This window comes from Erythrolamprus reginae, chromosome 1, assembly GCF_031021105.1.
Source record: "Erythrolamprus reginae isolate rEryReg1 chromosome 1, rEryReg1.hap1, whole genome shotgun sequence".
Classification (NCBI taxonomy): domain Eukaryota; kingdom Metazoa; phylum Chordata; class Lepidosauria; order Squamata; family Dipsadidae; genus Erythrolamprus; species Erythrolamprus reginae.
Window position 1 is genome coordinate 422,342,565 of NC_091950.1, and position 71,784 is coordinate 422,414,348.

The 71,784-nt window shown below is 43.2% G+C and overlaps 2 protein-coding genes across 2 annotated transcripts; both read right to left on the minus strand.

Moving 5' to 3' along the window:
* Positions 1-8,494: 8,494 nt before the first annotated feature.
* Positions 8,495-41,859, minus strand: TRPV2 (transient receptor potential cation channel subfamily V member 2). The gene is made up of 16 exons (XM_070735448.1): positions 41,753-41,859; positions 35,488-35,677; positions 34,178-34,311; positions 32,943-33,095; positions 32,214-32,354; positions 31,079-31,377; positions 28,248-28,424; positions 26,446-26,604; positions 25,074-25,169; positions 23,955-24,025; positions 22,279-22,444; positions 17,084-17,150; positions 13,940-14,247; positions 10,992-11,113; positions 10,708-10,805; positions 8,495-9,036 (listed from the first exon to the last, which is right to left on the minus strand). Exons 2-16 carry the CDS (start codon positions 35,667-35,669, stop codon positions 8,921-8,923), a joined length of 2,289 nt encoding a protein of 762 aa, XP_070591549.1. The 5' UTR covers positions 35,670-35,677; positions 41,753-41,859; the 3' UTR covers positions 8,495-8,920.
* A 17,377-nt stretch (positions 41,860-59,236) lies between these two features.
* On the minus strand, positions 59,237-63,921 carry UBB (ubiquitin B). The gene is made up of 2 exons (XM_070735433.1): positions 63,411-63,921; positions 59,237-61,216 (listed from the first exon to the last, which is right to left on the minus strand). Exon 2 carries the CDS (start codon positions 61,207-61,209, stop codon positions 59,380-59,382), a length of 1,830 nt encoding a protein of 609 aa, XP_070591534.1. The 5' UTR covers positions 61,210-61,216; positions 63,411-63,921; the 3' UTR covers positions 59,237-59,379.
* Positions 63,922-71,784: the final 7,863 nt, after the last annotated feature.

The following is a 71,784-nucleotide window of genomic DNA, read 5'->3' on the forward strand; positions in this document are numbered from 1 at the left end:
GGGCCGGGGCCGCCACAGAGAAGGCTCTTCCTCTGGGTCCCGCCAAGCGACATTAATCCATCTCTATCACAAACAAAGCAATCCGAGGCTCCTCAAAAGGTCTGCAGGTAATCCTCACCTGACCACCGTAATGGAATCTCTCCATGACAGTTGTAAATGGATGAACAGTGCAGTCAGACGGTAGGGCACAATTGTATTGGCAGCTCTGTGTAAGCAAAAACTTCAGAAGGGAAGGATTTAGGGGTTGTGATTTCTGACAGTCTCAAAATGGGTGAACGGTGCAGTCAAGCGGTAGGGAAAGCAAGTAGGATGCTTGGCTGCATAGCTAGAGGTATAACAAGCAGGAAGAGGGAGATTGTGGTCCCGCTGTATAGAGAGCTGGTGAGACCACATTTGGAATAATACTGTGTTCAGTTCTGGAGACCTCACCTACAAAAAGATATTGATAAAATTGAACGGGTCCAAAGACAGGCTACAAAAATGGTGGAAGGTCTTCAGCATAAAACTGATCAGGAAAGACTTCATGAACTCCATCTGTAGAGTCTGGAGGACAGAAGGGAAATGGGGGACATGATTGAACATTTAAATATGTTAAAGGATTCAATAAGGTTCAGGAGGGAAGTGTTTTTAATAGGAAAATGAACACCAGAACAAAAGGGCACAATCTGAGGTTAGTTGGGGGAAAGATCAGAAGCAGCATGAGAGAATATTATTTTGCTGAAAGTAGTAGATGCTTGGAACAAACTTCCAGCAGACGTGGTTGGTAAATCCACAGGAACTGAATTGAAACATGCCTGGGATAAACATAGATCCATCCTAAGATAAAATACAGGAAATAGTATAAGGGCAGACTAGATGGACCATGAGGTCTTTTTCTGCTGTCATTCTTCTATGTTTCTATTAACCAAACCAGAGGTGACAGATTTGGGCAAGACCATCATAAATCATGGTCATGTGACCACTGGAAAGTGCCAACAGTCATGTACCCAAAGTTAGGGGGAAGTGACTGTCAGAACTTTGGAACTGGTTTGTAGTCAGCCCTAAGGTTGGTCTGCTGTAATTTTGGCTACTAAGTGATTGGTCATAAGTTGAGGTTGGAAAAGGAACTGCTAAATTAACCTGGAATTCTGCCTAACTATTTTGAGTTCGATGGAGCTACACTGCCATCTGCAGGCGGATAAAAGGCAGTGTTCACCAAGGCAAAATAATAACAACAACAAACAACAACAACAACAATATTAATAATAATAATAATAATAATAATAATAATAATAATAATAATAATAATAATAATAGACACGATGCTATGGCACAAATGATCCAGTGGAAATTGTGCCGGAACTACCATTTCCCAGTGGCAAAGAACTGGTGGGATCATAAGCCCGAAAAAGTGGTCGAAAATGAGCAAGCAAAACTACTGTGGGACTTCCGACTTCCGACTGACTGAATTCTGAAGCATAACACACCAGACATTGTGATCGTGGAGAAAAAGAAAATATGGATCATCGACATCGCAATCCCAGGAGACAGCAGAATTGAGGAGAAGCAGCTAGAGAAATCAGTGAAATACGAAGATCTAAAAATCGAGCTGCAACGACTCTGGCATAAGCCCGTGAAAGTGGTCCCAGTGGTCCTGGGCATGCTGGGCACAGTACCAAAGGATCTCGGGACATTTGAAAACCATCGGAATTGACAAAATCTCCATCTGTCAATTGCAAAAGGCCCCTTTACTGGGATCGGCAAACATAATTCGCCGCTACATCACGCAGTCCTAGGTGCTTGGGAAGCGCCCGACTGGTGATGAAATATGAAATCCAGCATAGTGATCTCGTTTGCTGTGTTGTATCGACATAATAATAATAATAATAATAACAATAATAATAATAATAATAATAATAATAATAATAATAATAATAATTTATTAGATCTGTATGCCGCCCCTCTCCGAGGACTCAGAGTGGCTCACAACAGAGAGCTATTGTGGGGTTACCTAGGTTTGTCCACGTCTCTCCAACAATAAATAAATTTTATCCCCTGGTTAAGGGCTTAAAAAAAATATTCTGAGAGAGTAACAATGAAAGAGCTTGCAAGCCAGTAAGAGCTGGAAACATCGTTAGCACCTAGTTAGGGCTGGAAAGAAAATTATTGGGGCTACCTTTGAAACTCCAGATTGTGTAGAATGCGGCCTCGAGAGCTATTCTATTGTATGGTGGAAGGTCTTAAACATAATAATAATAATAATAATAATAATAATAATAATAATAATAATAATAATAATAATAAGAGCAGCAGAGTGACAGGGTTGGAAAATACCTTAGAGGTCCTCTAGTCTTGCCCCCTGCTCAAGCACGAGACCCAAGAGTGGTTTGCTCTAGATTTGGACCGTTTTGCCGAAACTGGTAGCGAACTGCTGGTGATGTCATCATGACATCACCGACCTGCTTCGTTTGGTGCTGGTCCATGGGCAACGTCATCTTTTTTAAAAAAAATCAAATTTCTTTTTTTTTCCCCCTGGATTTTTTTAAAAAAAATTCTGACCATGCAGCACATTCCGGCACTGTGTATATGGTCCCCATCTTGTTTTTTTGGCTTTTGGGGGGTGGGATTTTTCGCCGCTGCGCATGCGTAAGCAAGCACACACCCACGAGGCGTGGGAGGAAGCAAACGGGCAGCGAGCTAAGTTGGAGCCCATCCATGAGGAGACCTATACTATTTCAGAAAATGGCTGTCCACGCTCTTCTTTAAAATCTCCAGCGGTGGGGAAGTGGAGTGGTCCATATGATGAACTTGTGGGTGTAGGGACTAGGGATGAACCCAGTGATGGGCTCCTACAGGTACGGTCACGTATGCAGAACTGGTAGAAAAAATGTGAATCCCCCCCCACCCTCCTGGGCTTTGGGTCTGTTTTTTCTATCACAGTAAATGAGGTTGAATGTGTATAATTTTAGGAGAGCTGTGCGTGTGCGTGTGTGTGTACATACACATACAGTTTATATAGTACATAATGTATATTTTGTGTGCCTGTGTGTAATATTTATTTATTTATTTATTGGATTTGTATGCCGCCCCTCTCCGCAGACTCGGGGCGGCTAACAACAATGATAAAAAACAACATGTAACAATCCAATTTAATAAAACAACTAAAAACCCTTATAATAAAACCAAACATACACACAAACATACCAGGCATAACTTGTGATGGCCTAGGGGGAAGGAATATCTCAACTCTCCCATGCCTGGCGGCATAAATGAGTCTTGAGTAGTTTACGAAATACAGGGAGGGTGGGGGCAGTTCTGATCTCCGGGGCGAGTTGGTTCCTGAGGGCCGGGGCCGCCACAGAGAAGGCTTTTCCCCTGAGGCCCGCCAATAATAATAATAATAATAATAATTTATTAGATTTGTATGCCGCCCCTCTCCGAAGACTCGGGGCGGCTCACAATGTAACAGTGATACAATGCATTACAAATCCAATAGTAGAAAAATTAAATCAATTTAAAAAACATTAATAACATAGTAAAATCCCTAACTATGCAATCATACACATTCAACCTAATCCATCATACAGTAAGGCCGAAAACATAACAAAAAAGGGGGGAGAGGGTGGTAATTATCCCCACGCCTGGCAACAAAGGTGGGTCTTCAACATTTTACGGAAGGCAAGGAGGGTGGGGGCTGTTCAAATCTCTGGAGGAAGTTGATTCCAGAGGGCCGGGGCCACCACAGAGAAGGCTCTTCCCCTGGGTCCCACCAGACGACATTGTTTAGTCGACGGGACCCGGAGAAGGCCAACTCTGTGGGACCTAATTGGCCGCTGGAATTCGTGCAGCAGAAGGCGGTCCCGGAGATATTCTGGTCTGATGTAGGGCTTTATAGGTTATAACCAACATATGGCATATATACATAGAATTCACTCATGCCTGCTACAGGCCCTGCGAACCCTAGCATCCCGAAGAAGCTCCTCCTCTTCTCCTGAGTCATTCATCTCAAGAGGTGCAGAAGGCCCTGGTTGTTCTTCAGACTCTGACACCCCATCCTCTTCGCTGTCAGTCTCGGGTGGCAGGAACTGTACCGCGCCTGTCTCTGCGTCCTCTGGGTCTATGACCAATTGTACAGGACGCGACTGGGCCACAACAAATCTCTTCTTAAAAACTTCCTGTTGGAGCCTCCCACACCTCTGGTGGTGAGCAGTTCCACTGGTTGATTGTTCTAACTGTCATGAATTTTTTTCTTAGTTCTAGGTTTTTCCACCTTAAGAATTCATAGGCGTTGAACAAGAAATATGTGTAAGGATGAGATAGTATTTGTCAGCTGTCCCAACCTGGACCGTTAGTGTTGTGGTTCAGCCTGAGTCAGATGAAAGACCAGCTGCGTCTCCGCTGGCTCCATGCCCGGGGGAGGATGAGAGCGGAGAGGAAAGTGACGAGGAAGAAAGGCCTGGGAGCCCTGGGGAGGGGCTCTCTCAAGCCAGTAGCTTGGATTCTCTGGAGTCTCTGGAGTCATTGGATGACGAAGCACAAGATATCATTAGCATGCGACAGAGACGCATAGATCAAAGGAGGAATCAATTGAAGAAATATTATCAGCGTTGAATGAGGAACACCCGGGGGTTGGGTGTGGTCCTCATTAGCAGGGAAGGGTTTATAAGGCAGGCAAACTCTTTCGGCAGCGTGGAGTGTTATCAGAGTGGAGTTGCTGTAATCTGCATTGTCTCTCAGCGTTTCTGTTCCTGGCTCGTGGCCCAGCAGTCTTGAAGACCCATGGGAGGTGTATGTCTGTTATCTACAGCCTCGTCTTGGCATCAAGGATCCTGTGTTTCTGTATGAACAATTGCCTTCATGTATCTATTTGGAGTTCCAGTGTTTTCCTGATTTGTAAGGACATTTTCTGTTGGCTTCTTTTCTCTTTACCATTATAAAACTGTGTTTGGATTCTACCGGTGTGTCTGGCTTATCTTTTTGGGTTGGTCATAGCTTCCGGAGTGACCCAGACAGAACAGTTAGAAAGCAACCATGAGTCTTAGACTCATGGTTAGCCAAAAGTATCCTTTACTAAAGCCAAGCGGTTACAAAAGAAGCAAAGCTGGATATGAGATTTTCCTGCCCAAAGTCAGAGGTGGAATTCAGCCGATTCAGAGCCATTTGCCCGAACTGGTAGCAGAAATTGCGAGTGGGACATTTGCGAACTGGTAGAGAAGGTAATTATTAACCTTTCCATGTCCCCCTCCAAACATACACACACACAATAAGTCTCCAATTAAGTGCAAATAAATTGTTTTGGGAAACAGTCCCTATTTTTGCAGCCGACATTCCTGTATTGTCCTTAAAGCAGCTAAAGTTTCTCATGGAAAGGTCCAAAGCTGGGTTTTATTTCCTCGTGTTGACCTCTGGCAACGTGCCTTCTCATTGCACCCACTTCCCTTCCTCCCCCCGCCAAAGGAGGTTGTGATCTACTTTATCAAATGCCTTACTGAAGTCTAAGTCAATTATCTCCACAGCCTTTCTCTGATCCCAAAGACCTTGCACCTAAATATCAAATAACAGATTGTGGTCTACTTTATCAAATGCCTTTCTTATGGGAAGGTCCAAGGCCATAGTTCCCTCTAAGCTGAGCAGTGAGCAATCGCTCACTTAAAAATCATCATCAACTCAGAGTTTTCCAAACCTGCCCAGAAGCCGAGAGGGAAAGAGTGAGAGGGAAGGAGAGAGAGAGGAAGAGAGGAAGAGAGAGAAACAGATAGAAAAAAGAGAGGAAGGAAAAGAGAAAGAAAAAGAATGGGAGTAAGGAAGAGAGAAAGAAAATCAAAATCTAGTTTGAAACTAGCTCAACTATTTAAGTGGCATTTTGATATTGATAGAGTTGCCCTATTATGAGCTCACTGTTATAGACACACAGTACAGTATTTTATTTTGAAATTCTCTGAGGCAAAACAGGGTGGGTTTTTTGTTTGTTTATTTATTTGTTTGTTTGTTTGTTTATTTATTTATTTATTTATTATTTCTGTGCCGCCCAGTCCCGAAGGGACTACCGCTCAGACACTATACTTTTCTGCCCACCCCCCAAAAAAATTAGAGGGAACACTGTCCAAGGCTGGGTTTTATTTCCTCATGTTGACCCCTGGCAACGTTCCTTCTCATTGCACCCTCTTCTCTCCCCCCCCCCCCCGCCAAAGGAGGTTGTGATCTACTTTATCAAATGCCTTACTGAAGTCTAAGTCAATTATCTCCACAGCCTTTCTCTGATCCCAAAGACCTTGCACCTAAATATCAAATAATAGATTGTGGTCTACTTTATCAAATGCCTTTCTTATGGGAAGGTCCAAGGCTGGGTTTAGTTTCCTCATGTTGACCACTGGCAACCTACCCTCTCATTGCACCTACTTCCCTTCCTCACCTCCCCACCTTTCAATGCCAGGCTGCAATCCTTCTCGTGGTGATGCGGTCCAAACCACATTTTTCTATCCTATTAAATAGTGGGCTGTAGTCTACTTTATCAAATGCCTTACTGAAGCCCAAGTCAATTATCTCTACAGCCTTTCTCTGATCCCAAAGACCTTCTACCTAAAGAAACATGTGGATCAAATTTTGTAAAGTCACCAACCAAGTATCCTATAGCTCAGTGTTTCTCAACCTTGGCAACTTGAAGAATTCTGGACTTCAACTCCCAGAATTCCCCAGCCAGCATTCGCTGGCTGAGGAATTCTGGGAGTTGAAGTCCAGATCTGGGAGTTGAAGTCCAGATCTCTTCAAGTTGCCAAGATTGGGAAACACTGCTATAGGTTATCCTCCACTTACAACCATTCATTTAGTGACAGTTCGAAGTTCCAAAGCCAATAAGAAAAGTCATTTATGATCAGTCCTAGCACTTACAACTGTTGCAGCGTATCTCCATGGTCACATGGTCACGGTTTGGCTGCAAGACATGTACTTATGACAAGTGAGATCAATGGGCGAAACTGCATTTCCTTAGTGACCACACAATTTGCAAAATAATGGCAGTGATTCTGCAATAAGTAATTAGTAATTACTAACTGCAATTAGTAGACCTGCAAAATGCTGGGAACATAATAGACTTAGATTTCAGTAAGGCGTTCGACAAAGTAGACTACAAAATTCCTAAGAGGTCAGCAAGGGGTGAGTACAAGTGCACTAGAGTGCCTTCCATCCCCTGTTCTATTGCTCTCCTATATCTCCTATACCTTTCTTCTATTCCTATATCTCTTCTTCTATTCTTAGAAACATAGAAGACTGACGGCAGAAAAAGACCTCATGATCCATCTTGTCTGCCCTTATACTATTTTCTGTATTTTATCTTAGGATGGATATATGTTTATCCCAGGCATGTTTCAATTCAGTCACTGTGGATTTATCTACCACGTCTGCTGGAAGTTTGTTCCAAAGATCTACTACTCTTTCAGTAAAATAATATTTTCTCATGTTGCTTTTGATCTTTCCCCCAACTAACTTCAGATTGTGTCCCCTTCACTTTCCTATTAAAAACACTTCCCTCCTGGACCTTATTTAACCCTTTAACATATTTAAATGTTTCGATCATGTCCCCCCTTTTCCTTCTTTCATTGATATGTTCTATTATTATATCTTCTATTCTTTCATTGATATATTTTACTATGAGTATCTCCTCTATAACATTCATGTATTTTACTATGTGTGTGTGTGTGTGTGTGTGTGTGTGTGTGTATGTATGTATGTATGTATGTATGTATATATATATATGTGTGTGTGTGTGTGTGTGTGTAGATTGTTCTGAGTTCGGGTTTTGCCCCGTGTAATATTTTGAGTGTCTATGCGACGTTACAGTGAAATCACATTCACCATCATCAGGCTGAAGTTGTAATCTTCGTGCTGCTGTAAATATATAACTATATAACTATATTTACAGCAGCACGAAGCTTACAACTTCAGCCTGATGATGGTGAATGTGATTTCACCGAAACGTCGCATAGACACTCAAAATATTACATGGGGCAAAACCCGAACTCAGAACAATCTACATACATATACCCGTGAAAATCTACGAAAACAAATATATATATATATATATTTGTTTTCGTAGATTTTCACAGGTACAGATATGATGGTCTTGGTATATTCGGGTTTCTTCCCGTGTAGGACTTGGAAATTTCTGGCGACGTTTCGACGAGGTCCCACTCGTCATCTTCAGACTGGTGTTTCTGTCCTTGTTCTAGGGCGAACACAGTGAGACCTGAGCTGCCTTCCTTCTATAAATACTACACACCAGGCAATTGCTGAGCCATCAAACCACACCCAGCCACCAGTATTTATAGAAGGAAGGCAGCTCAGGTCTCACTGTGTTCACCCTAGAACAAGGACAGAAACACCAGTCTGAAGATGACGAGTGGGACCTCGTCGAAACGTCACCAGAAATTTCCAAGTCCTACACGGGAAGAAACCCGAACCCTCATTGTGTATTGGACAAAAGAAAGAAAGAAAGAAAGAAAGACTTTTTGGGAAAATGTAGGATAGACAGCATCACCACCAGATGGGTTTGGAACTGGCTGAAAAACTGTTCTCAACAAGTAGTTTTTAATAATTCTACGTCTACATGGAGGGTTGATGAAATATGACTGGGGGTTGACCGTTGCTTCGCAGGGTGAATCAGTTCTGTGATGAAGAGGACAAGGAGAAAGGAGAGGAGAGAGGTGGAGGGAAGAGAGAGGGGTTATGGAAGGGGGAATGGGAGGAGGAGGAAGAGGAGGGGGAGGAGGAAGAATGGGGAGGAGGGCTTTTAACTCTCAGACAACTTATGAGCTGCATTAAGTGAGGCGGGAGCAGAATTCCTCCCAAAGGCACCAAATCCCCCTTGAAGATGGTCCTTTTGTGGCTGAGATGCTTCTCCATTCACCCCTCCTACCCTCGAGGGGTTGGGGGTCTTCTCTCCCCCTTAGGGCCTTAAGTTGTGCATCAACACCCGTTCTTCCTGCTCGTCTTCTTCTTCCTCCTCCACCAAGGAAGAGAAGCGTGACTTCGCCCGAGCCAACCAGTCCCGTAGTTTCAACTCTGGAGTAACAGGGAAGTCAAGAAATGAGCAATTAGCACAAGTTGCCATTCTAAGCCCTCTTCTACAGGCTGTCCTCGATGTACGGTTGTTCGTTTAGGGACCGTTCAAAGTTACAATGGAACTGATAATAGTGGCTTCTGACCTTCCCCCCACCCCCAGAAATGTTGCAGCATCATTGCAGTCTTGCGATCAAAATTCAGACGCAGTTCAGCAACAAACTCATATTTATGACGAGCACCTGCACCAAAGACAAATTCGTTGTGTGTCCAATCTCATTTGGCCAATAAAGAATTATGTTCTGTTCTATTTTCTATTACCGGTATATTCCTATTTTTATTCTGTTCCATTCCATTCTTTCTATATTCTATTTTAATTAATTCTATTCATTCCATTCCATGATTTCCATATTCTATTCTCTATTCCATTCTATTCTATTCTTTTTCTATTCTATTCTATTCTATTCTATTCTATGATTTCCATATTCTATTCTCTATTCTATTCTATTCCATTCTATTCTATTCTTTTTCTTTTCTATTCTATTCTATTCCATGATTTCCATATTCTATTCTCTATTTCTTTCCATTCCATTCTATTCTTTTTCTTTTCTATTCTGTTCTATTCCATGATTTCCATATTCTATTCTCTATTTCTTTCCATTCTATTCTTTTTCTATTCTTTTTCTTTTCCATTCCATTCCATGTTTTCCATATTCTATTCTTTATTCTACTCTGTTCTGTTCTTTATTCTGTTCCATTCTGTTCTATTCCATCCCATCCCATTCTATTCTTTTTCTATTCTATTCTATTTTCTATTCCATTCTATGCTATGCTATTCTTTTCTATTCTTTTTCTATTATATTCCAAATTTTATTCTATTCAATTCCATTCTTTCCATATTCTACTTTATTCTTAATTCTATTCATTCCATTCCATGTTTTCCATATTCTATCCTCTATTCTATTCTATTCCTTTTCATTCCATTCCATTCTTATCTATTCTTTTTATATTCTATTTTATTCCATTCTATTACATTCTTCTATTCTTTTTCTTTTCCATTCCATTCAATGTTTTTCATATTCTATTCTTTATTCTACTCTGTTCTGTTCTCTATATTCTGTTCTGTTCTGTTTTATTCCATCCCATTCTATTCTATTCTGTTCTATTCTTAGTCTATTCTATTTCTATTCCATTCTCTATTCTATTCCATTCTATTCTATTCTCTATTCTATTCCATTTCATTCCCTTCTATTCTAATTCTCTATTCCATTCCATTCTCTATTCTCTATTCTCTATTCTATTCTATTTTCTTCTCTATTCCATTCGCTATTCTCTATTCTATTCTCTATTCCATTTCATTCTATTCTCTATTCTATTCTATTCTCTATTCCATTCCATTCTCTATTCCATTCCATTCTCTATATTCTATTCTATTCCCTTCCCTTCCCTTCCATTCTATTTTCTATTCCACTCTATTCTATTTCTATTCTCTTCTATTCTGTTCTCTTCTACTGTATTTTCTATTCTAATTCTCTATTCCATTCCATTCTCTATTCTCTATTCTATTCCATTCTATTCTCTATTCTATTCTAATTCTCTATTCCATTCCATTCTTAGAAAGTCACAAGGGCGTGTGGCCACTGACTCCAAGCACCGCTGTGGCGCCCATCTTACCTGTAGAGGGGTCCTTCTCCAGGAGATTGGATCCCAGGGGGTCTTCCCTCAAGGCATCAAGTTTTTCATCCCAGTCTTCCCAGTTGACTTCTTCTACTCTAGAAAAAGACCCCCCCCCCAAGTGTTATAAGTAGCAGGAACAGGATCTTGTCAGTCTCAGGGTGGCCCCTGCCCGCTCCCTTTATGTTGGGGAGAACCAGGGAGGGTCCATTTCTGAGAGGACGTGTTTCATTCATACCCTTCCTTCCCTCCAAGGGGGGAGAGCGGAGGGGGTGGGGGCTCACCGGAAAAACCACCTCTGGTCTTTGTTGCCCTCAGAACCAATGGGGAGGTAACAGCCGGCTCTCTGGGCTTTTTTCCAGCACCAGATCCAGTTTTTCTCTATCTCCAGAATAGCGATGGCTCTCTGCAAAGGGAGGGGTTGGTGAACAGAACTTATAAATAAGAGAGAGAGAGAGAGAGAGAGAGAGAGAATATTTGCAGTTCAGAATTGAGGGGGGGGGGACAGATGTAGAGATATATTGGTATATGTACACTGCTCCAAAAAATAAAGGGAACACTCAAAGAACACATCCTAGATCTGAATGAATGAAATATTCTCATTGAATATGTCATTTGCACAACTATTCCATTTGCATAACAGCATATGAAATTGACTGTCAATCAGTGTTGCTTCCTAAATGGACGGTTGGATTTCACAGAAGTTTGATTGGCTTGGAGTTAGTTATTTATTCATTTGATTTGATTTGATTTGATTTGATTTGATTTGATTTGTATGCCGCCCCTCTCCGCAGACTCAGGGCAGCTAACAACAGTGGTAAAACAACATGAACAATCCAATTAATAAAAACAACTAAAAAACCCTTATTATAAAAAACCAAACATACACACAAACAGACCATTCATAACTTGTAATAGCCTAGGGGGAAAGGATAACTTAACTCCCCCATGCCTGGCGACAAAGATGGGTCTTAAGTAATTTGCGAGAGGCAAGGAGGGTGGGGGCCGTTCTAATCTCTGGGGGGAGTTGGTTCCAGAGGGCTGGGGCCACCACAGAGAAGGCTCTTCCCCTGGGGCCCGCCAAACGACATTGTTTGGTTGACGGGACCCGGAGAAGGCCAACTCTGTGGGACCTTATCGGCCGCTGGGATTCGTGCGGTAGAAGGCGGTTCCGGATGTATTCTGGCCCAATGCCATGTAGGGCTTTAAAGGTCACTACCAACACTTTGAATTGTGACTGGAAACCGATCGGCAGCCAGTGCAGGCCGCGGAGTGTTGAAGAAACGTGGGCGAATCTAGGAAGCCCCACGATGGCTCTCGCGGCCGCATTCTGCACGATCTGAAGTTTCCGAACACTTTTCAATGGTAGCCCCATGTAGAGAGCGTTGCAGTAATCGAACCTCGAGGTAATGAGGGCATGAGTGACTGTGAGCAGTGACTCCCTGTCTACGGAGAGGGGCGGCATACAAATCCAATAAATAAATAAGTAAATAAGTAAGTAAGTAAGTAAGTAAGTAAGTAAGTAAGTAAGTAAGTAAGTAAATAAATAAATAAATAAATAAAGCAAGCCGCAACTGGTGCACCAGGCGAACCTGGGCAAACACCCCCCTCGCCACAGCCGAAAGATGATGTTCCAATGTCAGCTGTGGATCGAGGAGGACGCCCAAGTTGCGGACCCTCTCTGAGGGGGTCAATAGTTCCCCCCCCAGGGTAATGGATGGACAGATGGAATTGTCCTTGGGAGGCAAGACCCACAGCCACTCCGTCTTGTCTGGGTTGAGTTTGAGTTTGTTGACACCCATCCAGGCCCCAACAGCCTCCAGGCACCGGCACATCACTTCCACTGCTTCGTTGACTGGGCATGGGGTGGAGATGTATAGCTGGGTATCATCCGCATATTGATGATACCTCACCCCATGCGCTTGGATGATCTCACCCAGCGGTTTCATGTAGATATTAAACAGCAGGGGGGAGAGGGCCGACCCCTGAGGCACCCCACAAGGGAGAAACCTAGAAATCGATCTCTGACCCCCCAACTAACACCGACTGCAACCGGCCGGAGAGGTAGGAGGAGAACCACTGAAGAACAGTGCCTCTGTGGGACCTAATCGGTGGCTGGGATTCGTGCGGCAGAAGGCAGTCCCGAAGGTATTGTAGTCCGATGCCATGAAGGGCTTTATAGGTCATAACCAACACTTTGAATTGTGACCGGAAACTGAGCGGCAGCCAATGCAGACTAGATGGGTGGATGGATAAATGAGAGATGGATAGATGGGTAGACTACTGTAGGCTCGACTACTGTAATGCTCTCCACATAGGGCTACCTTTGAAGAATGTTCGGAAATTCCAGATCATGCAGAATGCAGCTGCGAGAGCAATCATGGGCTTCCTTAAATATGCCCATGTCACTCCAACACTCCGCAGTCTGCATTGGTTGCCGATCAGTTTCCGGTCACAATTCAAAGTGTTGGTTATGACCTATAAAGCCCTTCATGGCATTGGACCAGAATATCTCCGGGACCACCTTCTGCCGCACGAATCCCAGCGACCGGTTAGGTCCCACAGAGTCGGCCTTCTTCAGGTCCCGTCGACTAAACAATGTCGTCTGGCGGGACCCAGGGGAAGAGCCTTCTCTGTGGTGGCTCCGACCCTCTGGAACCAGCTCCCCCCAGAGATTAGGATTGCCCCCACCCTCCTTGCCTTTCGTAAACTCCTTAAAACCCACCTCTGCCGTCAGCCATGGGGGAATTGAAACATCTCCCCCTTGCCCATGTAGTTTTGGTGTATGATTGATTGTGTGCTTTTATCTGTGGATTTATCTACCAAACTTCCAGCAGATGTGGTAGATAAATCCACAGTAACTGAATTTAAACATGCCTGGGATAAACATATATCCATCCTAAGATAAAATACAGAAAATAGTATAAGGGCAGACTAGATGGACCATGAGGTCTTTTTCTGCCGTCAGACTTCTATGTTTCTATGTTTCTATGTTTTTTTTTTAACATATTGGAGTTTGTTTTTTGGACATTTTAACCTAAAACTGTAATTTAGATTGCTAAATATTAGGTTTGTTACTATGTACTGTTTTTACCATTGTTGTGAGCCGCCCCGAGTCTGCGGAGAGGGCCGGCATATAAATCCAATAAATCTAATCTAGATGGACAGAAGCGTCGTGCATGTGCGAACCGGTAGCAGAATCATTTCGGACCCCCCCCCCCCGGGGCCTTACCTGCAGCTGCCAGACACTCTGGCTGTACCCAGAGACATTGGTGACCGTTTCGCTCATGAGGGCAATCAGCATGTTGAGCAAGAGGATGTAGGTCAGGATGACGAAGAGCAGGACCAACAGCATCGCCATGTCGCTGTACTTGACGTCCTCGTTGTACTCCAGGTCGCCCATGCCGATGGTGAACTTGAAGAGGAGCAGAGCGGTCTGGAAGAGCCCCGAGTACACCGCCTGGCCTTTAGAGTCCTCGCCGAGCGGGACGGACGTGTTGCCGGCGGGTTGGGAAGTGCCCGCGGTGAGGATGATGAGCGCTGAAAGGAGCCGTTGAAATTTCAATCCTTCCTCCTCTGAAAACTTTGGGGAAACTTTTCGGTTTGAGGGACGGGAGACCCAAAGTGGCTGGCTGACCTTTGGAGGCCTCATGAGTTGTTCAACCGATCTTATTGCTTTGATGTTTTGTTTGCATCAAGATACAGTGGCACCTCTACCTAAGAAGGCCTCTGCTTACGAACTTTTCTAGATAAGAACCAAGTGTTCAAGGTTTTTTTGCCTCTTCTCAAGAACCATTTTCTACTTAAGAACCCGAACCTCCGAAACTGTAACTTGAAAAGGCGGGGAGAAGCCTCCGTGGGGCCTCTCTAGGAATCTCCTGGGAGGAAACAGGACTGAAAAAGGTGGGGATAAGCCTCTATGGGGCCTCTCTAGGAATCTCCTGGGAGGAAACAGGGCTGGAATAGGCGGGGAGAAGCCTCTGTGGGGCCTCTCTAGGAATCTCCTGGGAGGAAGCAGGGACGGAAAAGGCGGGGAGAAGCCTACGTGGGGCCCCTCTAGGAACCTCCTGGGAGGAACAGGGCCGGAAAAGGTGAGGAGAAGCCTCCGTGGGGACTCTCTAGGAATCTCCTGGGAGGAAACAGGACTGAAAAAGGTGGGGATAAGCCTCTATGGGGCCTCTCTAGGAATCTCCTGGGAGGAAACAGGGCCAGAAACGGCGGGGAGAAGCCTCTGTGGAGCCTCTCTAGGAATCTCCTGGGAGGAACAGGGCCGGAAAAGGGGGGAAGAAGCCTCCATGGGGCCTCTCTAGGAATCTCCTTGGAGGAAACAGGGCCAGAAAAGGCGTGGAGAAGCCTCTGTGGAGCCTCTCTAGGAATCTCCTGGGAGGAAACAGGGACGGAAAAGGCAGGGAGAAGCCTATATGGGGCCTCTCTAGGAACCTCCTGGGAGGAACAGGGCCGGAAAAGGTGAGGAGAAGGCTCCATGGGGTCTCTCTAGGAATCTCCTGGGAGGAAACAGGGCCGGAAAAGGTGGGGAGAAGCCTCTGTGGAGCCTCTCTAGGAATCTCCTGGGAGGAAACAGGGCCGGAAAAGGCGGGGAGAAGCCTCTGTGGGGCCTCTCTAGGAATCTCCTGGGAGGAACAGGGCCGGAAAAGGCAGGGAGAAGCCTCCGTGGGGCCTCTCTAGGAATCTCCTGGGAGGAACAGGGCCAGAAAAGGTGGGGAGAAGCCTCCATGGAGCCTCTCTAGGAATCTCCTTGGAGGAAAGAGGGCCGGAAAAGGCGGGGAGAAACCTCTGTGGTGCCTCTCTAGGAATCTCCTGGGAGGAAACAGGGCCGGAAAAGGTGGGGAGAATTCTTCGTGGGGCCTCTCTAGGAATCTCCTGGGAGGAACAGGGCCAGAAAAGGTGGGGAGAAGGCTCCATGGGGTCTCTGTAGAAATCTCCTTGGAGGAAACAGGGCCAGAAAAGGCGGGGAGAAGCCTCCGTAGGGCCTCTCTAGGAATCTCCTGGGAGGAACAGGGCCAGAAAAGGTGGGGAGAAGCCTCCATGGGGCCTCTCTAGGAATCTCCTTGGAGGAAACAGGGCTGGAAAAGGTCGGGAGAAGCCTCCGTGGGGCCTCTCTAGGAGCCTCCTGGGAGGAACAGGGCCAGAAAAGGTGCGGAGAAGCCTCCATGGGGCCTCTCTAGGAATATCCTTGGAGGAAACAGGGCCGGAAAAGGCGGGGAGAAGCCTCTGTGGGGCCTCTCTAGGAATCTCCTGGGACGAACAGGGCCAGAAAAGGCGGGGAGAAGGCTCCATGGGGTCTCTCTAGGAATCTCCTTGGAGGAAACAGGGCCGGAAAAGGCGGGGAGAAGCCTCTGTGGGGCCTCTCTAGGAATCTCCTGGGAGGAACAGGGCCAGAAAAGGCAGGGAGAAGGCTCCATGGAGTCTCTCTAGGAATCTCCTGGGAGGAAACAGGGCCTCCACCCTCCCCGTGGTTTCCCCAATCGCACACATAATTTTACATCGATTCCTATGGGAAAAATTGCTTCTTCTTACAAACGTTTCTACTTAAGAACCTGGTCATGGAACATATTAAGTTTGTAAGTAGAGCTACCATTGCACTAAGATATCTACCACATTGCAGGCGTGACTTATTTTATGGGTGCGGCTTGCAGGCCATGTGACCAGGTGGGAGTGGCTTGATGATCATGTGACTGGGGTTGACTTAAAGGTCATGTGACTGGCTTAAAGGGGGTCAACTTGTCGTTACTCACATCAAGGGTTTGGGTTAGGGTGCCTGGCCTCTCCTCGCCTCAAAGAGAGACAATTTCCCTCTCTTACTATTACTGAACATCCAAAATATACTCTTTAATTCTATGTATATATGCCATATGTGCACATAGATATTACAGACAGGCACACAAATATATACATTATCTACTACAGGGGTGGGCAAAGTTGGCACTTCTATGACATGTGGACTTCAACTCCCAGAATTCCCAAGCTAGCATGATTGGCTCAGGAATTCTGGGAGTTGAAGTCCACAAGTCATAGAAGAGCCGACTTTGCCCACCCACGGTCTACTATATAAAGTGCATATACACACACACACGTACGCACGGCTCTTCTAAAATTATACACATCCAACCTCATTTACTTTGATAGCAAAAACATACCCAGAGCCCAAAGGGGAAAAAAGAAAAAAATTCAAAATTTATCTATCGGTTCTGTGTACCTGACGGTACCCATAGGAGCCCCTAGTCACGTGATTATCAAGCCACTCCCACCTGGTCACATGGCCAGCAAGCCACGCCCACAAAATAAGCCACGCCCACAGTGTAAAAAAAATTGTAGCCCTTCACTGCCTCTGCCTCTGCCTCTCCCTGACACTCACCTGTTGCAAAGCCAAATAGGAAGATCACATAAACCATCAGGAAGTGCAGAAGGTCCCGCAAGATGGCCTGGAAGGAAAATAAGAAACCACATGGAGAGAGGCCACTTTCAAACCTGGCACCTTTAAGAAGGGTAGACGACGCCAACTCCCCAAATCCATGGATCTTAAAGGGTGCCCAGTTTGAAAATTATTATTATTATTATTATTATTATTATTATTATTATTATTATTATTATTATTATTAATTTATTAATTTATTAATTTATTAATTTATTAATTTATTAATTTATTAATTTATTAATTTATTAATTTATTAATCTATTAATTTATTAATTTATTAATTTATTAATTTATTAATTTATTAATTTATTAATTTATTAATTTATTAATTTATTAATTTATTAATTTATTAATTTATTAATTTATTAATTTATTAATTTATTAATTTATTAATTTATTTGATTTGATTTGATTTGATTTGATTTGTATGCTGCCCCTCTCCGTAGACTCGGGGCGGCTCACAACATAATAAAACAGTTCATGACAAATCTAATAATTCATTACAAATCTAATAATTTACAATTTAAAATATTTTAAAACCCCATTATTAAGCAGACATACATACAAACATACCATACATAAATTGTATAGGCCCAGGGGAGATATTTCAGTCCCCCCATGCCTGACGACAAAGGTGGGTTTTGAGGAGTTTACGAAAGGCAAGGAGGGTAGGGGCAGTTCTAATCTCTGGGGGGAGCTGGTTCCAGAGAGTCAGGGCCACCACAGTGAAGGCTCTTCCCCTGGGGCCCGCCAACCGACATTGTTTAGTTGACGGGACCCAGAGAAGGCCAACTCTGTGGGACCTAATCGGTCGCTGGGATTTGTGCAGCAGAAGGCGGTCCCTGAGATATTCTGGTCCGGTGCCATGAAGGGCTTTATAGGTCATAACCAACACTTTGAATTGTGACCGGAAATTGATAGGCAACCAATGCAGACTGCGGAGTATTGGTGTAACATGGGCGTATTTGGGGAATCCCATGACTGCTCTCGCAGCTGCATTCTGCACGATCTGAAGTTATTTAATAATTATTATTATTATTAATTAGATTTGAATGCCGCCCCTCTCCGAGGACTCGGAGCGGCTCACAACAATAGTAGGTACAATAAAATACAAATCCATTATAAACTACTGTATATTAAAAACCCCATTATTATAAACAACTAAATGTCCAAAGATATTTCACCAGAAGAGCCCTTCACTCCTCCACTCGAAAACAGAATATCCTACGAAAATAGACTAACAATCGTGGACCTAGAAAGCCTAGAACTACGGCACCTAAAACACAATTTGAGTATTGCCCACAAGATCATCTGCTGCAACGTCCTACCGGTCAATGACTACTTCAGCTTCAACCGCAACAACACAAGAGCACGCAACAGATTCAAACTTCATACGAACCGCTCCAAACTTGACTGTAAAAAATATGATTTCAACAATTGAGTTATCAAAGCATGGAACTCATTACCGGACTCAATTGTGTCAACCCCTAACCCCCAACATTTCTCCCTTAGACTCTCCACGATTGACCTCTCCAGGTTCCTAAGAGGCCAGTAAGGGGCGTACATAAGTGCACTGGTGTGCCTTTCGTCCCCTGTCCAATTGTCTTTCCTTTCTCTCACTTATCATATATATTTTCTTTCTTTCATATATCCTCTCCTCTAAGTTCACTTTACCCTTATATAGATTACTACATGTCTATTTTTCTTCCTATGTATTTGTGTATTGGACAAATGAATAAATAAATAAATAAATAAAAACTAACAATTCTAAAACAATCATACCAATCTCATATGTTGAGTCAGGAAAGATAAGGGGAGAATCAATCCCCCCATGCTTGGCGGTATAGATAGGTCTTCAACATCTTACGGAAGGCAAGGAGGGTGGGGGTAATTCGAATCTCAGGGGGGAGTTGATTTCAGAGGGCCGGGGCCGCCACAGAGAAGGCTCTTCCCCTAGGTCTCGCCAGACGGCATTGTTTCGTCGACAGGACCCGGAGAAGGCCAACTCTGTGGGACCTAATCGGTCGCTGGGATTCGTGCGGCAGAAGGTGGTCCCAAAGGTATTCTGGTCCGAAATATAGTATTGTATTGTATGTTTAACATAATATAAAGATAAAGTAGAGATAGAAAAGATAAAAAAGACATTAGGACAGGAACGGTAGGCACGAAGGTGCACTTATGCACGCCCCTTACAGACCTCTTAGAAAAGGGGAGAGGTCCATTGTAGATAATGTAAGGTTGAAGATTTTGGGATTGGGGGAAGAAACAACAGAGTCCGGTAGTGAATTCCAGGCGTTGACCACTCTTGCTGAAATCGTATTTTCTGCAGTCTAGTTTGGAGCGATTTACATTTAGTTTGTATCTATTGCGTGCTCTTGTGTTGTTGTTGTTAAAGGTGAAGTAGTAGTACATTGTGATGTATGATTTTATGAACAACAGTTAAATCAGTTCGGAGGCAGCGTAGCTGTAAATTTTCTAAACATAGTAATTGAAGTCTGGAGGAGTAAAGGCTGCCAAGTTTGAAAATACAGCAATCCCTCGCTACTTCGCGGTTCATCTTTGGCGGATTCGCTACTTCACGGGTTTTCAAAGGGGGCTTAAATCCATTAAATCCATTAAAAAATTTAAATCCATTAAAAATCCATACAATTCTTCTACAGTCCTACTGTACTCTATTAAAGAAACTGGTAGGATATCACATGTAGTTCCAGCTGAGAAACATTATAGCATGACTGTTTATTGCAAAGGGTGGGTTTTAAAAGTCCAAATACTCGTTAAATACATAAAAAAACATATTTCCTCTACTTCATGGACATTCGTTTTTCACGGGTAGTCTTGGAACGCATCCCCCGCGAACAACAAGGGATCACTGTACTGCAGTTGGTTATTCCATTCCTGAGACTGCTAACTGGGCAGGAACTATTCTATTCTTTTCTTTATTTATATTACTACATATCTATTCTCTTCAATGTGTACTATGTATTGGACTAAATAAATAAATAAATAAAACTAAATAAATGCAGGTTCCACTCAATAATGGAGAATAGATGTAATACAGGGTTGAAATGAGGGATCGTTGCCGCTCTCTGAGCTGGGTGGGTTTTTTGCAGACGTTTAATGACCCAACTAGATAACACCATCAGTGCTAGAAGGGATTGGAGTTGAGGAGGAGGAGGCTGCAGGGTCCTTGGTGCTTTCTCAGCCTGCTTGTTTTCTTGTAAACGTTTCATGACCCAACTAAGTAACGTCATCAGTGATAGTAAGGAGTGGTGTTTGCTGTCAGTTTATATTCTGTGACTAGCTTGTCTGGGTAGGTAGAACTTGGAAGTGATTACTGGTGAAGAGATGTTTGAGTATGTATGTATGTATGTATGTATGTATGTATGTATGTATGTATGTATTATTATTATTATTATTATTATTACTATTATTATTATTATTATTATTATTATTATTATTATTATTATTAATTAGATTTGTATGCCACCCCTCTCCAAGGACTCAGGGCAGCTCACAACAATAATAAAATACAATAAACAGTGGTACAAATCTAATATTAGTAAAACTGAAGTTAAAATCCCTTAATATTAAAAAACAATCAATACTACACAATCATACCATTCTCAAGTGCTATAACCAGCAAACGGGGGGGGGGGATCAGTCTCCCCATGCCTGGTGACATAAGTGGGTCTTTAACATCTTGCGGAAGACCGGGAGGGTGGGGGCAATTTGAATCTCCAGGGGGAGTTGATTCCAGAGGGCCGGGGCCGCCACAGAGAAGGCTCTACCCCTGGGTCCCGCCAGATGGCATTGTTTAGTCGACGGGACCCGGAGAAGGCCAACTCTGTGGGACCTAATCGGCCGCTGGGACTCGTGTCACAGAAGGCGGTCCCATAGTTAGTTAGTTTGATAGTTTGTTAGTTAGTTCGTGAGTCCGTGAGTTATTTTGTTATTTTGTTAGTTTGTTATTTTGTTATTTTGTTAGTTTGTTATTTTGTTAGTTTGTTAGTTTGTGAGTTTGTGAGTTTGTGAGTTTGTGAGTTTGTGAGTTCGTGGGTTTGTGAGTTCTTTAGTTAGTTTGTTAGTTTGTTAGTTTGTTAGTTTGTTAGTTTGTTAGTTTGTTAGTTTGTTAGTTTGTTAGTTTGTTAGTTTGTTAGTTTGTTAGTTTGTGAGTTTGTGGGTTCGTGGGTTCGTGAGTTCTTTAGTTAGTTTGTTAGTTTGTTAGTTTGTTAGTTTGTTATTTTGTTAGTTTGTTAGTTTGTTAGTTTGTTAGTTTGTTAGTTTGTTAGTTTGTTATTTTGTTATTTTGTTAGTTTGTTATTTTGTTATTTTGTTAGTTTGTTAGTTTGTTAGTTTGTTAGTTTGTTAGTTTGTGAGTTTGTTAGTTTGTTAGTTTGTGAGCTTGTGAGTTTGTGAGTTCGTGGGTTCGTGAGTTCTTTAGTTAGTTTGTTATTTTGTTATTTTGTTATTTTGTTAGTTTGTTATTTTGTTATTTTGTTATTTTGTTAGTTTGTTAGTTTGTTATTTTGTTAGTTTGTTAGTTTGTTAGTTTGTTAGTTTGTGAGTTTGTGAGTTTGTGAGTTCGTGGATTCGTGAGTTCTTTAGTTAGTTTGTTAGTTTGTTAGTTTGTTAGTTTGTTAGTTTGTTAGTTTGTTAGTTTGTTAGTTTGTTAGTTTGTTAGTTTGTTAGTTTGTTAGTTTGTTAATTTGTTAGTTTGTTAGTTTGTTAGTTTGTTAGTTTGTTAGTTTGTTAGTTTGTTAGTTTGTTAGTTTGTTAGTTTGTTAGTTTGTTAGTTTGTTAGTTTGTTAGTTTGTTAGTTTGTTAGTTTGTTAGTTTGTTAGTTTGTTAGTTCGCGAGTGCGTTAGTTCGCGAGTTCTTTAGTTAGTTTGTTAGTTCGTTTGTTAGTTTGTTATTTCGTGAATTCGTGAATTCGTGAGTTTAGGATCTTTGCAAGAAAGCAAAAAATCAAACTCTGAAAGTTAGGATGTTCCTTTCGCGTGGTGACCATTTGATTGTGGTTTTTAAAACGAGGGCCACCTGTAACTGACCGGCTTTGTTTCCATGCCGAGCTGCCCTGTAAAATCAGAAGCCCTCCAGTATTTGGAAGCGGAAAGGATCCGGTTGTGTGATCTTACCTTCTGGATCATCACGATGTAGATCCCGGTCTGCTGGAGACCGCGGGTGTAATAGAGCATGTTCACCCAGCCCAAAAGCAAGGCGAACACCATGGGCAGCACGTACTTCTCTGTGTTTGCAAGGAACATGACGGAGGAGGTCAGGATGGCGAGTGCCTGCAGGAGCCTGGAAAGAGAGAGAGAGAAAGTGAGGGAAAGAAGGGGAGAGGAAGAGAAAGAAAAGAAAGAGAGAAGAGAGAAAGAGGAGAGAAAGAGGGGGAGAGTAAAAGAGAGGGAGGAGAGAAAGAAAGAAAGAGAGAGAGAGAGAGAAAGTGAGGGAAAGAAGGGGAGAGGAAGAGAAAGAAAAGAAAGAGACAGGAGAGAAAGAGGAAAGAAAGAGTGAGAGTAAAAGAGAGAGAGAGAGAGAAAGAAAGAGAGAGAGAGAGAGAAAGGGAAAGGGAAAGAAGGAGAGTGGAAGAAAAAGAGAAAGAGGCAAAAGAGAAAGAGTGTGAAAGAGAGAGGGGAAGAGTGAGAGAGAAAGAAAGAAAATGATAGAAAGAGAGAATGAGAGTAAAAGAGAGGGGGAGAAAGAGAAAGAAAGAAAAAAGAAAGAAAGAGAAAGAGAAAGAAAGAAAGAGAAAGAGAAAGAAAGAAAGACAGAGAGGAAGGGAAAGAAAGGGAGAAAAAGATGAGATAGTGAGAGTAAAGAGAGGGGGGAGAAAGAGAAAGAAAGAAAAAAGAAAGAAAGAGAAAGCGAAAGAAAGAAAGAAAGACAGAGAGGAAGGGAAAGAAAGGGAGAAAAAGATGAGATAGTGAGAGTAAAGAGAGGGGGGAGAAAGAGAAAGAAAGAAAAAAGAAAGAAAGAGAAAGCGAAAGAAAGAAAGAAAGACAGAGAGGAAGGGAAAGAAAGGGAGAAAAAGATGAGATAGTGAGAGTAAAGAGAGGGGGAGAAAGAGAAAGAAAGAAAGGACAGAGAGAAAGGGAAAGAGAGAGGACGAAAAAGACAGAAAGAGGCAAAAGAGAAAGAGGAGAGAAAGAAAGAGTGTGAGAGTGAAAGAGAGAGTTAGAGAGAGAGAGAGAGGAAGAGAGATGGAGAGAGAGAGAGAGCACACAACGAAGATGATTAAAAGGCTAGCGACAAAATATATCAGGTGTGCAAGATTTGGGTTGGGCTAGTCTGGAGAAAAGAAGGACTAGAGGGGACCTGATAGCAGCCTTCAGTTATTTGAGGGGCTGCCAGAAAGAAGGTGGGGCCACCACTCCTGAAGGCAGGACAAGAAGCAATGGATGGAAACTAATCAAGAAGAGAAGCAAAGGGGGTCCTTTTATTTTCCAAAGCACCAGAAGACAAGATTAAAAACGATGTATATTTTGTGTCCCTGTGTGTAATATGTATGTACACCTATGGCATATATACATAAAATTAAATAGTATATTTTGGATGTTCAGTAATAGTAAATAGATAAGAAAATTGTCTCTCTTTGAGGCGAGGAGAGGCCGGGCACCCTAACCCTAACCCTTGACCTGAGTGACTTGAGTAATTTGACATTGGCCACCTTTAAGCCAGTCACATGATCTTTAAGCCAACCCCCTAGTCACATGATCATCAAGTCACACCCACAAAATAAGCCACGCCCACAGTGCGGTAGTTTTTGTAAAATGCAGCCCTTCCCTGAGGAAAACGTATACGCACGTACAGGAATATTTCGAAGCAGCTATCCACCACGAGACTTTTCCAAGAGAAGCGCCGTCTCCAGAAGTAAAAACCCTGAAAGGGAATAAATAAGGTGAGAAAAATCGGAACGCTGCACAATGACAAGGTTGTGGGAAAGGGTGTGCAAGATTTGGTTCACACTGACCAGTTGTTAATTTGGGGTGTGTATGTCGATTGATTGATTGATTGATTGATTGATTGATTGATTGATTATTTGTTTGTTTGTTTGTTTAGTTGACTTATATGCTGCCTCTCTTCGTGAACTCGGGGCGGCTTACAATATTCCAAATCCAATTAATAGAAATAATTAATTTAATTTAATTAATTCCCGCCAGGCATGGGGAAATTGACACCTCCCCTAACTACTGCTTTATGTCTGGTTTGATTGGGTTGTGTGATTATTTTATTAATAAGGGTTTTTATATTGTGTTTTTAGATATTGGATTTGTACATTGTGATTGTGGTGAGCCGCCCTGAGTTCTCGGAGAGGGGCGGCATACAAGTCTAATAAATTATTATTATTATTATTGTTGTTGTTGTTGTTGTTGTTATTGTTATTAAAATATTTTTTAAAAGCTAATCATTTAAAAATCAAACATTCGACAACATACTACAACATCTTACACATTCACTGGTCAGAGGCTGGGGTCTAGTGACCCCAAGCTTGGCAGTAATAATAATAATAATAATAATAATAATAATAATAATTTATTACATTTGTATGCCGCCCCTCTCTGCAGACTTGGGGCGGCTACGTTTTCAAATTCTTACAAAAGGCAAGGAGGGTGGGGGCAGTGCGAATATCTGGGGGGAGCTGATTCCAGAGGGCCGGGCCCCCCACAAAGAAGGCTCTTCCCCTAGGACCCGCCAAATGACATTGTCTAGTTGACAGGACCCGGAGAAGGCTGACTCTGTGGGACCTAACCAGGCGCTGGGATTTGTGCGGCAGAAGGCAAAGGCAAGATTGTGCAAAGGCTCTTGAGAGTGGAGCCGAGCTACTTGCACCAAGCGTGCCAATCTGTGGTGCCATGGCTTGTGTCATGGTGTGGTGGCAGCAATATATTCAGACGAGTGGAGCCGTCAATAAAAAAGGACAACCTACCTGAGCAATGAAGAGATAAATGCCACCAATTAAAATGACCACAGCTCCAAGAAGTCTGGCTATGTTCTGGAATGTCACTGTGGTTGGAACAAGAGGCTGTAAAGAGAGGAAGAGAGAAGACTTCAACCACAACAACACAACAACACAAGAGCACACAACAGATTTAAACTTAATATTAACCGCTCCAAACTTGACTGTAAAAAATATGACTTCAGTAACCCAGTTGTCGAAACGTGGAACTCATTACCGGACTCCATAGTGTCATCCCCAAACCCCCAACACTTTACTCTTAGATTATCTACGGTTGACCTATCCAGATTCCTAAGAGGTCAGTAAGGGGCAAGTACAAGTGCACTAGCGTGCCTTCCATCCCCTGTCCTATTGCTCTCCTATATCTCCTATTCCTTTCTTCTATTCCTATATCTCTTCTTCTATTCTTTCATTGATATGTTCTATTACTATACCTTCTTTTCTATTATTTCTTAGATATATTTTACTATGCGTATCTCCTCTATAACTTTCATCATGTATTTTATTATGTGTATATAGACATATACCCACTAAATCCCTCATTGTGTATTGGACAAAATAAATAAATAAATAAATAAAAATAAATAAACAAGGACTTCAATGTTGGGGAGATGGGAAAGCCAGCAATGCTTTAAAAGGGGTGGGCTTCCATTCCCAGAATCCCCCAGGCACCCATGCTTTAAAAGGGGTGAACTCCAACTCCCAGAATTCCCCAGCCAGCATCCTTTAAGAGGGGTGGACTTCCACTCTCAGAATCCCCCAGCCAGGATGCTTTAAGAAGGGAAGACTCCAACTCCCAGAATCCCCCAACCATCAATGCTTTAAGAGGGGAGGACTTCCACTCCCAGAATCCCCCAGCCAGGATGCTTAAGAGGGATAGAATTGCTCCCAGAATTCCCTAGCCAGCATGATTTAAAAAGGGTGGACTTCAACTCCCAGAATTCCCCAGGTACCCATGCTTTAAGAAGGGTGGATTCCAAGTCGCAGAATTCGCAAGCCAGCCATGGGTATTGAAGTCCACAAATCTTAAAAGTTGTGAAGATTGGACACCCCTAGTCTAGATCTTCTATATTTCACTGGATGAATCTGCGTCCTTCTGAGCTTTGTGCCATTTACAGGCATCACAGGGTAAGTCGACATAGCAGGAGCATCATGAGATAAAATTGACACAGCAGGAGCATTATGAGGGAAAGAAGAAGGAAGGAAGGAAGGAAGGAAGGAAAGAAAGAAAGAAAGAAAGAAAGAAAGAAAGAAAGAAAGAAAGAAAGAAAGAAAGAGACTAACTCAAATTCACCCTCTTCTCTTTACCAAAAGCATCAATTTGTTTAAAAAAAATAGTTACCTCATCATTTAGAGGCCGGTAATAAGCAGTCCCTGTGTAGATGAGCATGAAAATCAGGTGGATGAATAAACTGAAGAAAAACCTTTTTCTAATGAAGGATTCCCACTTATGTTGAAGTAGCTGGTTCAAAGGTTCCAGTGCCACCATTTTGTACCGGTTCTGTGGAGGAAAAATGTCATAGCATTGTCTGTTTTTGTTGGTTTGTTTTGTCAAGTACCTATTGATGGTATACAAAGGTATAATAATATTCATATACATGATACTACGGTAGTAAAAAAAACACGTTAGTCTGGTAGTGAGATTCCAAAAGAAACAGATATTCTCAAGAAGATTTTAGACTGTGCCGAGCTAGATATGATGACGAGACGGTTAAAAAACCAAGAAGAATCAGAATTTTATGATATTTGGCAGAAAGTATATATTTTGGTGGGAAACAAGGAAAAAGAGATAAGTGTGTTGTTATATTATTTTGCATATTTGAATTTAGCATTAGAATTGAATAAGATGGTAATTACTAGTATAAACATAAATTTCTTTTCTTTTTTCTTCTTTTAAAACTTTTATCTCCTTTTTTATATATATCTTTATAACTTTTGATATAGGTTTAGATTCATATATTAAAATTGACATTTTTATCCTATATAACCATATGAATCTTATAGACATTTTTTTTCTTTTTCATTATTATGATGAAGACTTCTACCCTGAGCGAAGCGACTGTAGCTCCACTAAATGTTGTATGTTTTTTTGTTTGTTTGTTATTTTGAAAAAAACCAATAAAATATATATTTTTTAAAAACATTAGGAGAGGGAACAGAAGGCACGCTGGTGCATTTATGCACGCCCTTTACTGACTTCTTAGGAATCGGGAGAGGTCAACCGTGGACAGTCTAAGGGTAAAGTTTGGGGGATAAAAAAATGATACTACAGAGTCTGGTAGTGAGTTCCATGTATAAACTACTCAGTTACTAAAGTTGTATTTCCTGCAGCCAGGTTTAGAGCGGTTTACATTAAGTTTGTATCTATTGTGTGCTCGTGTGTTGTTGTGGTTGAAGCTGAAGTAGTCATTGATAGGATGGACATTGTAGCAGATGATTTTGTGGGCTATGCTTAGATTGTGTTTAAGGCGACGTAGTTCTAAGCTTTCTAAACCTAGGATTGTAAGTCTAGTTGCAGGATCATCATGAGGTAAAAATCATCACAGCAGGATCATCATGAGGTAAAAAAAATCACAGCAGGATCATCATGAGGTAAAAATCTACGCAGCAGGATCATCCTGAGGTAAAAATCATCACAGCAGGATCATCATGAGGTAAAAATCTACACAGCAGGAGCATTATGGGGTAAATCTATTTATTTATTTGATTTATATGCCACCCATACCCATAGGACTCAAATCATCACAACAGAAACATAATGAGTTGAATCGACACAAAAGGAGCATCATGAGGTAAACCGACACAGCAGGAGCATCATAGGGTAAGTCGACATAGGAGGAGCATCATGAGGTAAAAATTGACACAGCAGGAGCATTATGAGGAAAAGAAAGAAAGAAGGAAGGAAGGAAGGAAGGAAGGAAAGAGAAAAAGAGAAAGGAGGGGAGGGGAAAGAAGGAAGGAAGGAAGAAAGGGGGGAAAGGGAGGGAAGGAGAGGAGTAAGGAAGGAGAAAAAGAGGAGGGAGTGAGGGAGGGAAGGAAGGAGGGGAAAAAAGAGAGGGAGGAGGAGGAGGAGGAGGAGGAAAAGAAGGAGAAAAAGAGCAGAGAAGATGTTGAGAAGGACCATCCTTGATTGTACCCACTCACTGGAGTGTTGCTGCTGTAGGCCAGGATCTCCAACACTGAGTTCTCCTCACAGCTGTCGATGGAGGTCAGGTCGTAAAGGGAGATGTGCATGGGACCATAGGTCCACTCAGTGAACTTGCGTGAAAGGTGCTGGAACTTGGAGTCCTTCATCTCTCGGTGGAGGATATGCTTGAGGATCTGGAGAGACCAAAACGGTTGAGTTGGTACAGGGAAGACTGCTATCTTCAGCACTACCGGTGTGCCCACTGAGGCCACATGTGCCTGTTGCCATGAGATTTCACTTCTGCGCATGCGCAGCAAGCAAAATCTCGTGTGAGGATGCGCAAGTGCGATTTCTGTGATTTTCGCCAATATTTTTCCTTCCGCAAATCCGCAGAAGCAAAAAAGCAGTGAAAAGTGCCAAAATTTTGCTCACGCAAGCATCTTCACACAAAATTATGCGTGCTGCGCATGCGCAGAAACAAAATCACACGCAGGGGTGCATGTGCACGTGTCAGAGGCACACAGCTGCACATACCTCCCCAAAATTGCTACCAGAATGGAGCATCTTACTGTTCGGTAGCAGACTGTCACTGAGTTGGTAACAGAAACATAGAAATATAGAAGATTGACGGCAGAAAAAGACCTCCTGATCCATCTAGTCTGCCCTTATACTATTTCCTGTATTTTATCTTAGGATGGATATATGTTTATCCCAGGCATGTTTAAATTCAGTTACTGTGGATTTACCAACCACGTCTGCTGGAAGTTTGTTCCAAGCATCTACTACTCTTTCAGTAAAACAATATTTTCTCACGTTGCTTTTGATCTTTCCCCCAACTCACCTCAGATTGTGCCCCCTTGTTCTTGTGTTCACTTTCCTATTAAAAACACTTCCCTCCTGAACCTTATTTAACCCTTTAACATATTTAAAAGTTTCGATCATGTCCCCCCTTTCCATTCTGTCCTCCAGACTATACAGATTGAGTTCATGAAGTCTTTCCTGATATGTTTTATGCTTAAGACCTTCCACCATTCTTGTAGCCCGACTTTGGACCCGTTCAATTTTGTCAATATCTTTTTGTAGGTGAGGTCTCCAGAACTGAACACAGTATTATTCCAAATGTGGTCTCACCAGCACTCTATATAGCGGGATCATAATCTCCCTCTTCCTGCTTGTTATACCTCTAGCTATGCAGCCAAGCATCCTACTTGCTTTTCCTACTGCCCGACCACACTGCTCACCCATTTTGAGACTGTCAGAAATCACTACCCCATAATCATTTTCTTGTGAAGTTTTTGCTAACACAGAACTGCCAATGCAATACTCAGATTGAGGATTCCTTTTCCCCAAGTGCATTATTTTACATTTGGAAACATTAAACTGCAGTTTCCATTGCTTTGACCAGTTTAATGTTTCCAAATGTAAAATAATGCACTTGGGGAAAAGGAATCCTCAGGAGGGTCTCTAGAGATCAAATCAACATGGCTTATGTATCCAGCCGCCATCTTAGCATTTGTGAGCTTTATGGAGACGCCTTTAATAACTAAGCTGCATATTCAAGAAAACGTCTCCTCAAACACGACTCTCTTTGGACTTTTATCCTCTTGCCCCTGACTAAGTCCATCACCTCAATTCTCTACTTTGTCTCCAAGTTCAAGAAGATGTGAGAAAGCACCAGGAAGTCCATTTATTTATTAATTAATATATTTATTATTTATTTATTAAATTTGTATGCCGCCCATTCCCAAAGGACTCAGGGCAGCTTGACCCCTAACTCTAACAAGTCTCACAAAATCTCACAAACACCACAACAAAGTCATACAAATAATACGACTGTATACAAGGAAGTCCTCAGCTTACAACCACAACGGAGCCTCTAAATTTCCATTGCTAAGCAAGACAGTTGTTCACTGAGGTTTGCCCCCTTTTAAGACCTTTCATAATAATAATAATAATAATAATAATAATAATAATAATAATAATTTATTAGATTTGTATGCCGCCCCTCTCCGAGGACTTGGAGCGGCTCACAACAGCAAAAGCAATACAATAAGAAACTAAATTAAAATCCATAATTACTAAAAAAAACAGACAGGTCAGCAGAATCACACCATTCACAAATGCTTGAATCAGAAGATAGGGAGGAGGGAATTAATCCCCCCATGATTGGTGGCATAAATGGGTCTTAAGCATCTTGCGGAAGGCAAGGAGGGTGGGGGCAATTGGGATCTCTGGGGGGAGTTGATTCCAGAGGGTCGGGGCTGCCACAAAGAAGGCTCTACCCCTAGGTCCCGCCAGATGACATTATTTAGTCGACAGGACCCAGAGAGTTGCCAGAGTTGTTAAATGAATTGCTGCAGTGGCGAAGTGAGGAACACGATTGTTAAATGAAATAAAAATAAAAATAAAAAATAATTTAAAAACTACATAAGCTAAAAACCCAATATATTAAAAATAAATCAAATGAATTCAAATCACAGTCATACATCACATTTATTGGCCAGGAATCCAAGATCTAATTACCCCAAGCCTGGCGACTTAAGTGAGTCTTAAGACTCGTGCAAAAGGCAAGGAGGGTGTGGGCAATGCGAATCTCCGGGGAGAGCTGATCCCAGAGGGCCAGGGGCCCCCACAGAGAAGGCTCTCCCCCTAGGCCCCACCAAGTGACATTGTCTGATTGATGGGACCCGGAGAAGGTCGACTCTATGGGATCTAATTGGTCGCTGGGACTCACGCAGCAGAAGGCATTCCCGCAAGTAATCTGGCTCGGTGCCAGGTAGGGCTTTATAGGTCATTACCAACGCTCTGAATTGCGTCCGGAAACCTGTCGACAACCAACCACGATTACCTCGACTTTCCCAGTCTTGGCAGCCAGCTTCAAAGGGGTCAGCTGTTCCTTGTTTTCAATCTCTTCCAAATTCATGGAAGGGTCAATCTCAGCTCCTTTCATCAGGATCATGTCGTACATATGGACCACGAACTCGGTGTTCTTCTTCGTGTCGTTGGCCACCATCACCAGCGCGTGGAGGACGGTGTTTCCCATGGAATCGTATTCGTCCAGCCTGGCCTTGTTGTGATCGTTATCCAGGAGGTACATGACCACCTCTGGCTGGTTGGTACAAGCAGCCAACGAGAGAGGAAGTTCACCTGGAAGTGAAGGGACGATGGGCCAAGGTTACATTGAGCATCTGGATCAGAGGTGGAACACCCTACAGAGATTACAAAGAGCCGAGTGGAAGCCATAGCCAGTTGAGAGATTATCAGGGAAATAATATCCCCATCAAAAGATGGAAAGTGAAAGCAGACAGATTAGTTAAACAATTCTGTTAGTATGTCTCAGTGTGAGTTGTTGTGGGGTAGCTAATGTGGGTTAGCCAGACAATGACCCTTGACCCTCAAAACCATAGAAACATAGAAGACTGATGGCAGAAAAAGACCTTCTGGTCCATCTAGTCTGCCCTTATACTATTTCCTGTATTTTATCTTAGGATGGATCTATTTTTATCCCAGGCATGTTTCAATTCAGTGACTGTGGATTTACCCACCACGTCTGCTGGAAGTTTGTTCCAAGCATCTACTACTTTTTCAGTTGAATAATATTTTCTCATGCTGCTTCTGATCTTTCCCCCAACTAATCTCAGATTGTGTCCCCTCGTTCTTGTGTTCACTTTCCTGTTAAAAACACTTCCCTCCTGGACCTTATTTAACCCTTTAACATGTTTAAATGTTTCGATCGTGTCCCCCCTTTCCCTTCTGTCTTCCAGACTATACAGCTTGAGTTCATGAAGTCTTTCCTGATACGTTTTATGCTTCAGACCTTCCACCGTTTTTGTAGCCCGTCTTTGGACCCGTTCAATTTGTTCAATATCTTTTTGTAGGTGAGGTCTCCAGAACTGGACACAGTATTACAAATTCAAAACCTTCCCTGGGAACCCACTTGTATCTCTGTGGAATGAAATCTGAGTTTTGTCCTGCTGCCGTACCAAAATAAAAGTAGGCCCCTTTGCGGTGCAGCTGGAAGAAGTGACCACAAGCCTTCACGTGGACATCAGCCCGGTGCTGCACCAGGATCTCCACCAGATCTAAGTTCCTCTTCTCAATAGCAATGTGGAGGGCTGTGTGGCCTGCAGAGAAGGGGAGAAATGGGACCTGAGAAAGACAGAAGGGCTTATCACGGGGGGGGGGGGGGGTCCAAAATTTAAATCAAAACAATCAAGAAGGCAGCTGCCATGGGGCCATGAAGAAGAAACAAGAGGATGAAGAAGAACCTAGATGAAGAGGAAAGGGAGAGGCAAGTAAGAAGGAGGGAAGGAAGGAAGGAAGGAAGGGGAGGAAGAGCAGAAAAGAGGAGGAGGAGGAGGAGGAGGAGGAGGAGGAAGAAGAAGAAGAAGAAGAAGAAGAAGAAGAAGAAGAAGAAGAAGAAGAAGAAGAAGAAGAAGAAATAACAACAACAACCAGATCATCTGGTTGGGCTAAACTCTACAGTGTTTCAGGAACAGGAAGGAAGGAAGAGGAAGGAAGGAAGGAAGGAAGGAAGGAAGGAATGAAGGAAGGAAAGGGAGGAAGGAAGGAAACAGAGAGGGAAGATAAGACAGAAGGAAGGAAGGAAAGGAAGGAAGGAAGGAAGGAAGGAAGTCCCAACCTATCCAAACTGAAGACCTCCTTCTAGCCAGAGTCCTCCACCCTCAACGTCCCAAGAAAACAGGCCTTACCTCTGTAGTACTTGTCCGTGCAAGCAGCGTTGACCAAAAGCTTTGGGTTCTCTGTCTCCTCGTCTATCTTCAAGAGCTCAAGGATGGTGGGGTTCTGCCCATCTTTCAGATTGAGCAAGGCCTTCATCAAACAGGTCTTGCCTGTCTTCCCATCTGGAAGAAAGAAGCCCAGGGAAGAAAGCTGATAATGTCCCCTAGTTGGGTCACAAAACATCTGCAAGAAAACCACCGAGCTCAGCGAGCCCTTAAGGACTCCACAGTCATCTTCCTCTTCTTCATCCTCCTCCTCTCGGCAAACCCCACTCTCTTCTAGCACTGGTGGCATTACCACGCTGAGTAATGAAACACCTGCAAGAAAACTCACATGAGTGACTGTGAGCAGTGACTCCCGGTCCAGATAGGGCCGCAACTGGTGCACCAGGCGAACCTGGGCAAACGCCCCCCTCGCCACAGCTGAAAGATGTTTCTCTAATGAGAGCTGTGGATCGAGGAGGACACCCAAGTTTCGGACCCTCTCTGAGAGGGTCAATGATCCCCCCCCCCCAGGGTGATGGACGGACAAATAGAATTGTCCTTGGGAGGCAAAACCCACAGCCACTCCGTCTTATCAGGGTTGAGTTTGAGTTTGTTGACACCCATCCAGACAACAACAGCCTCCAGGCACCGGCACATCACATCCACTGCTTCGCTGACTGGACAAGGGGTGGAGATGTAAAGCTGGGTATCATCTGCGTACTGATGATAGCTCACCCCATGCCCTTGGATGATCAAGCTGAGAGAACGCAAAGAAGTCCACAGTCCTTCTTCTGTCTTCCTTCCTTCCTTCCTTCCTTTTTTCCTTCCTTCCTTCCTTCTTTCTTTCTTTCCTTCCTTCCTTCTTTCTTTCCTTCTTTCCTTCCTTCCTTCCTTCTTTCCTTCCTTCTATCCTTCCTTCCTTCTTTCCTTCCTTCCTTCTTTCCTTCCTTCCTTCCTGCCTTCCTTCTTTCCTTCCTTCTTTCCTTCTTTCCTTCCTTCCTTCCTACCTTCCTCCTCTTCCCTCCCTTCTAGCATTGATAATATTCCCTAGTTAGGTCACAAAACCTCTGCAAGGAACTCACCAAGCTGAGATTGCACCAAGGGCCCCACAGTTCCACCCTGAGCTACAAATATTCCCTCCTGTCGATAGTTTTATGAAGTTTATCCTTTTTGTTTTTACACCGATGCAAAGACACGAGAGTCAACAAGAAGCGATCTACCTCTGTATTTATTGTCTGTGAGAAAGCTGGACGTTTTCCGCAGATAATCGCTGAGGCCGTTCAGGGGTGCAGGATCTCCTGCAGCCACAGCTTGAAAAATACTGTTCCTGTTGAATCGCTGAGCATCATCTGGTCTACAGGAGAGAAAGGAAAGGAAAACGGTCCAGGCAGGATTTGGTCTTCTGGTAACATTGATTAAAATTGATAAAATTGAACGGGTCCCAAGGTGGGCTACAAGAATGGTGGAAGGTCTTAAGCATAAAACCTATCAGGAAAGACTTAATGAACTCAATCTGTATAGTCTGGAGGACAGAAGGAAAAGAGGGGACATGATCGAAACATTTAAATATGTTCAAGGGTTAAATAGGGTTCAGGAGGGAAGTGTTTTTAATAGGAAAGTGAACCCAAGAACAAGGGGCCACAATCTGAGGTTAGTTGGGGGAAAGATCAAAAGCAACATGAGAAAATATTATTTAACTGAAAGAGTAGTAGATGCTTGGAGCAAACTTCCAGAAGACATGGTTGGTAAATCCACAGGAACTGAATTTAAACATGCCTGGGATAAACATAGATCCATCCTAAGATAAAATACAAAAAATAGTATAAGGGCAGACTAGATGGATCATGAGGTCTTTTTCTCCCGTCAGTCTTCTATGTTTCTAAATGACAAATCAGGTCGTAAGTCGAGGATTACTTGAATTAAAAATGAGCCAACGGTGTGCGGCAATCCCAATTTCCATGAACTCAGTCAAGATTAAGTGAGTTACTAATACAGATTAACAGACTTTGGAGGTCATCTAGTCCAACCCCCCAACCAAACAGGAGATCAGAAACAACGTGAGAAAATAATATTTTACTGAAAGAGTAGTAGATGCTTGGAACAAACTTCCACAGTGGTTGGTAAATCCACAGGAACTGAATTTAAACATGCCTGGGATAAACATAGATCCATCCTAAGATAAAATACAGGAAATAGTATCAGGGCAGACTAGATGGACCAGGAGGTTTAACATATTTAAATGTTTCGATCATGTCCCCCCCTTTTCCTTCTGTCCTCCAGACTATACAGATGGAGTTCGTGAAGTCTTTCCTGATACGTTTTATACTTAAGACCTTCCACCATTCTTGTAGCCTGTCTTTGGACCCGTTCAATTTGGTCAATCTCTTTTTGTAGGTGAGGTCTCCAGAACTGAACACAGTATTCCAAATGTGGTCTCACCAGCGCTCTATATAAGGGGATCACAATCTCCCTCTTCCTGCTTGTTATACCTCTAGCTATGCAGCCAAGCATCCTACGAGACGAGACTTACGAGACGAGTCCTGGACGGTAATTCAGATTCACCGAAATCTGGGGGAAGGGAGTGGCTTCCTTCTGGTAAGGGGTCTCCAAGGGGGGCGGTCCATTCTCCGTCCCAGTTGCCCCCTTCGGGGCTGTGTTCGGATCCTCTCGGAAGCCATCATCCGTCTCCAAGGTAAAGGGGGATTTCTTCATCGAGGAGGCTGACAGGGCGACAAGGGCAAATGAGAAATTTTCACACTTAGGACCATTACAGGACAGGGCTACAAGAGCAAAGTCCTTCACCTTGGTAAAAAAAAAAACCTAGACACACATACAGCCTGGGAGAAACCACACTTAGTAGCAGTAACTGCGAAAGAGATCTCGGAGTCTTGGTGGATAATCAACTAAACATGAGCCAACAATGTGCAGCAGCGGCCAAAAAAGCCAACACCATCCTAAGCTGCATCAACAGAGGGATACACTCCAAGACCAGGGAAGTCTTAATACCACTCTACTATGCCCTGGTCAGATCACATCTGGAGTAGTGCATCCAGTTCTGGTCACCACACTTCAAAAGAGACATTGAAACTCTGGAGAAGGTACAGAAAAGAGCAACCAAAATGACTAGAGGACTTGAAACCAAGACTTACGAAGAGAGACTGAGGGAACTGGGCATGGATAACCTAGAGAAAAGGAGGGCCAGAGCGGACATGATAGCTGTATACAGGTATATGAGGGGTTGCCACAGAGAGGAGAGGGCCACTCTATTCTCCAGAGCACCAGAGGGCCGGACGAGGAACAATGGCTGGAAGCTGACCAAGGAGAGATTCAACCTAGAAGTAAGGAAGAACTTCCTGACGGTCAGAGCCAGTGTTCCCTCTAATTTTTTTGGGGGGTGGGCGGAAAAGTATAGTGTCTGAGCGGCAGTCCCTTTGGGACTGGGCGGCACAAAAATAATAAATAAATAAACAAACAAACAAACAAACAAACAAATAAATAAAAAACCCACCCTGTTTCGCCTCAGAATTTCAAAATAAAATACTGTACTGTGTGTCTATAACAGTGAGCTCATAATAGGGCAACTCTATCAATATCAAAATGCCACTGAAATAGTTGAGCTAGTTTCAAACTAGATTTTGATTTTCTTTCTCTCTTCCTTACTCCCATTCTTTTTCTTTCTCTTTTCCTTCCTCTCTTTTTTCTATCTGTTTCTCTCTCTTCCTCTCTTCTTCTCTCTCTCCTTCCCTCTCACTCTTTCCCTCTCAGCTTCTGGTCAGGTTTGGAAAACTCTGAGTTGATGATGATTTTTAAGTGAGCGATTGCTCACTGCTCAGCTTAGAGGGAACTATGGTCAGAGCGATCCACCAGTGGAACAACCTGCCTGCCGAGGTTGTGAACTCCCCAACTCTGGACACTTTCAAGAGGAGATTGGACAGCCACTTGGCTGGGGTGCTTTAGGATTCCTGCTCAGGCAGGGGGTTGGACTTGATGACCTGCATGGTCCCTTTCAACTCTAACAATAAATAAATATATAAACAGTCATGTGATCAAAATCAGAATAGAATAGAATAGGAATAGAATAGAATATGGAGAGGAATGGAATGGAGTGTTTGTTTGTTTGTTTGTTTAATTGGATTTGGGGTGGCTCACAGCATATACAAAAAACATAATAATACAATTGATCCAATTAATATAATTAAAAATCTTTAAAAATTCTAACTTTAAAACATTCATTAACATTCACTCAATAAATCACACTAAAAACACTTGTTAGTCAGGGGGAAAGATCTAATGACCTCAGGCCTGGCGACAAATATCAGTTTTTAAACTCTTCTGGAAGGCAAGGAGGGTGGGGGCAATGTGAATCTCCGGGGCGAGCTGATTCCAAAGGGACGGGGCCCCCACAGAGAAGGCTCTTCCCCTAGGTCCCACCAGCCGACATTGTTTGACGGAACCCAGAGGAGACCAACTCTGTGGGACCTCACCGGACGCTGGGAATGGAATGGAATTAGAATGGAATAGAATAACAGAGTTGGAAGGGACCCTGGAGGTCTTCTAGTCCAACTCCCTGCTTAGGCAGGAGTCCCTACAACTTCTGTTCCACTGGTTGAATGCTCCCACCATCAGAAAGCTTCTACTTACTTACTTACTTACTTACTTACTTACTTACTTACTTACTTACTTACTTATTAGATTTCTATGCCGCCCTTCTCAGACTTAGGGCAGCTCACAACAAGAAAAATCCAAAACATCTAGAAATCTAAATCTAAAAACATTTATTTATTTATTTATTTCATTAGTTAGTTTGTTAGTTCGTTAGATAGTTTTGTCAAGTATGTATTGGTAGTATTCAAAGATATAATAATGTTTATATACATGATACTAGTAAGAGAGAAACATTAGGACAGGGGACGGAAGGCACGCTGGTGCACTTATGCATGCCCCTTACTGATCTCTTAGAAATCGGGAGAGGTCAACAGTGGACAGTCTAAGGATAAAGCAAAATTTTACTCTTGGTGATGATACTACAGAGTCTGGTAGTGAGTTCCAGACATTAACTACTCAGTTGCTGAAGTTACATTTCCTGCAGTCGAGTTTGGAGCAGCTTACTTTAAGTTTGTATTCTGTTGTGTGCTCGTGTGTTGTTGTGGTTGAAGCTGAAGTAGTCATTGACAGGAAGGACGTTGTAGCAGATGATTTTATGGACTGTGCTTAGGTCGTGTTTGAGGTGACGCAGTTTTAAGCTTTGTAAGCCTAGGATTGTGAGTCTAGTTGCGTAGGGGATTCTGTTGCAAGTGGGGCTACCCTGGGACTAATTTAACAGCTTCAGGGATTCACTTAACAACTGGGGCCAGCAAGGTTGTAAGATGGGGCAAAACAACTTGCCCAAACAACTGTCCTCCTTAGTGTTGTGATTCCGTCTGAGGCCCCTCAGGGAACGGCTGATCCTCTGCCGGCTTCCTGCTCAGAGGGGGAGGATGAGGAACAGGAGGTTCAGACAGACGGGGAGGAGGAATCTCAGGCTGAGGGAGAGGGAGGACAGCCAGAGTCCCCCGAGGGGGAGCTCTCCCCAGCAAGCAGCCTGGATTCCTTAGATGAAAATGCACAAGCAATCATAGATCTCCGGCAGAGAAGAGCAACACAACGAAGGGGACAATTAGCCAGGTACTTTCAGCACTAAAGAGGCATCAGCTGGGTTTGGGTGTGGTGCTCTCTGGAAAGGCTGAAAAGGCAGACCCACCCTTCCTGGCTTGTGGAGTATTATCTTTGGGAGTCCTGGGACCTGGCTGTGATCTTTGGCGTCTTGGAATTCTGGTTTGTGACTTTGAATACTGAAACCTTGGGAGAAAAAGGTGTGGGTCTTATTCTCTACAGTGGTGGGTGTGCCAGCAAGAAGTCTGCTGTATTGTCTGGCCATCAGGACTCTGCTGTGAAGTCTCATAGCCTGCCTGTTGGGAAGAACAGGGTTTTCTCTGTGTTTATTTTTCAAACTATAAAGTGCTTTTGCTTTTACCAGCGTGTCTGGCTGCTTTTTCCAGTTGGTGTTGAAGTCTGGGGGCACCCAGACAGAACACTTAGCAACAGAAATTCTGGCGTGGCTTGTGATCCTAAGTCAAGGACCAGCTGTAACGGAGCCAAACTATTTCTGAACTTTCCAAATTTAGAATTGTTTGGAAGAAAGAGGAGAAAGAGAGGAAGAGGAGGACAAAGAGAATTTGAGAACCAGGGAATATTTTCCACAACCGGGATTTTTGTGAGTCCATTTTGTCCTTTCCAGGATCAGGGATCATGTGTGCGGAGTCACGCATGCGTTAGCCATATCCTGGCTGGATTACTACAACGCCCCCTTCGTGGGGCTGCTTTCTGAGCTGGGTTGCTCTCTTGCAGACGTTTCATTACCAAACTAAGCAACATCCTCAGTGCTAGTGAGGAGTGCAGTTTGGTCCTTATTAGCACTGAGGATGTTACATAGTTTGCATCAGGAAATGACCTGAAACAAAGCAAGCAAGATCGGAGAACATCAAGGACCCCCCTCGTGACTGCTAATTGGGAGGAAGGAAGGAAGGAAGGAAGGAAGGAAGGAAGGAAGGAAGGAAGGAAGGAAGGTCTGGAGTTTAAGAAGGAAGGATCAGAGGGAAGAGGAAAAAGGAAAAAAAGGAAGTGAGGGAGGAATGAATGAACGAATAAATGAAGGTAGGAAGGAAAGAAGGAAGGTCTGAGGTTTAAGAAGGAAGGATGGGAGGGAAGAGGAAAAAGAAAAGGAAAAAGGGAGGGAGGAAGGAAGGAAGGAAAGAAAAAAAAAGAAGGAAGGAAGAACAGAAGGTCTGAGGGACGAAGGAAAGTAGGAAGGAAGGTCTGGAGTTTAAGAAGGAAGGATGGGAGGGAAGAGGAAAAAGGAAAGAAAGAAAGAAAAGAAGGAAAGAAAGAAGGAAAGAAAGAAAGAAAGAAGGAGGCAGAGAAGGAAAGAACAAAAGAAGGAAGGGAGGGAGGGAAGAGGAAAAAGAAAAGAGAAAGAAAGAAAGAAAAAAGAAAGAAAGAGGGGAGGAGGGAGGGAAGGAAAGAGCAAAAGAAGCAAGGAAGGAAGGAAGAAGAGAGGGAAGGAATAGGAAAAAGAAAAGAGAGAGAAAGAAAGAGAAGGAAGGAAAGATGGAAAGAAGGAAGGGAGGGAAGAGGGAAAAGGAAAGTGAAAGAAAGAAAGAAAGAAAGAAAGAAAGAAAGAAAGAAAGAAAGAAAGAAAGAAAGAAAGGAGGAAGGTCTGGAGAGATGTAGCATCTGAGAAAGGAAAGTGGAGTTCAAGAAGGAAGAGTGGGAAAGAGAGAAAAGGAAAAGAAGGAAAGTGAAAGGAGGGGAAAAAAGGAAAGAATGGTTGGTGGAAGAAAGGATCAGCAACGGGAAGGAGAAGGAGAAAGAATACAGGGAGCACTATCCAAGCTGCTAGTCCTCAAGCGACTGAAGGGGGGGGGGGAAACCCACCCCACCCCTTTTTCATGAGAGTGAAGCAGCGTCATCATTTGAGGAACTTAAATCTCCATTCGACAACTTGTGACTTCGGGTGCCATCTTCGCAATTGCTTTTCCTGCGAGAATCCCCCACTCGCCTTCCCCCTCCACCATCCCCCTCCCCCCATCACAGGCATTGCAGCCTTGCAATTTTCCTGTATTTTGTGTGTATGTATGTGTGTGTGTGTGATTGTGTGCAGCAACAGCAAACACTAGCGGAAGGAAGGGAGACCAGCAAAGAAATTGTTGCAGCAGGCACCTCCTCTCTGCCATCCCCACCCAATTTCCACAGGCAGAAATATATATATATATATTTCCAATGAATAAGCTCAGCTAAACACTGTCGACCCTCGTTCGAGAGGGATTATTTAATCACAGCTCTTAAAAAAAAAAAAAGAACATTCCTGGGCAATTTGAAAAAAATATAACAAACAACCTTCCAAATCTGTATTTCTTAAAATGTGGTCTTGGTCTCCGCCAACTTAGAAATTATGGGTCAGTTTGTACTGAAAAACAATCCAATTATCAAAAACCCCCATCGAGCATTGCTGTCAATCTTAACGCCAATATCCAGTCGATATATAAACCTTACGAACGAAATGCCATTTGGCCTCCTCCATAATGTATACCCACTGGGAATAGATGGGGAGGATTAAATGGAAGGAGCGCTGACTCAAATGAACCCATTTTTCCCCAGTTGGTCCTGCAAAAGAGGAGAATGGCTCCTGCGTTAGGCAGAAATCCCACAGGTTTAGTCCCTTAAAAAACTGCACCGCCCCGCTAAATGAAGTGCATCCCTGTAGCAGCAGTGCAAAAAATGAACAGCCTCTATATATTTTTCTGCTTCTCATCTAAAACAAAACTCTCCATTTGTCCTGCCACCCAAGGTGCACTCTGCACATGCTCTAAAAGTCATCTCATTCATGAGCCCAAGGGTCTTATTTTAGGGTTTGAAGGAGATTATTCGGAGAGGGGCGGCATACAAATCTAATAAATTATTATTATAAAATTATTAGTAGAATTATTGTTATTATTATTGCTATTATTGTTGTTGTTGTTATTGTTATTATCATCATCATTATTATTATTAATAATAATAATTATAATTATAATTATAATAATAAATTTATTGTCATTGTCAAAACAACGAATTGCCATTGGCAACGAAAGTCGTGTGACACCCAGAGACCAGTCCCACCATACATAAAAATAGAATAGGTAAATTTAAAAATAGAATAAAAAATAGAATAAAATGTCCCACCCTAAACCATTCAGATTACTAAGAAGATAACTCACCGACAAGTTGGTTTCCACAATGCTATTTGGATTTTTTGGTGGTTTGACGAATTGGTGGTTCACGATGCTACTCAGATTACTAAGAAGATACTCGCTGACAAGGTGGTTTTCCACGATGCCCCCGCCCCCCCCCCCCCCAAAAAAAAATCTTTACAGTCCTTTGCAGGGATCTTCAGACACCGGATTCAGCAGGCAAATCCAGGAAACGGGTGTGCAAAACCCTCGACACAACCTTTGCACAGCAAGATCGGTGGAGACAAGGAGGAAGAGCAGAGGTCCCACCCAGCGCAGGGAGGCCTGGAGTAGCTCTGCCAGCGAGGATGTTGTAAACGTTGCTGAGAAGGAGGTAGAGGAAACAGACGGAGTTCCCAGCATCAGAAGACGAATGAGATCAGGCAGCCAAGCTGTCAGATATGGGCATCGCTGCGTCTCAGGGTTGTGGTTATTAGAGACACCAAGAATTCTTCTGCATTCAACCACCGCCAAAAAAAGGCATTTGTGACATATTTCTTCTCCCTTTTTTGATCTTTGCAGGAATGCAAATTTTTGTCCCCTGGGTTAGGTTTCTGTGAAAATATCTTACAGAACTGTCACATCCTGGGCATAAATTATTTCAACTAAACAATGTCGGTTGGCGGGCCGCAGGGGAAAAGCCTTCTCTGTGGCGGCCCCGACTCTCTGGAACCAGCTCCCCCCAGAGATTAGAACTGCCCCTACCCTCCTCGCCTTTCGCAAACTCCTTAAAACCCACCTTTGTTGTCAGGCATGGGGGAACTCAGATATCTCACCCGGGCCTATAGAATTTATGTATGGTATGCTTGTGTGTATGTCTGTTTAATAATGGGGTTTTTTAATATTTTAAATTGTAAATTATTAGATTTGTTATAAACTGTTTTTATTGTGTTGTGAGCCGCCCCGAGTCTACGGAAAGGGGCGGCATACAAATCTAATAAATAATAATAATAATAACTTCAACCCTCAAAATGACATTACAGTGGTACCTCTTCCTAAGAAGGCCTCTACTTACAAACTTTTCTAGATAAGAACCGGGTGTTCAAGATTTTTTTGCCTCTTCTCAAGAACCACTTTCCACTTACAAACCTGAGCCTCCAAAACTGTAACTGGAAAAGGTGGTGAGAAGCCTCCGTGGGGTCTCTCTAGGAATCTCCTGGGAGGAAACAGTGCCGGAAAAGGCAGGGAGAAGCCTCCGTGGGGCCTCTCTAGGAATCTCCTGGGAGGAAACAGGGTTGAAAAAGGCGGAGAGAAGCCTCCATGGGGCCTCTCTAGGAATCTGGCCTCTGTGCACTCCATTTTTTAGCCTCCGTACGTCCTGTTTTTTGGCCTCCGCATGCCTCAGTTTCTGCCTCCGTGCAGGACTTTCGTGGAAGCCAAAATCAGAAAACAGGATGCGTAGAGGCCAAAAAAGGGACATGTGGAGGTCGAAAATGGGACGTGTAAGGCCGAAAACGGGACGTGTAGAGGCTGAAAACAAGAGGTGTGGATGCCAAAAATGTAACGTGTGGAGGCCAAAAATGGGACATTTGGAAGTAAAAAACAGGACGTGTGGAGGCCGACAATTAGACGCGTGTGAAAGCTGAAAATGGCACACGTGGAGGCCGAAAACGGTACACAGAGGCAAAAAATGGGGCATATGGAAGGCAAAAACTGGAGTGCATCTTATGGAGCGAAAAATACATTATACAGTGATACCTCATCTTACGAACGCCTCGTCATACAAACTTTTCGAGATACAAACCCGGGGTTTAAGATTTTTTTGCCTCTTCTTACAAACTATTTTCACCTTACAAACCCACCGCCACCACTGGGATGCCCCGCCTCCTGACGTCTATTGCCAGCGAAGCACCCATTTTTGCGCTGCTGGGATTTCCCTGAGGCTCCCCTCTATGGGAAACACCATCTCCGGACTTCCGTGCTTTTGTGATGCTGCAGGGGAATCCCAGCAGTGCAAAAACGGGCGCTTTGCTGGCAACAGAAGTCCGGAGATGGGGTTTCCCAGCGAGGGGAGCCTCATTGAAATCGCAGCATCGCAAAAACACAGAGGTCCGGAGGTGGGGTTTCGAGGACTTCGGTGTTTTTGCAATGCTGCGATTTCATTGATGCTCCCTTTGCTGGGAAACCCCACCTTCGGACTTCCATTGCCAGAGAAGTGCTCGTTTTTGCGATGCTGGGATTCCCCTGGTGGGATTCCCCTGCAGCATCGCAAAAACACGGAAGTCCGGAGGTGGGGGTTTCCCATGGAGGGGAGCCTCAGGGGAATCCCAGCAGCGCAAAAACGGGCGCTTCGGCTGGCAAAAGGGGGGAATTTTGGGCTTGCATGCATTAATCGCTTTTCCATTGATTCCTATAGGAAACATTGTTTCATCTTACAAACTTTTCACCTTAAGAACCTCATCCCAGAACCAATTAAGTTTGTAATACAAGGTATCACTGTATTATAATGTAATAATTAATAATAATTTATTAGCTTTGTATGCCGTCCCTCTCCGAGAATATTGCTTTATATAGTTTGCTAATAGGGTTTCTGTTGATGACTTATTTACTATCCCATGATTATCACTAAGTGTTGTATCTTATGATTTACAATGAATGTATTTTTATGAAGACTATGATGATCCCGATTTATCACTTATAGCTTTTATGCACACCGAGAGCTTATGCACCGGAGACAGATTCCTTGTGTGCCCAATCCCACTGGGCCAAGAAAGAATTCTATTCTATCCTAGAGACATCAAGAACATAGCTGACCTTTCTGTGTTCAACCACTGCCTGTTTCAAGTGGAAAAACAAAGGCCTCAGGCTTGGAAGATGTTTTCTACTCAGTCTTAAGTTTGTCATGTGAAATCCACCCCACCCACCCCCAGAAAATCACCATATAATCAAGTGGATATTTGCTAAAAATCCAGATTGGTGTAACGCATGGCAATTCCAAATCTCAACCAGGAAATGCTCTGTCCTACACATCGGTAAAAAAACCCAGAACTCCAAATACAAACTGAATAAACAAATTATCACAGATAACCCCCACTCGGTTAAAGACCTCGGAATACTAATAACAAAAGACCTAAGTGCCAAAGCCCACTCTAACAACATCGCAAAGAAGGCTTCATGAGTTGTTAACCTAATCCTACGTAGCTTCTGCTCCGGCAATCTCACACTACTTACCAGAGCTTGGAACCCCTAGGCTTATAGAATTTATACATGGTATGCTTGTATGTATGATTGGTTCTTTAAATTGGGGTTTTTAAGATTATTTTTAATATTAGATTTGTTTACATTGTCTTTTTATATTGTTGTTAGCCGCCCTGAGTCTTTGGAGAGGGGCGGCATACAAATCTAATAAATACAAATACAAACCCATACCGCATCTCGGACATTAACACCCTAGAAAATGTCCAAAGATACTTCCCCAAAAGAGCCCTTCACTCCTCCACTTGAAACAGAATACTCTACGAAACTAGATTTATAATCCTGGGTCTAGAAAGCTTAGAACTACGATGCTTTAAACATGATCTAAGTATTGCCCACAAGATCATATGCTGCAATGTCCTGCCTGTCAACGACTACTTCAGCTTCAACCACAACCACACAAGAGCACACAACAGATTCAAGCTTAATATTAACCGCTTCAAACTTGACTGTAAAAAATGTGACTTTAGTAATCGGGTTGTTGAAGCGTGGAACTCATTACAGGACTCTGTAGTGTCCTCCCCTAACCCCCAACATTTTACCCTTAGACTGTCCACGGTTGATCTCTCCAGATTCCTAAGAGGTCAGTAAGGGGCGTGCATAAGTGCACCAGAGTGCCTACCGTCCCCTGTCCTATAGTCTCTCCTATATCCCATATAACTTTTCTTCCATCCCTATATTCTTTCCTTATTCTTTCATTGATATACTTTATTCTCTTCTATTCTTTCTCTGATATATTTTACTATGAGTATATCTTCTATAACCTTCATTGTGTATTGGACAAAATAAATAAATAAATACATGTGATTTCCTTGAAAGGAAAGAGGAAAAAAGGAAACATTTAAACATTGTGCAAAAGGGATGTGGTAAGAATGAGAAAGGTTTTTGAGCTGTGTTCCGTCTCATATGGCAACTGAGCAGAGATTAACTTCCAATTAAGGCTCAGACACGAGCCGTTTGACATGAAATAGTCTATTTACAATCAGGTTTGTTTCTTACAAAACACAAATTAGAGCAAAGGAATGTCCTTCGCCTGCAGCCTAATTGATAAGCGAAGTTTCCAAAACAAAAGCAGGATTGCTCACAGGATTCTTAACTCTACATTGTCCAGAACTGCAGAGAGAAATGTTTCTACAAAAAGCAAAAATTCTTCATGTGCTCTTTTCCTTCCAAGGATCAAACGTTGATTTTCTGCAAAGGGAACCTCCCAACTCCTCCCCTTTATATACACCCTGGGATTACAGACTGCGCACAACTACGGAGAGGGGCGGCATACAAAATAAATAAATAAATAAATAGATAGATAAATAAATAAACAAACAAACAAATAAATAAATAAACAAATAAACAAATAAATAAATAAACAAACAAACTGTGCTCAAATCCTCCTTCTGAATCTGCGTAACTGCTCTTGTCTCACCCACATCCTTCTCACTCTTGCATCCACGATAGGATCCCTCATCTCCTCTTCCTCTGCCCCGAGTCTGCAGAAAGGGGCGGCATACAAATCTAATAAATTATTATTATTATTATTATTGTTGTTGTTGTTGTTGTTGTTGTTATTAAGACATCTCTTAATAATAAGGCTTTTATATTTTATGTTTGGTATGTATGTGCTGTATGGTTTTTAATTGTTGGGGTTTTATATATCTTTTTATTATTAGATTTGTTCTATTGCTATACTGCTTTTTATTACTGTTGTGAGCCGCCCCGAGTCTTTGGAGAGGGGCGGCATACAAATCTAATAAATTATTGTTGTTGTTGTTGTTGTTGTTGTTGTTATTATTATTATTATTATTCCTCATCAGATCCAGGCAAAGCCCCAGTTTATTTTTATTTTATTTATTTGTTTTGTCAAGTACGTATTGGTGGTATACAGAGATATAATAATATTTATATGCATGATACTACTAAAAGAAAAGCATTAGGACAGGGGACGGAAGGCACTCTGGTGCACTTATGCACGCCCTTTACTGACCTCTTGGGAATCGGGAGAGGTCAACAGTGGATACTCGAAGGGTAAAGTTTGGGGGTTAATTGATGATACTACAGAGTCAGACAATGAGTTCCATGCATCAACTACTCAGTTACTAAAGCCATATTTTCTGCAGTCAAGTTTAGAGCGGTTTACTTTCAGTTTGTATCTGTTGCGTGCTCATGTGTTGTCGTGGTTGAAGATGAAGCAGTCGTTGACAGGAAGGGCGTGTTGAAGGCAACGTAGTTCTAAGCTTTCTAAACCTAGGATTGTAAATTTGGTTTTGTAGGGTATTCTGTTGCGAGTGGAAGGCTCTTCTGGTGAAGTATCTCTGCACATTTTCTAGAGTGTTTATGTCCGAAATGTGGTGTGGGTTCCAGACAGATGAGCTGTATTCAAGGATTGGTCTGGCAATACACTTGGCATCCACAAATCTGTCTAATCCTGCCTTGAAACTATCCAGGCTGACAGCTGTCACGACCTCTACTGGAAGGGAATTCCATCAACCAAGGACCCTCTGGGTGAAGAAATATTTCCCTTTGTTTGTCCTTACCTTCTTACCTGTGAGCTTTAGGGAGGGCCCCCTCGTCCTAGTATTGGGTGATAGAGAAAATAATTGTTCTCAAGATGGGTGAGCAGTGTGGTCGGGCGGTAGGAAAAGCAAGTAGGATGCTTGGCTGCATAGCTAGAGGTATAACAAGCAGGAAGAGGGAGATTGTGATCCTGCTGTATAGAGCACTGGTGAGGCCCCATTTGGAATATTGTGTTCGGTTCTGGAGACCTCACCTACAAAAAGATATTGACAAAATTGAACGTGTCCAAAGACGGGCTACAAGAATGGTGGAAGGTCTTAAGCATAAAACGTATCAGGAAAGACTTCATGAACTCAATCTGTAGAGTCTGGAGGACAGAAGGAAAAGGGGGGACATGATCGAAACATTTAAATATGTCAAAGGGTTAAATAGGGTTCAGGAGGGAAGTGTTTTTAATAGGAAAGTGAACACAAGAACAAGGGGACACAATCTGAAGTTAGTTGGGGGGAAGATCAAAAGCAACATGAGAAAATATTATTTGACTGAAAGAGTAGTAGATCCTTGGAACCAACTTCCAGCAGATGTGGTTGGTAAATCCACAGTAACTGAATTTAAACATGCCTGGGATAAACATAGATCCATCCTAAGATAAAATACAGAAAACAGTATAAGGGCAGACTAGATGGATCATGAGGTCTTTTTCTGCCGTCAGTCTTCTATGTTTCTATGTTTCTCTAGCCCCCTTTTCTATCCCCTGCATGATTTTATACACTCAGATCAAGTCACCCCTTAAACGCCGTCTTTCAAGGCTGAAGAGACCAAGGCATGGCAACCTGGTTTCATAAGGGAGGGGCTCCACCTTTGGGACAACCATGGCTTTGATGAGGGAGATGTTCCATAGCCATTTTGTGATTGTCATCCCTTGTGACTTCTATTCTCTCCTTTTTGAGGAAGTGACACCAAATGCAGGAAGGGTTTGAAGGATTTCACACAACTGAACGCCTCTCTCTTTTAAATGCAGCCTCAAAAGATATTTTGCAAACGGGATGGGCCAGTTTGCTGGAGTGCAGCATGGGCCTTCAAGGCTGGAAATATTTTTTTTAAGGGCAAGAAATCCCATTTCTATCACTCCGACCAGCAACAGCAGCAGCAACCACATAAATTTGCACTTCAGGGGTAGTCCTCACCTTACAACGGTTTCATTTAGCGCAGTGTTTTTCAATTATTTTCTGTGGTGTCCCCCCATCCCATAGGAAGAAGTAAACAAGAAGAGAGATTGCGGGAACTGGGCATGGATAGCCTAGAGAAAAGGAGGGCCAGAGGGGACATGATAGCAGTCTACACGTACTTGAGGGGTTGCCACAGAGAGGAGGGGGTCATTCTATTTTCCAGGGCACTGGATGGCCGGACGAGGAACAACGGCTGGAAGCTGACCAAGGAGAGATTCAACCTAGAAGTAAGGAAGAACTTCCTGATAGTCAGAGCGCTCAACCAGTGGAACAACCTGCCTGCAGAGGTTGTGAACTGCCCAATATATGAATATCCTATATCTCCTATACCTTTCTTCTATTCCTATATCTCTTCTTCTATTCTTTCATTGATATGTTCTATTACTATACCTTCTTTTCTATTATTTCTTAGATATATTTTACTATGAGTATCTCCTCTATAACCTTCATCATGTATTTTACTATGTGTATATAGATATATATCCACTAAAACCCTCATTGTGTATTGGACTAAATAAATAAATAGATAGATAGATAGATAGATAGATAGATAGATAGATAGATAGATAGATAGATAGATAGATAAATAGATAAATAAATAGATAAATAAATAGATAAATAAATAAATAAAAACTCTGGGCACTTTCAAGAGGAGATTGGACAGTCATTTGGCTGGGGTGCTATAGGATTTCCTGCTCAGGCAGGGGGTTGGACTTGATGACCTGCATGGTCCCTTTCAACTCTAACAATAAATGAATGAATGAATGAATGAATAAATAAATAAATGAATGAATGAATAAATAAATTTCACGCCCCCACCCCCAACTCTTCGCCGGGACAATTGTTTCCAATATTCAGCACATTTTCGCTAAAAAAAATTCAAGGGTCTTATCAGCGTGATTGGGGTGCAATGTGTTTAAGTGACGCCTTCATTTATTTGGGATGATGTCGGCTGCTAACATTTTTAGACACACTAAGCATCCCGGTCTTTCCTGGTCTCCCACCATAGTCACAGTGAAGCCAAGTGCTACATAACCTCTGTCATATTAGCTTTTGGAAGACTTACGTTTGTCTTGTGATCTCCGTCTCTCTCCTCCTTTCTTTTCATCCCTGTTAAATATTTTGTGTCTTAAGGGTTTATTATATGCACTTCATATAGAAACATAGAAGCAGAGAAGATTGATGGCAGAAAAAGACCTCCTGGTCCATCTATTCTGCCCTTATACTATTTCCTGTATTTCCTAAGGATGGATATGTTTATCCCAGGCATGTTTAAATTCAGTGACTGCGGATTTACCAACCACGTCTGCTGGAAGTTTGTTCCAAGCATCTACTACTCTTTCAGTGAAATAATATTTTCTCACGTGGCTTCTGATCTTTCCCCCAGCTAACCCCCAGATAGTGCCCCCTTGTTCTTGTGTTCACTTTCCTATTAAAAACACTGCCTTCCTGAACCTTATTTAACATATTTAACTGTTTCGATCATGTCCCCCCTTTTCCTTCTGTCCTCCAGACTCTACAGATGGAGTTCATGAAGTCTTTCCTGATAGGTTTTTTGCTTAAGACCTTCCACCATTTTTGTAGCCTGTCTTTGGACCCGTTGAATTTTATCAATATCTTTTTGTAGGTGAGGTATCTCTTACTCTGTGCTGTGTTCTATTGTTTGGTGAAAAAAGCCCCTACTCCCTATGGGAAAAAAAGCACGTTCCCCGGGGTCAAACTCTTTCCCCCCCCCCCAGCATCGCTCTGCGCCCTTCCCAGGGGGGCCCACACCACTATATGAGAAACTCTGATTTAGCAACTGTTCAAAAATTATCTATCTATCTATCTATCTATCTATCTATCTATCTATCTATCTATCTATCTATCTATTGTTAGAGTTGAAAGGGACCATGCAGGTCATCAAGTCCAGAGTTGGGGAGTTCCCAACCTCCGCAGGCAGGCTGTTCCACTAGTTGATTGCTCTGACCTTCAGGAAGTTCTTATTTCCAGGTTGAATCTCTCCTTCCAGCCATTGTTCCTCGTCCGGCCCTCTGGTGCCCTGGAAAATAGCGTGAAACCCCCCCCCCTTTTTATGGCAACCCCTCAAGTACCTGTAGATGGCTATCACGTCCCCCCTGGCCCTCCTTTCCTCCAAGCTATCCATGCCCAGTTCCCGCAATCTCTCTTTGTAACTCTTGGTTTCAAGTCCCCTAATCATTTTGGTTGCTCTTTTCTGCATCTTCTCCAGAGTTTCAATGTCTCTTTTGAAGTGTGGTGACCAGAACTGGATGCAGTACTCCAGATGTGGTCTGATCAGGGTGTAGTAGAGTAGTATTAATACTTCCCTGGTCTTGGAGTGTATTCCCCTATTGATGCAGCTTAGGATGGTGTTGGCTTTTTTGGCCGCTGCTGCACATTGCTGGCTCATGCTTAGTTGATTATCCACCAAGACTCCAAGGTCTCTTTCACAGTCACTGCTGCTAAGTGTGGTTTCTCCCAGGCTGTATGTGTGTCTAGGTTTTTTTTTACCTAGGTGAAGGACTTTGCTCTTGTCGACCTTGAATATCATTTTGTTAGTATGGGCCCACAGTGTTAGTCTGTCTAGATCTTTCTATATTTTGAACCTGTCCTCCAGGGTGTTGGCTACCCCCACCAGCTTGGTGTCATCTGCAAATTTGATTAGTTCCCTTCTATTCCCTTGTCAAGGTCATTGATGGAAATGTTGAAGAGTACAGGGCCCAGGACGGAACCCTGTGGTACCCCACTGCCTACCTTCTTCCATGTGGGTTTGGAGCCGTCGAGGACAACGCGTTGCATGCGGTTGGACAGCCAACCGTTCATCCATCTGCATGTATTAAAACAGTATTGGAAAAAAAAGTGACTTGGGCTCGTTTTTCACGCTTAGAACCGCTGCAGCATCACCAGGGTGACGTGATCAAGATTCAGATATATGGCAACTGTCTCGTATTTACGACAGTTGCAGAGTTCCAGGGTCATGTTTAACATTTACATGAGCAACTGTGACAAGAGACATCCAATCCAAATAGGACTACTTCAATGCAATGGGTGGAAACTAATTAAGGGGAGAAGCAACCCCTGGAATTAAGGAGAAATTTCCTGACAGTTAGAGCAATTAATTAGTGGAACAACTTTCCTCCAGAATTTGTGAATGCTCCAAAACTGGAAGTTTTAAAGAAAATGTTGGACGACCATTTGTCTGAAGTAGTGTAGGGTTTCCTGGCTAAGAAGGGGGTTGGACTAGAAGACCTCCAAGGTCCCTTCCAACTCTGCTTTCTATTTCTATTTCTATTTTTCTATGGCAAATCTTGACAGCATACAAAAAAGCTTTCACAACCACCATTTTTGCAGGTTTTAGCTGCAGCCATGGAAAAGGTTATTTTGTATAATTAATTTAGCAAAGGGCAAACCTTCTTTAAGGCATGTCGCCATAATATTATTATCATAAGATTCAATATAATGATGTATCTTCAGCATTTCTCTCAGCAAGGGATGCATTAGCTGACCCCTTTCTGGGAAAATGTAGGAAGGTCAAAAATTAATGGCTTGTTTTTCTGGGCTGCCTTCCAACCAGCAATTGTGTAGATTTGATTTACTTCCCGGCTGCTGATTAAGAAAACAAAAGAAAAATATTTATTTCACTTGGACTGCAACAATTCCTGTACCCAGAGAATGGGGGGGGGGGGGGGGGGGAGATCCTTCCCAAGATGGCAACCAAGTTTGTGTCTTGGCTTCTCCCTGGCGAGAACTTGGTGGTGGCTGTTTTGTTCTCTATATAAACAAGAACTAACAACATCTCACTTTCCACGTATTGACTTCTTGGCATCAATTCCTGCTGACACAATTGACTTCCTTATTTTGTGATAAATTTGTGATTCATCTTAGTGTTTTCCAATTATGGTGGTTTTAAGAGGGATGGACTTCCACCAGCCAGCATGCTTTAAGAGGACTTAAATTCCCAGAATTTCCCACAGCATGCTTTAAGAGGGGAATACTTCCTCTCCCAGAATCCCCCAGCCAGAATTCTTTAAGGGGAGTGGACTTCCACTCCCAGAATTCCCCAGCCAGCAATGCTTTAAGATGGGTAAACTTCCACTCCCAGAATTCCCCAGCCGCTGGGATGCCCTGCCTCCAGACTTCCATTGCCAGCCAAAGCACTGGGATTCCCCTGAGCCTCCCCTCCCTGGGAATCCCCGCCTTTGGACTTCCGTTGCCAGCCGAAGCGCCCGTTCTTGCATTGCTGGGATTCCCCTGCGGCTCCCGTCGCTGGGATATCCTTCATTTTTGTTGGCACTGCTTTGAATCCCAGCGAGGGGAGACTCAGGGGAATCCCTGAGTTTTCGGAGAGGGGCGGCATACAAATCCAAATAATAAATAATAAATAAATAATAAATCCCAGCAATGCAAGAACGGGCGCTTCGGCTGGCAACAGAAGTTCAGAGGGGGGGATTCCCAGTGGTGCAAGGCAAAAGGGATGACTTTTGGGGTGGGGTTGCACGCATTATTTGCTATTACATTGATTCCTATGGGGAAAATTGCTTCTTACAAACTTTTCTACTTACGAATCTGGTCATGGAATGTAAGACGAGATACCACTGTATACTATTTAATTCTATATATATATGCCATGTGTGCACACAGGCACACAAATATATACATTATCTACTATATAAACTGTATGTACACACACACACACACAGCTCTTCTGAAATGATGCACATTCAACCTCTTTTACTGCGATAGGAAAAACAGACCCAGAGTCCAGAAGGGAAAAAAAGAAAAAAAATTCAACATTTTTCTACCAGTTCTGCCTACCTGACTAAAATTCTTCTACCAGTTCTGCGCACCTGACCCTACCTGTAGGAGCCCACCACTGGCTGTAAAGCACTGTGAAGCGGTATATAAGTCTAAATGCTATTGCTATTTCCCCATTGTCTGTTACTGCCTTCAAGGAAGAATCATTGTCTTAATCAAAACATATGTCAGATACGTGTAGAATTTTTAAATATAATTTATTGATTTTAAAAATAGAATATAAAACGCACACACAACATACAACAAGTGCTCAGTGATTGGTGCCCACCACCAGACAAACATTCACACCCCTCCACCAAATTGGGGGTATTTCTTATATATACCATTTATATCTATACCATATACAGTATTTATTTACATATTATAAAGTGATTCCAATTTATTCCTTGTAGCTTGGTCTTGGATTCTACTAACCATATATCATCTTGATTTGTCCCATCGTCCCATCAGTTGTCGCAAATCTGTTTCATTAACCAAGTTCATCCTCTTATCCATAATCTCAAACTGAATCTGATCCACTATGTACCGAGACCAATTTTGCATGATCCATTTTGTCATATCTGGTCACCACACTTCAAAAGAGACATTGAAACTCTGGAGAAGGTGCAAAAAAGAGCAATCAAGATGATTAAGGGACTGGAAACCAAGACTTACGAAGAGAGACTGCGGGAACTGGGCATGGATAGCCTAGAGCAGTGATTTTCAACCTTTTTTGAGCCACAGCACATTTTTTAAATTTACAAAACCATGGGGCACATTAAGGGGGGGGGGGCGGCTAAAAAAAGTTTGGACAAAAAAATTCTCTCTCTCTCTCTCTTCCTCCCTTTCGCTCTATTTCTCTCTCCCTCCCTCTTTCTCTCCCTTTCTCTTTTTTTCTCTCTCTCCATCCCTCTTTCTTTCTCTCCTTTTTTGCTCTCTTTCTCCCTCCCTCCCTCCATCTTTCTTTCTCCCACCTTCCCTCCTTTCTCTCTCTTTCTCTCTCTTTCTCTCTTGCTTTCTTTCTCTCTTGTTCTCTTTCTCTCTCTCTTGCTTTCTTTCTTTCTCTCTCATTCTCTTTCTTTTTCTCTTTCTTGCTTTCTTTCTCTCTCTTTCTTTCTCTCTCTCTCTCTCTTTCTTTCTCTCTTGTTTTCTTTCTCTCTCTTTCTCTTTCTTTCTCTCTCTTGCTTTCTTTCTTTCTCTCTTGTTTTCTTTCTCTCTCTTTCTCTTTCTTTCTCTCTCTTGCTTTCTTTCTTTCTCTCTTGTTTTCTTTCTCTCTCTGAGCTTCGCGGCACACCTGACCATGTCTCACGGCACACTAGTGTGCCGCGGCACAGTGGTTGAAAAACACTGGCCTAGAGAAAAGGAGGGCTAGAGCGGACATGATAGCAGTCTACAAGTATAGGAGGGGATGTCACAGAGAGGAGGGGATCACTTTATTCTCCAGGGCACTAGAGGGCCGGACGAGGAACAACGGCTGGAAGCTGACCAAGGAGAGATTCAACATGGAGATAAGGAGGAACTTCCTGACCGTCAGAGCGATCAACCAATGGAACAACCTACCAGCGGACATTGTGAACTCCAACACTCTGGACATTTTTAAGAGAAGATTGAACTGCCACTTGACTGGTGTACTATAGGGTCCCTGCTTGGGCAGGGGGTTGAACTCGATGGCCTTCATGGTCCCTTTCAACTCTAACAATCAATCAATCAATCAATCAATCAATCAACAAACAAACATCCTTCCAGCCCAAGACTATTACTGCCTGAGCGCTTTCTGTCGCTGCTTGTTTTATTTCTCTCGATACGTGTAGAAATGTTGATAGAAAACTTATTGAGAACTAAGCACTTTAAGGCTGTTATTTGAGAGTTGGGGGTCAACTTATTCCCCAAAGCGCCTAAGGCAGTGATGGCAAACCTTTTTTCCCTCGGGTGCTGAAAGAGTGTTCGCGCATGCTATCACGCATAGCCAAGTGCCCACACCTATGATTCAATGCCTGGGGAGAGTGAAAACAGCTTTCTCGCCTCCCCAGAAGCCCTCTGGAGGTCGGAAACAGCCTATTTGCCAACTTCTGGTGGGCCCAGTGGGCTAGTGTTTCACACTCCCCAGCTTCCCTGGAGCTGAGAGAGGGTAAAAATGCCCTCTCCCCTCTTCTCGGAGGCTCTCTGGAAGCCAAAGATGCCCTCCCAGAACCTCTGTGCGAGCCGAAAATCAGCTGGCCAGCACGTACATGCATGTTGGAGCTGAGATAGGGCAACAGCTCATGTGCCAGCACATATGGCTCCACGTGCCGCCTGTGGCACCCATACCATAGGTTCACCACCACTGGCCCAAGGCATGAGAAGAAGCAAGGGATGGAAACTAATCAAGCAGAGAAGCAACCTTGAATTAAGGAAGAACTTCCTAATAATGAGAATGGTTAACTAGTGTAACAGCTTGCCAGTAAAAGTTGTGGATGTTTTATTACTGGAGTTTTTAAAGAAGAGATTGGAAGGTCAATTTTCTTAAATGCTACTATAGGGTCTCCTCTTGGGCAGGGGATTGAACTAGAAGACCTCCAAGGTCCCATCCAACTTTTATAGTGTTATTCTGTTAAGGCTAAAGCAGAAGTCTTCAAACTTGGCAACTTTAAGACTTGTGGACTTCAACTCCCAGAATTCTCCAGCCAGCACAGCTTGTGGACTTCAACCTCAGCTACACTGGCTGAAGAATTCTGGAAGTTGAAGTCCACAAGTCTTAAAGTTTGAAGACCTCTGGGCTAAAGTATCTGAACAACGGTTGCAGGAACTGGGCATGGCTAGTTTAATGAAAAGAAGGACCGGGGGAGACATGATAGCATTTTCCAATATTGGAGGGGCTGCTACAAAAAAGACTTGGGGGTCGACTTATTCCCCAAAGCTCCTGAAGGCAGGAGTAGCAGCAATGGATGGAAACTCATGAAGAAGAGCAACCTGGAATTAAGGAGAAACTTCACAACAGGGAGGACAATTATACAGTGGAACAGAAGTTGCCACAAGTTGTGGGTGCTTCATCACGGGAGGTTTTTAAAAGATTGGACAGACACTTGTCTGAAATGGTCTAAAGCAGTGGTGGTGAACCTTTCTTTCCTTGGGTACCGAAATCGTGCACGTGCACTCACCCATAATTCAAAGCCCCCACTCTTACCACCCCTGAGCATGCACGCATGCTCCCCTACTCCCCTATTTTATGATTTCCAGTGGACACTGTAGGTTAGACCTGGGCAATTGGCGGCCCAGGGGCCGCATGTGGCCCATCCGCCTAGAGGAAGGAAGGAAGGACGGAAGGAAAGGAGAAATATATAATATATATAATTATATATATAATTTATAATATAATTAACTCAGTTCTACCCAATAATATACAGTATTGGGTAGAACTGAGTTAATTATATTAGTCCGGCCCTCTAAAACCATCCCAATTTCTCATGCGGCTCCGCAGCAAAATTAATTGCCCACCCCTGCCGTAGGCCCATTTTTTTGCCCTTCCGAGGCTCCGGAGGCTTTGGGGAGGGCAAAAATCTCCCACAAATCTGAAGGTGCTCTGGAGGCCGAAAATGCCCTTCCAGAGCCTCCATGAGCAAAAAATCAGCCAGCATGCACAAGCATGCACGCTGGAACTGACCTAGGGCAACGGCTCATGTGCCGGCAGATATGGCTCAACATATCACCTGTGGCAGATGCCATAGGTTCACCATTACAGGTTTAAATTGTTTTTGAGCTTCAGTGTTGAGTGGTAGATAATCTTAATGAGATTTTGGCGTTTTTACTTTGTTTACAAATTCATTCTAGACCTTTCTTCCTTACCCTTTTGCTTGTGTACTTCAAGTTTAAAAACGTTCTTTTATGACTTGCTAAAAATGGTTATGAGAACTTCCGTCCTGGTGATGCTGCTGCACTAGTGGTTTGATGCCTTTTGCTTCGATTTTTGTGTCCAAACAGCACATGCAAGAAATGTGTAAAACAAGGAAGATTGCTTTCCATGCTATATGCAGGGTGCGTTCCAAAAATAATGCAATTATTTTTTAAGTAATTTATTGAACAGATTTGCAGAAACACTTAAAATTCTTCAAAGTACTGTCCTTGGGCCTCTACACATTTTTTCCAGTGACTCTGCCATGACCGGTACGTGCCCTGGTAGGCATCTTTGGGGACATCCCACAAGGTCTTCATCACAGCTGATTGGATCTCTTCTATGGACAAAAATGCACCTTACCACAACGCGCTTACGAGTCCGCGAGTTCCTGGCCAAATACCAGGTGCCAACGCTGCCCCACCCACCCTATAGTCCTGACGCTGCCCCAGACGACTTCTTTTTGTTCAGTGCAGTGGTTAAAATCTAGTATTGCATGCTAACTCACCACTCACTGCCAGTTCGATCAACTGCCTCAAAGTTGACTCGGCTCTCCTACATAAAGTGAGGATCAATTGTTAGGGCAAGATGCTGACTCTGTAAACAGCCGAGGGCTGGAAAGCACTGTGCAGCGGTATATAAGGCTAAGTCCTGTAGCTGTGTGATGCACCTCGTTTTGGCTTGTGGTGGCTATGCAAACATAAGTTAAAGCAATCAGATTTGCCAAAACCCAGAAACATTTAGTTTGACAAAACTGTCATAAAACATGGTCACATGATACTGCAGGCAGCCGTAAATGCCTAACTGCAGGTGGGGGGAACCAGAACTTCAAAACTGGATGGATCTTAATGCTGATGAAGATTCAGTCATCCTGGTAATGTCTTCTGAAGTTCAGTTGGCAACTGGATTCCTTTTGTCAATTCAAACATTTTGCTGCTTAAACTAAGAAGTTCCAATTCCGACAAGCAAGCAAAACGTTTAAAACAAAAGCATCACTGTGTTTTCATCACAAGGCAATTGTTGCTCCTTTTTCTGTAGAAATAGGAGTTATGGCTACCAGAGTGGTGTTGCTAATTCATTAGTGAAATTACTTATTACATTTTGCTGTTCCCCAAGAGTAAAGATCCAGAACAGAAATACCAACTTTTCTCAACTTTGAAACAATTCATCAGCCATTTCATGAAGACCTATATTTTATTTTATTTATTTATTAGATTTGTATGCCGCCCCTCTCCGAAGACTCGGGGCGGCTAACAATAAAAAAGACAATGTAAACAAATCTAATATTAAAATAATCTAAAAATCCCCAATTTAAAAAACCACTAATACATACAAACATACCATGTATAAATTCTATAAGCCTAGGGGGAAGGGAATATCTCAATTCCCCCATGCCTGACAACAGAGGTGGGTTTTAAGGAGCTTGCGAAAGGCAAGGAGGGTGGGGGCAACTCTGATATCTGGGGGGAGCTGGTTCCAGAGGGTTGGGGCCACCAGAGAAGGCTCTTCTCCTGGGTCCCGCGAAACGACATTGTTTAGTTGACAGGACCCGGAGAAGGCCAACTCTGTGGGACCTAACCGGTCGCTGGGATTTGTGCGGCAGAAGGCGGTCCCGGAGATATTCTGGTCCGATGCCATGAAGGGCTTTATAGGTCATAACCAACACTATATGTAAACCTAATTGTGGCAATACCATATACCGTATAAAGAATTGATCCATCCAGCAATGCAAAGCACACAAGGATTTGTGCCATAGTAAATGTGATCTCTAGGTAGAATACTTTCTGCAAACCATCTAATCTTAATCTGCAGTGTGTCTCAAAGTTTTTAATATTTCCATGACAGAACAACGGACATTAAGAAAGAGTTACTAAGGAATAATGTGCAACAGAAAACTTTATTAGCATTGACACAAACAGTCTAGCAGTTACTGGAAACTTGCATTAACCTTACAATATTAAGCCATTATACTGCTACAGTGCAAACAATTTTACTGGCAACTTGAAAATTGTTCAGGACATCTAAATGCCTCCTCTCAGGCGGAGGACAAGATGGAGGGTGGACTCCTTCTGGATATTGTAGTCAGAGAGGGTGCGTCCATCTTCCAACTGCTTGCCAGCAAAGATCAACCTCTGTTGGTCTGGAGGAATGCCTTCCTTGTCCTGGATTTTGGCCTTCACATTCTCAATGGTATCACTGGGCTCCACCTCCAGGGTGATGGTCTTGCCGGTCAAGGTCTTCACGAAGATCTGCATGCCTCCCCTCAGACGCAGGACAAGGTGGAGGGTGGACTCCTTCTGGATATTGTAGTCAGAGAGGGTGCGTCCATCTTCCAACTGCTTGCCAGCAAAGATCAACCTCTGTTGGTCTGGAGGAATGCCTTCCTTGTCCTGGATTTTGGCCTTCACATTCTCAATGGTATCACTGGGCTCCACCTCCAGGGTGATGGTCTTGCCGGTCAAGGTCTTCACGAAGATCTGCATGCCTCCCCTCAGCCGCAGGACAAGGTGGAGGGTGGACTCCTTCTGGATATTGTAGTCGGAAAGGGTGCGTCCATCTTCCAACTGCTTGCCAGCAAAGATCAACCGCTGTTGGTCTGGGGGAATGCCTTCCTTGTCCTGGATTTTGGCCTTCACATTCTCAATGGTGTCACTGGGCTCCACCTCCAGGGTGATGGTCTTGCCCGTCAAGGTCTTCACGAAGATCTGCATGCCTCCCCTCAGACGCAGGACAAGATGGAGAGTAGACTCCTTCTGGATATTGTAGTCAGAGAGGGTGCGTCCATCTTCCAACTGCTTGCCAGCAAAGATCAACCGCTGTTGGTCTGGGGGAATGCCTTCCTTGTCCTGGATTTTGGCCTTCACATTCTCAATGGTGTCACTGGGCTCCACCTCCAGGGTGATGGTCTTGCCCGTCAAGGTCTTCACGAAGATCTGCATGCCTCCCCTCAGACGCAGGACAAGATGGAGAGTAGACTCCTTCTGGATATTGTAGTCAGAGAGGGTGCGTCCATCTTCCAACTGCTTGCCAGCAAAGATCAACCGCTGTTGGTCTGGGGGAATGCCTTCCTTGTCCTGGATTTTGGCCTTCACATTCTCAATGGTATCACTGGGCTCCACCTCCAGGGTGATGGTCTTGCCGGTCAAGGTCTTCACGAAGATCTGCATGCCTCCCCTCAGACGCAGGACAAGATGGAGGGTGGACTCCTTCTGGATATTGTAGTCAGAGAGGGTGCGTCCATCTTCCAACTGCTTGCCAGCAAAGATCAACCTCTGTTGGTCTGGAGGAATGCCTTCCTTGTCCTGGATTTTGGCCTTCACATTCTCAATGGTATCACTGGGCTCCACCTCCAGGGTGATGGTCTTGCCGGTCAAGGTCTTCACGAAGATCTGCATGCCTCCCCTCAGACGCAGGACAAGATGGAGGGTGGACTCCTTCTGGATATTGTAGTCAGAGAGGGTGCGTCCATCTTCTAATTGCTTGCCAGCAAAGATCAACCTCTGTTGGTCTGGAGGAATGCCTTCCTTGTCCTGGATTTTGGCCTTCACATTCTCAATGGTGTCACTGGGCTCCACCTCCAGGGTGATGGTCTTGCCGGTCAAAGTCTTCACGAAGATCTGCATGCCTCCCCTCAGACGCAGGACAAGGTGGAGGGTGGACTCCTTCTGGATATTGTAGTCAGAGAGGGTGCGTCCATCTTCTAATTGCTTGCCAGCAAAGATCAACCTCTGTTGGTCTGGAGGAATGCCTTCCTTGTCCTGGATTTTGGCCTTCACATTCTCAATGGTATCACTGGGCTCCACCTCCAGGGTGATGGTCTTGCCAGTCAAGGTCTTCACAAAGATCTGCATTTTTTATCTGCAATGACATAGCATGGAAAAATTAGAGCTGCCTGCATCAGAATACAAATTTCTAAATATACAGAAACCCAACTTTACAAAAACATTCAAAACTGCATTTTGAAATAATAAAGCATCCACTTTAATCATTCATATCAACTGCACTATAGTAGATACTGTTCCACCCTATATCCAAAGAACCTATCATAAATATGAAATATTTTAAGGTATTATAGTATATATTTTCCTGCTGCTGTATTTTTACTTTTCATATTTCCATACTTCCCATTTTGCCCATTACTCCAGTGCTAATGTATTAAATAGTTTCCCATTTCATTTAGAAATCCAAGCTTTGCATTCTTTGAATTTAGTAAAAAGGTAGTAAAACAGGGGGAAATCTTGCTTTAATAAAATGTCTCATTTAGCAACACAAATTTCAGACTAAATTGTACTCCTAAATCAAGGACTATCTTGTATACTGTATATTCATATGGCTCAATTATGTTCCTAAGTACAGGAAGTCCTCAATTTACAAACAGCTCATTTAGCAAGTGTGACTTGGGACCACTGCAGCACCTCCAGGATCATGTGATCCAAATGCAGATACTGTACTTGGCAACTGACTCATACTTATGACTGTAGCTGTCAGGTGAGGGGAGGAAGCCAGATTCACTTAACAACTGAAGTGATTCACTTCACAACTGTGGCAAAAAGAGTACAAATGAGGCAAAATGCCAACATCTTAACCACAGAAGTTTCGGGAATGTGGGCATAAGTTGAGGAACATCCTGTGCCTTGATCCCACCACCCCCAGCTCTAAATTCAAAAATACAGATCTGAATGATTATTATTTATTAGATGCCGCCCCGAAGACTGATGCACTAGCAAGGATTGTATCTTCAAGATATCACACCTTTTGTAATCTTATCAAGGAACAGTGCAGCAAAACATATTGTACTGTAATTGGATTTGTATGCCCCCTCTCTGAGGACTGGGGCTGCTCACAAATTGCCCCAACTAGGATGTATATGGGAATATATAGAAGGAGGGGGGGAGAGGAAGGGATATAAAGTAGAGGGGGGGCTAGGTAGATACAGTATATTGAGACAGGTAGAGGTCTATAAAGGTAGATATATAAAAGGGACAAAGAAAAAGCTGCTGTATTTTTCCTTATCACATTTCCATACTTCCAATTTCACCTATGACTCCAGTGCTAATGTATCAAATAGCTGCTCAGTTCATTTAGAAATCCAAGTTTCGAATTGATTTGAATTCATTGCCCCTTATTTATAAGCAACATAGAAATAGAAGATTGGCAGAAAAAAAAATCACATAGTCCATCAGTCTGCCCTTATATTACTTCCTGCATTTCATCTTAGGATGGATATATGTTTATCCCAGGCATGTTTAAATTCAGTTATTGTGGATTTGCCAACCACATCTGCTGGAAGTTTGTTCCAAGCATCTACTACTCTTCCAAACATCTACTGCATACAACGTATAATTTTCGCTCAGGTTAAAAACACTCTTATCTAGAGTCCCTAGAGAGTTAGGCGGCATACAAATTGAATTAAATTAATGGGACAAATGCTAGCGAGAGGTTGATTTTCGAAAGGAAAAACACCCCAATCCACCGCCCCCTCTTCCTCCTCCCCTTTCAAACGGGTTCAACTACAAATCCCTCACGAGGACAAGTCCTCATTAACGCCAAGTAAACGAGCGCCGGGCGGGAGGGAAGGCTCACTTACAGCCGCCTGGGAGGAAATCCTACAGAGAAGCCGAGGCTAAGGCAGCCTAAGGTGGTCCGCGGAGAGGGACCAAATCGTCGAAATCCATAACTAAACAGAACGCCGCTGCCTTCCCGAAAGGCTTTGGGAGGCCGACGTGTTTACCGGGAAGCCGTCTTTAATTTTTTCCCCCTCAGAACCCCCCTTTGCTAAACGGTGGTCTCTCGGGCGTCAAAAGCGGCATCTCCGAGCCTCCCTCCCTTCCCTTCAGCCGCCCCCACCACTACGGAGCCACCCTATCTCCTCTTCCGAGGCTTACTCAGGGCCCTCCTCACGAGCCCGCGCCTCGCCACAATGGCAACAGTGACGCCACCCCGAGCCCCGGCCGAACAGGAGCCGCTAAAATATCCCCGAATAAAGACGGGGAGATAAAAGTCTAATAATTACGAAGAGGAACGTTAAATCATCTGTTTTTCGTCAGCTTACCGCTTCACTCAGGGAGCCAGGAGGAAATAAATAATGGCGCGGTGACAACACAACCAACCTTCAGCAACTTTTTTCTTCGCAACTGCCCGCCAAGCGCCGCGTCACTAGCATTTATAGGATTCTGCCTCGGTCGCCCCACCCTTCAGTTCGCTTTAATATCCTTCCGCGTGAAGAAAGAGTCCCTCCCGAGGACGCCCTAAAGAGCAGATTTTGTGCCTCGTTTGCCTCTCATTCGACGAACAAATAAAAATAATAATAAATTAAACGATATAGGTTTCTCTATTAATACCGGTCTCCGAAAAGGGTTAGGTGGAGGCAGTGAAGAGCGGAAGGATATGAAATGGAAGTAAAAAGTCCCTTGTCGTCGGAAGAATAATTCTACGAAATCAAGAGGTGGAGCTAAAACCTTGCTGGGTCGCCATTGGTTGGATACAGAAAGAACGGGCTCTGATTGGCTTCTGCAAGAAGCAATCGATAGGAAAGCTCTGGAAAGATCGGGCCTCTTGCGCCTGGGTGATTAGAAGGGAGGGGAACAATATCCCAGCGAAGGCCACCTCTGATTGGTGCGCAGTGAGGTCATTCTTGTTGCTAAGGCCTTCGGTCCCTGAGAAGCAGATTTCGAGAAAGGGTAGGCAGGAGAAAGGGAGGCTGACGGCCTAAGGCGCATGCGTAGAAGAACCAAGTCTGTGGGGGCTGGGGGAGTAGGGCTGTTTTGAGGGGCAAAGGGCGGGAAAATGTCTCTGAGGCCTTTAATCACTGATCAAGAGTGAAACAATGTAAGAAAAGAGGGGGTATGCTTAAAACACTTTTTAGTTAAAAAACAGTATATTTTGGGTTCAAGGTGTTTTTTTCTCCTTCTGTCCCTGCTATTTTGGGGATACCATATAATACCTTTTTAAAAAAGCATTAACCTAGAAAAACAAAACAACGGAAAGGAAGATGAGAAAGGGAAAAAGGAGAAGGAAGGAAAGGAAGGAAAAGAGGGGAAAATGAAGAAAAGGGGAAGGAATAAAAATAAAAAAGGGGAAAAATGAAAAGGAAGGGAAAAGACAAGAAGGAAAAATGAAAAAAGGAAGGGAAATGAGAAAAGGAAAATGATGTGAACAAAGAAGAAATAAAAGATGAGAAAACAAAAAAGATAAGAAGGAAAGAAACAGAATATAAAAGGAAAAAAGACTCCAAGGAGCCTTTTCTTAAGGCCCTCATGTGATAAAGTTTTAAAAGGACTGAGTCTTATCAACCAGATTTGGTTTCAAAAACAAATGGAAGCCAACAACAGAGCTGCTAAAGGTTGTTTTTCTCCCTGACTGCTCTAGTTCTGTTCCTGGAAAATCTTGTTTTTCCTCTCCTCCAGGAAGAGGGAAGTCTGAGACTGAACTTGTTTGCTTCTTTGGAGGGCTTTATTATTTTTCAAGAGGCAAAAGGCATCTGAAATCCAATCTTGTGTTTATGCTGTTGGCTGCAAGTGTTTCCTCCTTGGATCTCTCCCAAAAATTTGTCTCTCTAACTGAGGAAGGAGTAGAGAACAAAACTGGCATTACTACGTATGTTGTTAGTTGAGAAGTCGTGTCCAACCCATTGTGATCCCATGGACAACATTCCTCCAGGCCTTCCTGTCTTCTGTCATCCCCCAGAGTCCATTTAAGCTCATGCCGACCGATTGCTTCAGTGCCTCCATCTAGCCATCTCGTTTTCCGTGGTCCCCTCCTTCTTTTGCCCTCAATCTTTCCCAGCATTAGGCTCTTCTCTAGTGAGTCCTTCCTTCTCATTAGATTGCCAAAGTATTTGAGTTTCTTCTTCAGGACCAAGCCTTCTAAAGGGCAGTCAGGAATGATCACCTCTAGGACTGACCGGTTTGATCGCCTTGCAGTCCAATTGACTCTCAAGAGTCTTCTCCAGCACCATAGTTCAAAGGCCTCAATTTTTTGGTGCTCATTTTTTCTTTGGTGTAACTATTTATTTATTTATTTTATTTATTTATTGGATTTGTATGCCACCCCTCTCCGCAGACTCAGGGCGGCTAACAACAGCAACAAAAACAGCATGTACTGTAAATCCAATCCTAAAACATCTAAAAAACCCTTATTTGTAAAACCAAACATATATACAAACAAGCATACCATGCATAAATTGTAAGGCTTAGGGGGAAAGAATATCTCAGTTCCCCCATGCCTGATGGCAGAGCTGAGTTTTTAGGAGCTTACAAAAGGCGAGGAGGATGGGGGCAATTCTAATCTTCGGGGGGGAGTTGGTTCTAGAGGGTCGGGGCCGCCACAGAGAAGGTTCTTCCCCTGGGCCTCACCAAATGACATTGTTTTGTTGACGGGACCTGGAGAAGGCCCACTCTGGGGCCTAACCGCTGGGATTCGTGTGGCAGAAGGCGGTCTCGTAGATACCCTGGTACGGTGCCATGGAAGGCTTTATAGGTGATGACCAACACTTTGAATTGTGACTGGAAATTGATCGGCAACCAATGCAGACTGCAGAGTGTTGGTGTTACATGGGCATTTTTGGGAAAGCCCATGATTCCTCTCGCAGCTGCATTCTGCACGATCTGAAGTTTCCGAACACTTTTCAAAGGTAGCCCCATGTAGAGAGTGTTACAGTAGTTGAGCCTCGAGGTGATGAGGGCATGAGTGACTGTGAGCAGTGACTCCCGGTCCAAATAGGGCCGCAACTGGTGCACCAGGTGAACCTGGGCAAACTATAGCTTGTTTTAATATACAAATGCAATAATCAACTTATGCCTGGTCACTTAGCAATCATGCAAAGTTACAACAGATCTTCCGAGGCTTTCACATGACCCAAATTCACATTTTGGACATTCAACGTCTAGACAACATTTACGACTGTTCCCACAGTCGTGGCATCACAAATTACAGTGTGTGTGTGTGTGTGTGTGCGGAAACCATCATTGACTTTTGATTTCGGACAAAAGCACCTATTGGGGACTTAATGACTTCTGCAACATTTGAGTGGTGACCCACATAATGACCAACATAACTTAACAATCATAAACAAACCATTATGGATATAATTTAAGAACTATCTTTATAAGCAGGATTACTTTCTGTAACTATTTGAAATTTACTATTATGCGAGCCTATGATTGTAATAAAATTTTAACTGATTGAAGTTTGATAGCAAATGAGTTTGGGTATTTTCTCTATTGTATCACCTTTTCTAAGAGAAATCCTAAAAGAGAAGTGTTTGAGGGTGGAGTAGAAACAACAGTTTGACTTGGTGAGTGAATATAACCACAATCAGAGGTGTCCAGTTAAAGCAACAATGTTGTCAAAGTGATATTTGAACTTTTGCTCATAGAGAAAGTACATAATTTGCTTCATAGTATGACATCATGATCTATGGGACATGTTTTGTCTCCTGAAGGTGACCATGGAGACTTTTGAACTATGAGATCTGTACCTGAACAGCACTGTTGTGCTTTTCTATAGTTTACTGAACAAAGATCAATTGTCAGGGTTGCATGGAAGCTGTTAAGCTGCCAATCATAATTTATTTACCACAAGTGCTGTTTTTGTATAAAGTTCTAAACAAAAACCAAGCTGGACATATTTTGACTTAGCGTGTGGCAGAAACCCCTCATATTGGAGGGTCCTAGACTAATAAAAGCTAAGTGGAGATTACGGACTTCTTTTTAGCTATAGACATTTTATTCAAATCATAGGTTAACCAGGTCAGTTAAAGTGGTATTAACAATAACTGCATGAACAGTACAAGAGAATAGGAAGGGGCCTTGGAGGACCCCCTGCTCAAGCAGGAGAAGCTCTACCATTCTGGATAAGTCACTGTCTTGAAAACCTCCAGTAATAACAGAATAACAGAGATGGAAGGGACATTGGAGGTCTTCTAGTCCAACTCCCTACTCAAGCAGGAAACTATTTACCATTAGACAAATGGCTGTCCAATTTATTTATTTTATTTTATTTATTCATTTGTCCAATACACAAATACATAGGAAGAAAAATAGACATGTAGTAATATATATAAGGGTAAAGTGAACTTAGAGGAGAGGATATATGAAAGGAAGAAAATATATATGATATATGAGATAAAGGAAAGACAATTGGACAGGGGATGAAAGGCACACCAGTGCACTTATGTACGCCCCTTACTGGCCTCTTAGGAACCTGGAGAGATCAATCGTGGAGAGTCTAAGGGAGAAATGTTGGGAGTTAGGGGTTGACATAATTGAGTCCGGTAATGAGTTCCACGCTTCGATAACTCGATTGTTGAAATCATATTTTTTACAGTCAAGTTTGGAGCGGTTCGTATTAAGTTTGAATCTGTTGCGTGCTCTTGTGTTGTTGCGGTTGAAGCTGAAGTAGTCATTGACCAGTAGGACGTTGCAGCATATGATCTTGTGGCCAATACTCAAATCGTGTTTTAGGCGCCGTAGTTCTAGGCTTTCTAGGCCCAGGATTGTTAGTCTATTTTCGTAGGATATTCTGTTTCGAGTGGAGGAGTGAAGGATGAAATATCTTTGGACATTTTCAAGGGTGTTGATGTCTGAGATGTGGTATGGGTTCCAGACAGATGAGCAGTAGTCTAGGATGGGTCTGGCAAAAGTTTTGTAGGCTCTTGTGAGTAGTGTGAGATTGCCTGAGCAGAAGCTGCGTAGGATCAAGTTAACAACTCTAGAAGCTCTGTTAAAAGGTTTCATTTTGTGGTAGTCCCTCAAATATAGGGAGACTTCTAACAGGCCATCCATATTCCAAACTGTGGAGATATCTTGATGCAAATGGTGAGAATTGGGTTATCTGTTGATGACAGATGCTGATTGCATAGTTTGTCATTTCAACAATGAAGTCCTGCTGTGCACAACTTCACTTTCCTTCCCTCCCTCATAGATGCCTAACAAAGCCACCTTAATATTTTTTAAAATCTTGGATATATTTTTAGTTCAGTGTCTTAATTAAACCCAGCCCACAGTTTGTGATTCAGCATATTTTGCAAGCCTACAAAAAGAGCTGAAGCAGCTGAGCTCTTATACAAATCTAACCATTTGGTTTCCATAGATAGCAGAGCAAATAGACAATTGTATCCCTACTAAATTTCAGATATTTTTTTGTGTGACAAAGCTGAATCTACAGTCATTTGTTAAATGGGATGGTTTTAGAAGAATTATCTTCCGTTTGGAAATTCCCCAAGCTTTCCATATTTTCCTAACGACAGAGAAACTGTTAAAGAAAGCAAACTACTTGGGTGATCCTTTTAACCCATATTTTTACATGTTATTTTATTTTGTAGACACCAGCTATTTCTAAAGCAATTCATGGCTACTCAAAGAATAAAAGAACATACAAATACAATTATATAAATAGCAGTCTGGATCACATTACAGGTAAGTCCTTTCTTAATGGTGGCAATTGGGAACAGCAGCCCCGTCAATATGCAACGTGGTCATTAAGCAAGACATCACATGACGGTGATGGACTTATGAAATAAGTGGGGCATCGTGTGACTGCAACTTGTTGGTTTCTCCTTTGGCTCTTGGTCAGAAGCCAGCTATGAATCATGCAAGTCATGCCATGGGATGCTGCAATAGTCCTAAACACATTGTGAACAGCCTGAGAATAATCAAGAGCTTCGTTCAAAGTAGAAGACATCACCCTCTCTCTCTCAACGAGGTTGGCATTATCGCATGGACTGAACTACAGGCCGTCTTAGTCCAAGAGAGACGTGGATCCCACATACAACTGAATGAATAGCACAAGAGTGTTCAGTTTATTTATTTATTTATTTATTTATTAAATTTGTATGCCGCCCCTCTCCGCAGTAACAGAAAACAATATATAATACAAATTCAATAATTAGAAAGCTAAAAACCCATAGTTTTTTAAAAAAAAACATGCACACAACGTACCATACATAAACAGTATAGGCCTGGGGAAGATATTTCAGTTCCCCCATGCCTGACGGCAGAGGTGGGCTTTAAGAAGTTTGTGGAAGGCAAGGAGGGTGGGGGCAGTTCTAATCTCAGGGGGGAGCTGGTTCCAGAGGATCAGGGCCGCCACAGAGAAGGCTCTTCCCCTGGGACCCGCCAAACGACATTGTTTAGTCGATGGGACCCGGAGAAGGCCAACTCTGTGGGACTTAATCGGTCTCTGGGATTCGTGCGGCAGAAGGCAGTCCCGGAGATATTCTGGTCCGATGCTATGAAGGGCTTTATAGGTCAAGACCAACACTTTGAATTGTGACTGGAAATTGATCGGCAACCAATGCAGACTGCGGAGTGTTGGTGTAACATGGGCATATTTGGGAAAGCCCATGATTGCTCTCGCAGCTGCATTCTGCACGATCTGAAGGTTCCGAACACTTTTCAACAGTGTTCCTCATGAGTCACCACCTCTCACTCAACCCAGATCATACAAGACCTCGCTCCTGGTCCATCCAAATAAATTCAGCATGAATCTGGGTAACGTTATTCAAAAAGGCAAATTATTCCATATAGCAGCCTTGCAGATAATCTTGTGTCCTGTCCCTACCTAGCAGGAACCAATACTAAAGGGAGCCACTGGGCAGTTACCAACTGATCAGGGGTGGATTCCAATTTACCTTGCTGCCAGTTTGCTTCCTCAATGTGTGGGCTTGCATGGACAGTGCCAAAACCCCCATTTTTTTTCAAGCCGAAAACAAGATGGTGACCACATGCACAGTGCTGGAAACTCTGCTTCTATGCATGCTCAGAAGAAAAAATAAATTAAAAAATTTCAAAAAAGATGGTGGTGCCCACAGATTGGTACCAACCAAACTGGGTTGGTGATGTCTTTATGACGTCACCAGTGATGGGCTCCTACGGGAATGGTCAGGAACGCAGTTCTGGTAGCAAAATTTGGAGCTCCACCCCAGAGCACCCAATTTGCACCGAATGATGTTGGAACAAAATGCATAAGCCACGCCCACAGTGTGGTAGTAAAAATTTTGGTAGCCCATCACTGGACGTCACCAGCAGGTCGCTACCAGTTCAGGTGAACCAGTCTGAACCCGGAGGAACCCATCTGTGCAACTGATGCAATGAGTGGACAAATCTTCACCAGCTTTGATCACCACAAGCTATAACATCAATTATACTATGGGCTCTCACCCATATTTAAACTTAATAAGTTTTGCAGTGAGTCTTCCTCTGAAAATTCTCCAATCATTTCTTCTGGCACTTCATCTCCTGGAGCTACTCAGTATAATTAAATTTTTGTCCTGAGCACAGTGTACAGGGCGAAGTGGCGATGGAGGTGATGAAGTCCAAGGGACCTAATACCCACCAGTTCCAGATGGTGACCAAGGTCTTGATCAAACCACCCACCGGATCCTCAGAGAGAACCCCAGTCTCTGTCTGGAACCCCATAAAATCCATCTAGTGCCTGAGGCAGGCCAATCAAATAAATTCTGTTTTCCCATAATGGAAGGTGGCACCAGTGACTCTGAAAGTAATTAATAATCTGACCACTACAACAAATGTGTTAATCTCCACCAGCAGACCACATCACAGCTAACCTATGACAAAAAAATGTTTTATCAATACAAAAAGATATTGACAAAATTGAACGGGTCCAAGACGGGCTACAAAAATGGTGGAAGGTCTTAAGCATAAAACGTATCAGGAAAGACTTCATGAACTCAATCTGTATAGTCTGGAGGACAGAAGGAAAAGGGGGGACATGATCAAAACATTTAAATATGTGAAAGGATCAAATAAGGTTCAGGAGGGAAGAGTTTTTAATAGGAAAGTGAACACAAGAACAATGGGACACATCGGAAGTCAGTTGGGGGAAAGATAAGGAAGCAACGTGAGAAAATATTACTTTACTGAAAGTAGTAGATGCTTGGAACAAACTTCCAGCAGCCGTGGTTGGTAAATCCACAGTCACTGAATTAAAACATGCCTGGGATAAACATCGATCCATCCTAAGATAAAATACAGGAAATAGTATAAGGGCAGACTAGATGGACCATGAGGTCTTTTTCTGCCGTCAATCTTCTATATCTATGTTTCTATGTCTTCAAGTCTTCGGAGAGGGGCGGCACACAAATTAGATAGATAGATAGATAGATAGATAGATAGATAGATAGATAGATAGATAGATAGATAGATAGATAAATGTAACCGGATCCAGTATGCCGCTGCTGGTTGTCTATGACTTGAGGCAGGTCCACGGTTACCATAGAGACCACAAACTTCTGGGTTTCCTTGGAATTGACACCACAAATTGCAAATTGAAATCCCCAAGCATCCAAACTGCAGGGCCTGTATTTCCTGCCTGCTAATGGCATACTGTTGGGCAGTGGGGAGGCCAGAATACCAGTAGCAATTTCAGCTGGTCCCTGATGGCCCAACCACAGAGATTTGCAGCCA

What these genes read in the sequence shown, in the direction of transcription:
- TRPV2 (XM_070735448.1), bottom strand. Translation starts at nt 35,669, where the DNA reads ATGAAGAAATCCCCCTTTACCTTGGAGACGGATGATGGCTTCCGAGAG. An exon ending in CCAAGACTGGGAAAGTCGAG is followed by an intron (nt 28,425 to 31,078) that starts GTAATCGTGGTT and finishes TGGTCTCTCCAG; the next exon opens with ATCCTCAAGCATATCCTCCA. An exon ending in GGAGAAGGACCCCTCTACAG is followed by an intron (nt 9,037 to 10,707) that starts GTAAGATGGGCG and finishes CTGTTACTCCAG; the next exon opens with AGTTGAAACTACGGGACTGG.
- UBB (XM_070735433.1), bottom strand. Translation starts at nt 61,209, where the DNA reads ATGCAGATCTTTGTGAAGACCTTGACTGGCAAGACCATCACCCTGGAG.